The 72,089-nt window shown below is 32.9% G+C and overlaps 4 protein-coding genes across 8 annotated transcripts; 3 read left to right on the forward strand and 1 right to left on the reverse strand.

Moving 5' to 3' along the window:
- Positions 1 to 24,096: 24,096 nt before the first annotated feature.
- Positions 24,097 to 32,205, forward strand: LOC18034169 (protein transport protein SEC24). Of its 2 annotated transcripts, XM_006424165.2 has the most exons (14): positions 24,097 to 24,533; positions 24,642 to 24,707; positions 25,585 to 25,638; positions 25,741 to 25,913; positions 26,167 to 26,353; positions 26,512 to 26,657; positions 26,737 to 26,891; positions 27,170 to 27,251; positions 27,336 to 27,451; positions 27,558 to 27,656; positions 28,963 to 29,086; positions 30,574 to 30,851; positions 31,321 to 31,535; positions 31,617 to 32,203. In XM_006424165.2, exons 1-14 carry the CDS (start codon positions 24,206 to 24,208, stop codon positions 31,826 to 31,828), a joined length of 2,235 nt encoding a protein of 744 aa, XP_006424228.1. In that variant the 5' UTR covers positions 24,097 to 24,205; the 3' UTR covers positions 31,829 to 32,203. The 2 variants fall into 2 exon arrangements, with proteins under 2 accessions (XP_006424228.1, XP_006424227.1); XM_006424164.2 differs by having other exon boundaries at positions 25,585 to 25,913; positions 31,617 to 32,205.
- A 1,675-nt stretch (positions 32,206 to 33,880) lies between these two features.
- LOC18035294 (heterogeneous nuclear ribonucleoprotein Q) lies at positions 33,881 to 39,463 on the forward strand. Of its 4 annotated transcripts, none has more exons than XM_024179116.1 (10): positions 33,881 to 33,983; positions 34,179 to 34,228; positions 35,324 to 36,047; positions 36,133 to 36,249; positions 36,499 to 36,639; positions 36,841 to 37,014; positions 37,281 to 37,488; positions 37,573 to 37,748; positions 38,740 to 38,825; positions 39,044 to 39,463. In XM_024179116.1, exons 3-10 carry the CDS (start codon positions 35,658 to 35,660, stop codon positions 39,189 to 39,191), a joined length of 1,440 nt encoding a protein of 479 aa, XP_024034884.1. In that variant the 5' UTR covers positions 33,881 to 33,983; positions 34,179 to 34,228; positions 35,324 to 35,657; the 3' UTR covers positions 39,192 to 39,463. The 4 variants fall into 4 exon arrangements, with proteins under 4 accessions (XP_024034884.1, XP_024034885.1, XP_024034883.1 ...); XM_024179117.1 differs by having other exon boundaries at positions 35,624 to 36,047; XM_024179115.1 differs by lacking the exon at positions 33,881 to 33,983 and having other exon boundaries at positions 34,000 to 34,228.
- Positions 39,464 to 39,872: 409 nt separating this feature from the next.
- On the reverse strand, positions 39,873 to 42,111 carry LOC18034636 (DNA polymerase epsilon subunit 3). The gene is made up of 3 exons (XM_006424167.2): positions 41,753 to 42,111; positions 41,367 to 41,485; positions 39,873 to 40,266 (listed from the first exon to the last, which is right to left on the reverse strand). The coding sequence occupies exons 1-3, from the start codon at positions 41,926 to 41,928 to the stop codon at positions 40,130 to 40,132; spliced, it is 432 nt and encodes a 143-aa protein (XP_006424230.1). The 5' UTR covers positions 41,929 to 42,111; the 3' UTR covers positions 39,873 to 40,129.
- Positions 42,112 to 43,973: 1,862 nt separating this feature from the next.
- LOC18035150 (probable calcium-binding protein CML48) lies at positions 43,974 to 46,401 on the forward strand. The gene is made up of 5 exons (XM_006424171.2): positions 43,974 to 44,754; positions 45,044 to 45,090; positions 45,565 to 45,743; positions 45,855 to 45,873; positions 46,159 to 46,401. The coding sequence occupies exons 1-5, from the start codon at positions 44,361 to 44,363 to the stop codon at positions 46,267 to 46,269; spliced, it is 750 nt and encodes a 249-aa protein (XP_006424234.1). The 5' UTR covers positions 43,974 to 44,360; the 3' UTR covers positions 46,270 to 46,401.
- Positions 46,402 to 72,089: the final 25,688 nt, after the last annotated feature.

The raw sequence follows: 72,089 nt of genomic DNA on the forward strand, positions 1-72,089 counted from the left end.
TCATTGGCGGTCTTTTTCGCTTCGCCTTTTCCTTTCCTCTATGGGTGCCTTCCATTTGTACACTTTGGTCTTCATCGTCACTCATTGAATCCGATCTTGAGTGTCCAAGCATCTGAATATTCAAAATAATAATTAATAATCATTAATTCAAAAATCAAAACACATAAATATTATTAACATAATCAATTAATATTATTTCAATTATTAACTATTATTAACAATTATCAATTAATATTATTTCAATTATTAACTATTATTAACAATTATCAATTAATATTATTTCAATTATTAACTATTATTAACAATTATCAATTAATATTATTTCAATTATTAACTATTATTAACAATTATCAATTATTATTATTTCAATTATTAACTATTATTAACAATTATCAATTATTATTATTTCAATTATTAATAATTAACAAAATTTTATTATTCGCTAGCTATTAGCTAACACCATTTTCATATATCCATTGTGCTTGATTGTTATAGTCTATTCGCTAAAGAGAGCCAACGATAAAAAATTAATAATCAATGAAATAAAAAAAAACCCACCAAATCACCAATCATCAATTTCTTTTTATATATGACAAAAAAATAATTTCTAATGAGCTCAATAATTAACAAAATTTCCTTGATTTTATTACTAATATTTATAAATACATAATTAGTTAATTACAACAATTAAATAATAACCATTAACCAATTACTCAATTACATAATAAACTATTTAACATATATATAATTAATTAATTAATTATATAGTGTATAGCTAATAGCTGTATTATATAACTTAATAACTTATATACCGTGAGCGTGAGGCGTGTCTGGCGTGAATTAAAGTTACTGGAAAGTGGAAAGTGGAAACTAAAAGTCTGAAACGACTTGGGAGTTGGGAACTTGAAACAAGTTGAAGGCTTGAAGCTTGAAACTTGAAAATGGAAGGTGGAAACCGAAAAGCTTCAAAATCGGGTTCGGGTGGAGAGGATTCGGCCTTCAAGCAGCAGATCAGTGGCCACGGCTTACGGCTGGACGGATGGGATTTCACTTGGCAGCAGATCGCGGAGATGCAGACGGCTCATGGCTCACGGCTGGTCGCGACTTCACTTGGCAGCAACAGATCGTGATTTCTTCAGCAGTTGGCAGCAACAGATCGCGGCTTGTGGTGGCTGGTTGGTGGTTGCAGACTTGCGGGTTGCGGCTGCCTTGTTCTGTTGTTAAGTTGTTTGTGTTTGTTTTTAGTTGTTTGGACTTGTGAGTTGTGAGTTGTGGCCGACAGCGTGTGTGTGTGTGTGTTAGGTTTACGAGTGACTGTGCAGCGTGTGTGCGTGCTGTGCAGCTCGTGTGTGTTCTGTTCTGTCATTGTGTTGTGTGTGTGTGCTGTACAAGTGTGTTGTGTCATCTGTGTGCAGTGTGTGCAGTGTGTGCAGCGCAGCAGCAGCGTATGTGTGTGTGGCTGTGTGCTGCTGTGCGCGCAGCTTGTGACAAGGTCAAGTTGTGTCACTTGTGTGTGTGTGTGTTGGGCAGCAGCCGAGACCGAGAGTGTGTGGCTGTGTGCACTGTGCAGTGTTCTTGACTTCTTGTTAGCCTTTTCCTTTATAAATTCATATCGAGCTAGAGCTACCCACTGAAGGTAACAACTTTAGAAATTCTTCATTTTACCACATGTTTAAATTTTAATTACGAGTTCCCGCAATCCGCATCATGATAAGGATTTCTTGAATCCCTTTTTTTTGTTTTTGTGGGGTTTTTTTTTTCCCCAAGCTCCTAGTACATGGAAGATGGAACACATCAACACAACACATAATTAAACATAGAAATAATAAGCTTATTAATTTATTATATATAAATTATGATAACAAGATGGTAGGCTCACAGTCACACTTCTGAGGATTTTGAACAGAGTAAACAGATTCTATTTGTCTGCAAGAGAATCGCGACATGAATATATAGAACTAGCTAACTGTTAGCTTAAAGTTTTTTTTTTTTGGAACCCGATCGGGTAGTCGGATCGGGTCGGGTTTGACCCGAACCGATCACAACCCGATCGGGTTTGTACATTTGAAACCGATCGGGTTTCGATCCCGACCCGAACCCGAAATTTTTCGGGTCGGGTCGGGTCGGATCGGGTAAAATGCCCACCCCTAACTTATATGATAATCTTATTTTATTATTTTCATAATATAACTTTAAAAAACTTACCTATTAAAATAATTTTATAATTTTTAATAAAAGTTGTCATTAACAACTAAATAACTAAAATTTTTGGGTAAAAGTTTTACTTGTATATGCTCTACTAATAAAAGTTTTACTTAAATAAGTTTTACTTGAAAAATTGTACCAAATAGTATCTAAGTTTAACATTGCTCTTTTTTAAAAATCAATAATGCTATATTTATTTCGTTGGGATATTTAATTTGTATGCCCAAATGATGTGATAATTGATGTGAAATTATTTATCTCACAAATTGTAGAATTCTATTGGAATACAAACTAGAAGAAAATTTATTTTCTAGTATCTCACGGATTCTAGGATTTATTCCTTAATAAATCCTAAACGAAATATATGAAAAGCAAATAAATTTTCTTCTACCACTAGAAGTAATTGTTGTTGGAGTCGGGACCAAAATAACGGAATTTGGCAAAAATAGCATAGCGACCATTTATACCTTGGGAGCTAGGGAGCTAGGAACTTGATGTCACTATTAAAAAAATGACCTTTACTGACACTTAGTTTCTGACACTTTATAAAAAGTATCAGTAATTATGTACATATGCACCATTTTCAGCTTTTAACAAACAAGTATTATAAATTATTGATACTAACGTGTCAGTAAATTAAATATTAAAAATCACTGATACTAAAGTATCAAAAGTTTAAAAAAATAATTAGAATTTGTAAAACTTTGAACTCGAACCTAAGACTTCTAAAATTTAAAATACTTATGTTTGTTCCGCAAACCATCAGACCGATAGAATTAAGACCCAAATATTATATTAAAAGATTAAAGAAAAAAAATTAAAAAACAAAATCCCCAATCGATCTCTTCCCCTCATTTCGTCTAAGTGAATAAAACTTACAAACGAAAACTTACAAAATCCCTAAATCTACCACGCCGCCGACGCACCCAAAACCTCTCCTATCACTGCCGTCACTCGACTACCCACTGCCGTCGACTCCCATGCACCAAAGTCTGGTCTCTTTTGCTGTCATCATCTCCTGTGCACCAAAGTTCAAAATCCCCTGTCGTGAAAGTTCAAAATCCCCTGTCGTGATTTATGATTTTGTGTCATCACCGGTAATAAATCCACTGTCGTCATCACCCTAAGGTCGTAACAGCTTCCACCCATCATCAATACTCAGATATTCATCATTGGTATAATATATCAGCCTTTGTGGTCGCTGTTGTACTACCTCAATCTCCGTCGTCGCTTCCGTACTGCCTCAATCTCTATTCAAGGTAAGCTCAACTTATGACTGCCTCAATCTCTGCCTTTTTTAATTTATTTCTTTCATTGGTCTTCTTTCTGTGCTCTCCTTAATTTCTAATTGACTACAATTACAAATTAAGATTTATTTTGATAATTTTGTTATAATTATTATTTTGACGAGATCAAATTTGTTTTGAAATATTTATAAAGAAATTTTATTTTTCTGTCCATTATCGCCAACTTATTACTTATACATGCGACGTGATAGAATTTACTTACCGCACACATTAACTATACTGATTTTGATGAAGTATTGCTCTTGAACATGTACTAGAATTATTGTTGCAATGAGTCTTTGATTATCGACATGTTATTAGCATCTCTTAATAGAAATATCTAGGTTATCCATGATGACTTTAAATTGAAAAATGGGCTTAATTGAAAATGGCATGATGGGCAAATAAAAGTCATGAACAAAAAAGTGAAGTGGAGGGTAAATGCAGTAGCATTAGGCATCTGGCGGCAGTAGAGGCAAGTAGGTGGAGATGGTCATGGTGGGTATTGTAATGTAATAAAGAAAAAAGGAGTGGGTTGCAGTTGTAGTTGCCTATTGTAGAGTGAGAGGGACTCATGAACCCTTTTGTAATATTAACAAATATGTACACACATAAGCTATACATTTGTCTATGTGTACTTAATTCAACTAGATTTGGATTGCTATGAAGTCGGGTATGAAAATTATGTTTGATTTTAGTTTTCAATGGAAATTTCAAAGAGAATCCCACGCCATTGAAATTTCAAACAGGGAGGAGAGTCAAATGGTTGTTTCCCTTTTTCTATTTGGTTCTTCCCAAGTTGAAATGAAAACGAACAGTAGAATAACATGGTCTTGATTGGGGTGAGCATTTGACTTGGTTCAATCCAAACTGAATCTAATTGAGCTGTATTATGGCAGTTCGGTTCAATTCGATCAGGCAATAAAAATCAAATGATTCATGTGATTTATTTAATCTATAATAAATATGAATAAAAGTGTATTTGAAAATAAGTGTAATATTATAAACTTATGTTGTTAGGGGAATTATTAGAGATTACAAAAATGGTAGGAGATAACAGTAACAGGAAAATTGGCAATCTACCTTGGGAAAAATGAAGAGAATAATTCTTCTTGCTGCATTTCTATTGTCAGCATTTGGTTTTGCTACGAGTATGTATACTTATATCATGGGAAGAACCAGAACTGCAACTAGAGTACATAGGCAGATGCAACTAGTTAGGACTGCGGAAATTTCTTTCTCTGTGGTTCAATTAGTTGTTACGCTTGCTAATTTTATTCTGGCAGAATTGGGTGTCAAAAACAGCTTTGATGCATATGTTTTCTCACTAGTCTTTGCTATAATTGTTGCTGCATTTAATATTATATATGCTGGGAGAGTTTCAAATTCATCAGGCTTTGCCTCTCCTATTGCCCCAGCTGCTGATCACCAACTGTGAAATTCCCAGGTATGATTGTGAATATAATTGTAAATATCAAGCTGCACTGGGGGAATTCATGTAAGCAACTAATCACCTCTATTACCTCCTACAAATTTAAATAAACTTGTGTTAGAATATATGACGGCATGGCAATTATGCTCGAGTCTAGGGATTAATTTGTTGTCCCTTGGCTAATTCTAGCCATATGCTACTTGATCCTAGGCTATTATGTGAATCAAGGCATTCATTTAATGTAGGGGCTCACCAACTATATAACCCCTCTTTTGTACATTCTTTTATATGTTGAAATACAACTTTGCATCAATTGTCTCTCTTTTACTTTTTAGTTTGCTTTCTTTTTGTCTTATTACAAGTTGCATGAGTCGACAAACTTTTGAAGTGTTGTGGAAGAAGGAAATATAAAAATTGTGAGATTCCATTAACTTAAATGCATTTGTAAATTAGTAATTCAGTCGTTAAATGACTCTAAAAGATTTATTTTATAATTTATATTTATAGTGCTAGAGTGCCTCTGTTAGATTTAGAAATCTTTTATGTAATTAACGATTGTTTTTGTAGTACTATGGCTACATCAGAGCTGATATCAAATATTTGATTGTTTGTATCTTTTGTAGGTTCATAACCCAAGTATTATTGCTGAGGACGTGGAAGCAAACAACAGCTTGTCTATGGCCTCATGTGCAGATCATCAATTGCAAAATATCCAGGTATGATTGTGAACATAAATGAATCATCAAGCTGCACTGGGTAAATTCACATAAACAACTTATCACCTCTATGAGTTCCTAAAAATTTAAAGAAAGTTGTATGAGACGTTAAGCTTTTGAAATATTGTGGAAAAAGGAAAACTAAAAGTAAAACAACATGCCCTTGATTGGCCTTTTGTCTTTTTATAGGGCTCTTTATTTTGTTTAATGCCGAGTTACAATTGGCAAAATGAGTTGTTTAGAAATAACTTGATTGGGACCATTGTAATTTTATAATTTTTGTTATAGTTTTTGCCATGTAATAAGAGAATTAGAGACTTTTTAATGTGAAATGGCACATTACAAGATTATAGTTGAAGGTTGGCTTGTATTTGGTAGCATTGATTTTAGTAGAATAATAGAATTAGATGGAACTGAAGGTAATCTTTATTAGTAAAACTAGTATTTGCAGTCTCTAACTCCACTCAGGCAGCATAGTTTACAGATAGTACCACTATGTTTTTAATTAAAACTTTAGCTTTATGTTTTTTTACTTTTTTGTGGATAAATTTTAATTCATAAGTAGGTTGTAAAATTGAGTGTTCTCTCTCTATACATATACTTTAAACATTAAAAAAAATTTATATGATGATTAAACAATATGAAGACTTTTTATTTTATTTTAAGTCTTAATTTTTATTAGTTACTTCACTTATGAATTAGCGTGACTTAATAAAAAACCATTAGGGCCCTTCTTGCTTGTTCATCTTCTGTTTTGCTTTCAAAGCTTCTTTTGTTTCAATTTTAGGATTTTGTTCAAATTACTATTATAAGTGCTTAATTATAAACCTTCTAAATATCTACTTTTACCTGTCCATCTTCTACTGCTCATCACTTGCTTACGTTTTAATGGGTTTGTTGCAAAGTTGTTATTAGTGGCAACATGTTACAATATTGTTGCTTTTACTTCACTTTGATGAAGATATACCTATTGAGGTTTTATATCTACATCCACATTTGCATTAAAGTGGTTAGTGTTGGTGTTCACAAGTTGCTTCGGCTTCAAACATTACTATATAATAATGTAGATCAACACTCGTTGAAATTTTTTTCTTATTAGCATGGTTTTCAAGATATTTAGTGTTTGCCTGTATAATTTTGGATAGAAGAGTAACATTATTGGAGTTCATTTCAAGTGCATAAAGTGTTTTGAATTGTTATCACACGGATATATTTAAATGAATGATAATTAAGAAGTTTACAATTTAACTTTTGGCGAATAACTTCTTGTTTGGAAATTAAAGCTCAAGGGAATTGATGAGTACTCGATGAAAGAGCTCTAGCAACTTCGTGATCAATAGGCTACATATGTTGCCAAGTTAATTAAAACCTACAATCGCGAGGTAATATATGAGTAATTTAGGACCACTTTTGCTTCCAAATCTCTAAGACTTATTTTTTGTGGTGTTCTAATTGATTTTATGTGCTTGTAGGTGGGGGAAAAAAATGAAGCCACGTATGGATATTCAGGACATTCTTGTGCTTATTATTGTTGGTTAATGTTCGTTGAAACTGAATTTAGTACTTTGTTGCTTAAAACTTGTCGAAAACTTAATTTGATACTTATGTTCTTTTTTTTTCCAAACAATGATGTAGTTGAATTATGTTAATTTAAGTGATGTATTTGGGATATTTATTATGTGAATTGTGTTGGGAGATTTGATATATTTAATATATTTATTTTTTTAATTGTAAAAAAAACTGGAAAAATATAATTAAAATAAAAATATATTACTAACCAAAAGCAGCATAACATCACTAAATACTGACTCAATTTTAAATATTGATATGTAAATAGTATCATTAAATGTTTACACTTCGTATCATTATTTTAGTGATACTATAGTGATATGAATTACTGACACGTAAATAGTATCATTAAGTACTAACGCCATAGTGTCATTATTTTAGTGATACTAGAGTAACACGAATTACTGACACGAAAAACACTGACACCAAAAATTAGTGTCAGTGTGTTCTGGCTGGAGCATTACTAACACAATTAACAAGTGTCAGTAAAAGTTATTACTGACACTAAATTGGTGTCAGTAAAGCCCATTTTTCTAGTAGTGTGTTATGAAACACGTTCATCATAATTATTAAACAAAAATCTCTAAATTATATCAAATTGATTTTTTTTTTGTCATAATATAAGTTATAGAGTCCTTTTATCTTTGGAGTGCCCTCATTTTTTTTCTTGTGATGATGTTATTAAGAATTTCTTCTACTTCTCTTCTTTCTTTCTTTTCCGTCCTCCCTCCGCTCTTTCCTATTCTTTCTTTCTTTCTTCCTTTTCTTTCTCTCCATACCGCTCTCTCCCTCTTGTCCAAAAACAGGCCAACATATTCCTTTTATACGAAGAATCTAGATGATGTTTGATTGGGAGTAGATAATGGAGGAGAGGAAAGAAATTCAAATTCTCTTTTTATTTCTATTGTTTGGTTACACAAAATATATAAGAATTTACTTTCCATTAGAATTTAATATCCATTATAATATAGAATTTGAATTTCATACCAAGGAGTGAAGAATTTAAATTCATCTTATATTGAAACCCAAAGTTTTCAAAATTGCCCTCCAACATTTTAACTTATTTAGTGGCAATAATAATAATTATTTATAATTTTATTTTATCAATTTAATATTATAAATAATTTTATATTAATTAAATTTAATGAATGATTTAAGAAACTTAATAAAATAAATAAACTGATTTATTTTATTTATTTAATATGAAAATATAGAAATATAAATTAACCATCACTGGAATTTTGTCGGAATTCCGTCGGACCTCCGCCAGATCGTTGTCGGAATTTCACCAGAACTCGCTGAAGATCCATCGGACCCTCAGACCATTGCCGGAAGTTGTTGGAATTTCGCTGGAAAAAGTCATAGGCCGCCGTTGATCTCTGTTGACCCCTGCCGTTGACTGCCTTTTATTTATATTAAATTATATTTCATATTAAATTAATTATATTAAATAGTTTAGTGTATTAAATTTTTTAATATTTTATATTAAATATAAATCTTGAATTGTTTTAGGATTTTTTAACATTAAAAAAATTTGGTATTGATATTAAATTATATTTTATTACTGATATAGGTAGTTTAGTATTTAAGGTCAAGGATAAATTTGTCCAAAGAAAAAAATTGTAATTCTTTTTCCTATCAAATTTTATGTCAAACCAAAAAATGAAATTTAATTTCACTATTTTTCTCCCTTTCCTTCCATTCCACTTTTTCCCTTTCCTTCCCTTTCTTTAAACCAAACATGACCCTAGAGTTTGTTAGGGACTCAAAAAAAACTAAAATGCCCTTTGAGTCAATAAAGTGACTAAAATACCATAGAAAAATTGGGTTTATTACGTTATATGCCACTTCTGAAATATGTTTCTAGCACCATATCATGTGCAAAAAGAAAAGTCTTTTTTTTGTTTTTAAAACATATTAAATATGAAATAAAAGGACAATTAGCAAGTTCTATCTTAAATATGATTTACAATGACTGCATAAAAACAAAAGACTCACATAACTACTAGAATATCTTTCTAAGCATATCATACAGCTAATAGTTTTGAGCCAAAAAAAAAAACAAAAAAGAATAAGGTAATCCATTAGTGGTACCATGAGTTAAAAGACAAAAATTACAGTGTGACAAATTAAATAGAAATTTGATAAAAATTTAAAAGAATTAGCTGTTAATATTAAAAACGACAAAATATTATCACATTACGCAAATAATTTGAAACGCATAATTTGAAAACTTCACACTGAACACAATGTTATGGTGAATTAATTAATACTAAATAAGTGATATATTGTTCTTTTAGGCAGTGCACGTGAATACTGTTCAAATATTTAAAACATAATCCTATTAAATGATAAGGTTTTACCAGATTTTGTAAATCTTAGATGTAGATACGCAATAATGGATATATTTATGTATAATTAAATTCATGCATGTACCAAAATGCCATTATTAGTCTGCTGCCTTTATTAATTAGAACATTTTTTCAAATGGTGGCAAAATCGATCAATCTGGTACTAGTCTTCCTTTGCCCATATAAATTCCCTGGCTTCGGCTGACAATATTTTCACAGTAAAATTTCAGTTTCAATATGATATATATGGTGAAGAAATATTGGGGTGAAATTTCTTCTCATCAATATGTTGCTGATCATCCAATTGGAATTTCTAATTAGCTTGCTAATTAAGGTTTTGTTTGGGATTGGAGTTGAAACTTAATAAGCTACTTATTTCATAATTTGTGATAAAAATAATGTTTGAAAATTTTTGTAAAAACTGTTTATTTCATAATTTTCTCCATTTTTATAGTAGTTTTTAAAAGGAGGTAGGGGATTACTTTTCATAAGTAGCTTATTAAATAAGTTATCACATCTTTTTAAAATTCTTATTATAACCTTAATTAATATTTTAACAAAATAATTATTTTTCATACACTCTAATATAAAAGCTATTAGATATCATATTACCACCACAACTACTATATATTCTCTCTAATATAAGTTCATATTTTTTATATTATACTTATATTTTCTATTCTAAGATTTAAAAAAAAACTTGCATATAATTATGTAATTTTTTTTGGAACTATGAACAATTTTATATGAAAAATAACCATAACTTTTAAAATCAATTTCATAACCATGACTTTTAACATTCAATCTATTTATATTTTTTTTCTACAGTCATGGTGTTTATTGCAAGAAGTTTAATGTGAAAGAAATACATATTATTTTTTTATTTTATCTGGATTATATACTAGTGTGAATTTTTATCATATTTTATATAACAAATTATTAAGCTTTTTCACTTAATATAATTTTACGTGTTTTACAAGGACAAGGGAATGTCTAAACATTATTAAAGTTACTTAAAAGAAAAAGATAATATAAACTTATGTCAATTTTGGTCATTATATGATAAAATAACCCATTTGTAATAAAATTTACCAAATGCATGTACATTACTTTTTAAACTCACAGCAACCGCAACAACACAATTTATCAAACACCAAGTTGCTTTTTTTAATTAGCTGCTTATTGCATCCGCACAACAGAAGCAACTTATTTGATCAACAACCGCAATCCTAAATAGGCTCTTAAGTATGATCGATCGTTGTTCATGACATTTCAAAAAAACAAATTTGAGCTCATTGCCTCCTCCTCCCCAAGGTAAAAATTATAAGTTATTTATAAATAAACATTTGACCCGTGCAATTTGTCTTTTTTTAAATTTAATTTATTTATCTTTATTTGACATGTGTTTTCTTGATACTAAAAATTTGCATAAAATTACATCAATATTAATTTTGGTTTGTTGTATTTGCAGAAAGAAGCTTGGATATGTCAAACAAAGTGAGCAGCTAGATGGTATAAAGTGACCATCTAGATGGTCAACAACAACTTTGTTTGAAGAAGAATTTGGTAGCATCAAATTTGGAATGAAGAAAAAGAAGAAAGAAGAAGATGGAAGAATAGGATGCCGCCCAAGAAAATTAAAATATAATAATGATTTAATAGCCAAAACTTTGGCTATAAATAGAGAGGCTCCCTCCTCATTTTATTCATTCCATTTTTCTTAAGTTTCTCTTCTCTGTTTTGTAAAAGAGAAAGAGTTGTGTGAGAGATTAAGAGTTTTAATACTCTTGTGTAATTAATGGTGAGAGATTGGGTGTATTGGAGTTTTGGGTAGTGAGCCAAAATATTACAATACTTGTAATCCTTATTTCACTAGTGAAATATTTTCATTCTGTCTTCGCACGTGGACATAGGTTAAAAGCCGAACCACGTAATTTCTAGTGTCCTCTTTTGTGCTTGTTCTTTATTTTCTTCCAATTTTATTTTAGCTGCGTGTCTGCTTCACCCACCAATTTCCAAACAGTAGTATCAGCGCTATTGGTTGAATTTTTTAGAGTCAGGTACTGTTCACGTAAGGGGTACTATTCACGTATATGGCATTGTTCACGTATATGATACTATTCACGCATACGGTACTATTCACGTGAAACAGTGGGAGCGATCCAAGAATTTTGCGATGCAAAGTAGGGAATAGTGGTGTGAGTAAAGCAACTGTGTGATTTTGTATATGTCTAGGAAAGTTCTGTCACAAAGACAATAAGAGCTTAAGGAGTCTGGATTTTAAGTAGGACCATTGTGACCCCTCCAGTCTTTCCTGGGAACTTTTCTGGTGTGCATATTTACACATACTCACAACTATTCAAAGTAATATACTAGCTTGTGTACAATATTTATCAACAAAATGGCGGCAAAATATGAAATTGAGAAGTTTAACAAAAATAATTTTTCGTTGTGGAAAATGAAGATGAAAGCTGTATTGAGGAAAAATAATTGCTTGGCAACAATTGGAGAAAGGCCCATAGAGATAACTGATGACAAGTGGAACGAGATAGATGGCACCGCCATTTCTGATCTACACTTGGCACTTGCAGATGGAGTATTATCCAGTGTGGCAGAGAAAAATACAGCGAAAGAAATATGGGATACTCTTACAAAATTGTACTAGGCCAAGTCACTACACAACAAAATCTTCTTGAAAAGTAAACTTTATACTCTTCGAATGACGGATTCTACAATAGTGACCAATCACATCAATACCTTGAAAACTCTATTTTCACAACTCATAATGTTGGGTCATAATATAGAGGAGAATGAACGTGCAGAGCTTCTACTTCAAAGTCTACCAGATTCGTATGATCAACTCATCATCAACCTGACGAACAACAATCCAGCGGACAGTCTAGTTTTCGACGATGTTGCAGCCTCCGTATTAAATGAGGAGAGCAGGCAGAAAAATAAGAAAAACAGACAAGCAAGTTCGCAACAAGCGGAGGCGCTATCGGTACCGAGAGGGAGATCAACGGAATGTGGCCCCAATAGGAGTCACAATCATGGTAGATCAAAATCCAGAAGTAAGAAGAATGTTAAATGCTACAATTGTGGCAAGAAACGGCACGTCAAGAAAGAGTGTTAGAGTAACTAGAAGAGAAAAGAGGGCAAAGAACCTGAGTCATCAAATACTCAAGGGTGTGTAACAAGTACTTCGGATGATGGCAAAATTCTTTACAGCGAGACAACAACTATTTTAGAAGGCAGAAAACGATTATCTGATGTCTGGCTTATAGACTTAGGAGCTACCTGGCACATGACTTCTAGGAGAGAATGGTTCCACATATATGAACCTATCTCAAGAGGATCTGTATATATGGGTAATGATCATGCCTTGGAGATCGCTGGTATTGGTACTATCAAAGTAAAATTATTTGATAGTATAATTCGCACAATTGGGGAGGTACGACGTGTCAACGGCCTGAAGAAAAATCTATTGTCTTTGGGACAAATGGATAGTCATGGGTACAAAACTCATGTGGAGAATGAAATTATAAAGATTGTTAAATGAGCGCTTGTATTGATGAAGGCAGAAAGGATCAGTGCTAATCTATTCATGCTTAAAGGAGAAACACTACATGAGGCTGATGCATGTGTCGCATCAAATGGAGAAGAGTCAACGATGATATGGCATCTCAAACTTGGCCACATGTCAGAACAAGGTTTAAAGATTCTCTCTGAGCGAAAATTGATTCCGGGGCTCAAATCGGTAAGTTTACCATTTTGCGAGCATTGTGTTACAAGTAAGCAGTATATATTAAAATTCAGTAGATCTATTGCTACAAGTAAATGCATTCTAGACTTGATTCATTCTGATGTTTGGGAATCACCGAATATATCCATGGGAGATGCAAAGTACACGGTGACTTTCATTGATGATTATTCCAGAAGATGTTGGGTGTATCCAATTAAGAAAAAGTCAAATATATTTTCAGTGTTTAAAGAATATGACACAACTTAAAAGTAATTTTTAACTCCGAAGTATAAGAGTGTCTTGTTGTATTATAACTCGGTGAGTCCGAGGTCGATCCACAGAGAAAAGATTTAATTAGTTTATTTTATTTTATCTATAAATTGAAATTAAAACTTGAATATAAACAACTTAATTTAAATGAAACTATGGAATTGAACTAGTTAGGGTTATGGATCCACTCTTAGAAATAAATAAAACTTAATAAATTCTTTTGGCCAGTTTTTTTTTAGATTTATTACCCAAAAGAATAATTATACAAATTATTATTATTTTCCCTTTAATTTTATGACGGATTAAGTATTTATTGTGCCAAAATTTAATTTGTCTACAATAAGTCAAAATACCATTTCACCATGCCTTATATTAAGATCTTAAGAATTTATTGTGCCAAATTCATTTGATTGTCTACAATAAATCAAAATTTCAAAATATAAAACATGTATAAAATTAAATAGAAAATAATTTAATTTATAAAATTAAAAATAGAATTTGATTAAATCATATTTATTTCCTAAGAGTTTCACCTTCCCCTAACTAATATTATTTAGTTAAGCATAATTAAAATAAAAAGAAGTAGTAAAATTGAATTACTTATAATTAAAAGAAATAAAAACAACTAAAATTGGAAATAAAACTAATTTTATTAATGAAAATAATTATACAAAATATTGAAAATACACCTGGAAATCAAGATTACAAGGAGATGGAGAGAATTTGAGAAGAAGAGAGTTGTAGAGAGATTATTAAAAACATAAAAATGAGGCTCTATTTATAGAAAAATAAATTCATAATCCAGTGCTTTGCGGTCCATCATAAGCTTCATGCATGTGCTCCTCACAACCTTTAGATCAAGATCCAATGGCTGGTCAAACTTCAAAAGTCAACATCACACGTGGCATCGTTTGACTCGTCCGATTTGCCCAAAGAACGGTTGAGATTTGGCGGGTTAATGGGTGGATCGGGTCGACCTGAATACAAAGATTCGGATCCTCCAACTTGCTTCACCAACCATTGCCACGTGGCACAATCATGGCCATTGAATCATGAACAGTTGAGATTTAGTCAAAATTACCAGCTATCCCATGCACTCATATCTATTGTAAGCTCATTTCATCGTCCAATCAGTGCTCGGTCAATAGAAAAAGTCAACTTTTTTTTACACAAGCCCAATTTTAAGCCGATCTTGACTGATCTTAAGGTTTTTGGACCTCCGGAATCCAAATTTGACCTCCGTTTATTTGTTTGGAGCCTCGAAGTACGTGAAATTAATATTTTTCCTAATAAACACATAAAAATATACAAAATTAAATATATTTAAAACATAATTCATAATTCATAATTCATAATATATTACATAAACACAAATATAAATTAAAACATAAGCATAAAATAACATATTATCGCTTGATAATTAAACAATTTTTAATACTAATCAGAATACAAAGCGCGGGTGGAACTTGAATATGGTAAAAAGATCAAGTGTTTGAGGACAGATAATGGTGGAGAGTATACAGAGGGCGAGTTTCTTGCTTTCTGTAAGCAAGATTGTATTCAGAGGTAGTTCACGGTGGCATACACTCCTCAAAAAAATGGAGTGGCAGAGTGGATTAATAAAACTCTTACAGAACGAATAAGAGCTATGTTGAGGATTGCTGGTCTACCCAATTTATTCTGGACAGAAGCAGCCAAAACTACCTGTTATATAGTAAATCGATCGCCATCTACAGCTATTGGGCTGAAGACAACGATAGAGATGTGGACTGGAAAGCCAGCTGATTATTCCTACCTACATGCATTTGGATGTCATGTGTACGAGATGTGCAATACCCAAGAAAGAACAAAGTTGGATGCAAAATCTAGAAGATGTATCTTCTTGGGGTATACTGATGGAGTAAAGGGGTATCGTCTGTGGGACCCCACTGCCCACAAGATCGTCATCAGCAAAGATGTTATCTTTATAGAAGATCAAGTGCAAAGGAGAGATGTTGATGATAGCAGTGTAAAAGAAAAGTTAGAGACTATACCGGTATATGTAGAAAATAATCCAAAAGATTTAAATTCTTCTAAAGCAACACCAGAGCACGAAGAACAAGAACCAGTCGAGTTTGAGGCTCCAAAAGTTAGTCGGTCAACTCGTGAGAGACGACCGCCAACGTGGCACTCGAAGTATGTCACTGAGATCAATGTTGCGTACTGTCTTCTAACTGAGGATGGAGAGCCATCAACTTTCCATGAAGCTTTAAACAGCTCAGATGTTTCTTTGTGGATGACAGCAATGCAGGAAGAAATTGAAGCTCTACACAAGAACAAGACATGGGAACTTGTACCACTACCACATGGAAGAAAAGCCAATGGAAACAAATGGGTTTACAAGATCAAACGTAATGGCAATAACTAAGTGGAGCGGTATCGTGCAAGATTGGCGGTGAAAGAATATGCTCAGAAAGAAGGTATTGACTTCAACGAGATATTTTCTCCGGTGGTTCGACTTACAACAGTCAGAGTAGTCTTGGCGATGTGTGCTACATTTGACTTACATCTTGAGTAGTTAGATGTGAAAACTGCATTTCTTCATGGAGAACTTGAAGAAGAAATATATATGCTCCAACCAGAAGGTTTTGCAGAAATAGGAAAGGAAAACTTGGTTTGCAGGTTGAACAAATCTCTATACGGTCTCAAACAGGCGCCGAGGTGTTGGTATAAGAGATTTGATTCATTCATCATGAGCCTTGAATACAACAGACTCAGTTCAGACCATTGTGCATATAAAAAAAAATTTGAAGATAATGATTTCATTATTTTGTTGTTATATGTGGATGACATGTTGGTAGTAGGCCCCAACAAAGATCGAATCCAAGAATTGAAGGCACAGTTGGCTAGGGAGTTTGAAATGAAGGACTTGTGACCAGCAAACAAGATTTTAGGGATGTAAATTCACCGAGACATAAATAACAGGAAGATTTGGCTTTCTCAGAAGAACTACTTGAAGAAAATCTTGCGACGTTTCAACATGCACGATTGTAAGCCAATTTATATCCCACTTCCTGTTAATTTCAAGTTATCCTCAAGTATGTGTCCTAGCAATGAAGCGGAGAGGAAGGAGATGTCTCGAGTACCGTATGCATCAGCAGTGAGAAGTTTGATGTTCGCTATGATATGTACAAGACCAGACATTGCACAAGCAGTGGGAGCAGTCAGTCGATACATGGCAAATCCTGGTGGAGAGCATTGGATAGTTGTGAAGAGGATTTTGAGATACATCAGAGGAACCTCAGATGTTGCATTATGTTATGGAGGATCAGAGTTTACTGTCAGGGGCTATGTGGATTCAGATTTTGCAGGAGACCTTAATAAAAGGAAATCTACTACTGGCTGTGTGTTTACACTTGCGGGAGCAGCTATAAGTTGGGTTTCAAAACTGCAAACAGTTGTGGCTTTATCTACAACAGAAGCAGAATACATGGCAGCTGTACAAGCTTGCAAGGAAGCTATTTGGATACAAAGATTATTGGAGGAACTCGGGCATAAACAAGAGAAAAATTTTTGTGTTTTGTGACAGTCAGAGTGCTTTGCATATTGCAAGGAATCCAGTTTTTCATTCCAGGACAAAGCACATAGGGGTACAGTATCGCTTCGTTCGAGAAGTAGTGGAAGACGGAAGTGTGGATTTATAGAAAATCCATACGAAGGAGAACCTAACAAATGTTTTGACCAAGCCGATAAATACTGATAAGTTTGTCTGGAGTAGATCCTCTTATGACCTAGTAGAAACGTAGGCAACATGACAATGGCGAAGCAGAAAGGATGATGTGGAGATTGATTGATTCTCAATCAAATCTCCAAGTGGGAGAAATGTCAAACAAAGTGGGCATCTAGATAGCATAAAGTGGCCATTTAGATGGTCAATAACAACTTTGTTTGAAGAAGAATTTGGCAGCAGCAAATTTGGAATGAAGAAAAAGAAGAAAGAAGAAGATGAAAGATTAGAATGCCGCCCAAGAAAATTAAAATATAATAATAATTTAATAGCCAAAACTTTGGCTATAAATAGAGAGGCTCCCTCCTCATTTTATTCATTCCATTTTTCTTAAGTTTCTCTTCTCTGTTTTGTAAAAGAGAAAGAGTTGTGTGAGAGATTAAGAGTTTTAATACTCTTGTGTAATTAGTGAGTGAAAGATTGGATGTATTGGGGTTTTGGGTAGTGAGCCAAAATATTACAATACTTGTAATCCTTATTTCACTAGTGAAATATTTTCTTTCTGTCTTCGCCCATGAACATAGGTTAAAAGTTAAACCACGTAATTTCTGGTGTCCTCTTTTGTACTTATTCTTTATTTTCTTCTAATTTTATTTTAACTGCGTGTCTGCGTCACTCACCAATTTCCTAACAGGATAGATAAACAAGATAATGTCGCCATCCAAGCACATCTCGGAGTAGAAAATGAGATGAGCTGAGATTGGATGCTCTTGCAGAACTACATATTAAAATGCAATTTCGGCTCAATTACAACAAGAACAAGAGGGACTTCAAGTGCCGGGAGAATCCAATTAATGCATGCATGCGTGCATGCATTGCCCATGCTACAAACTCAAATTGAAATTAGCAAGATTTCAGCTCAACTTGTTGAAAAAAGGGCAATATTAGTTTTTCACTTTTGTTTTAACTAATATGTTATGTATGGCTTTCAATGTAATTAAATTATTTTTTGGTTTATGAGAATTCATCTCCCGATTCTTGTCATTATCGAACGTTGTTAGAAAAATCTTTGAAGAGCTTTGAATGAGATCCATTTTACTCCATTCACAAATAAAAATTAAAAACAAAAGTTTTATATCTAAAATCAATTAAAAACCAAAGTTGTATTTCTTTTCGGAAATTTTATTTTCCTTTATTTTATTTTTGTCATTAAGAATAGAACATTAACTAAATGAAAAAATTCAATATTGTTACGCTAACTAGATTTCCTTTTTTGTTCTGATAAATAAATTCCTTTCACATTGACATGTCGTTTAAGATTTGCTAAAAGAAGAAACAATAAATTTAAAGTAAAGTTAATCTATTGAATAAAAATTTTAACATGTACATATATCTCAATCCGATCCTATAATACATATTTAGAGTTAAAAGTAGTATTTAAAATAATAATAATAATAATAATAATAATAATAATAATAATAATAATAATAATAATAATAATAATAATAATAATAATAATAATAATAATAATAATAATAATAATAATAATAAGCAGCGGACCAATTAACGAAATTACGTGAGTTAAAAGATAAAAAATTATAATATAACAAATTAAGCTAACAATTAAAAAAAAAGATTGAAGTCCTTTTAAATATAGTGGAAAAATGACAAAACATTTGATCACATAAGTTCAAATTAGATCAAGCCATGTAATATATGGTAGGTTTATCATTAACGTAGCTTTCCAATTGAGGGATATGTTGCAATAATATTATTTTTGTAAGAGAAATTATTATTGCACCACATTTATTTTGCCTTATATTCATTTAACCACTACAAAATTTTAACATGTACTTTGTACCACTTTTTTTTTCACATTTGTATCAACTAACCACTTTTGCATTAACACTATTAAATAATTTTAATAAAATGACCATTTTACTCCCAAATAAATTAAAACTATTTTATCTTAAAAAAACTTTTAAAATTAAATATTATAATCATAAAAATATCCCTAAATTTAATAAAAAATAAATCTCAAATAGAGGTTCTCAACTGATTTTTACTAAATTTAGATTTTACAAAATTTTAATAATTATTTTATTACAAATTATAATTTTACAAAATTTTAATATAAATAAATGAATTTATTTATTAAAAAATTATAATTTTGTAAAATTTTATTAAAATAACTGAATTTATTTCTTAAAAGAATAAATTCTAAAATTTTAATAATTTAGGGGATTTTTATTAAATCCCAAAATTTTGCAATTATTTTTATAATTATAATTTTATATTAAAATTATTTTTTTAAAAATAAAAATTCTAATTTTGGGATTTATTTTTATTAAATTTAGGGATATTTTTATCATTATATTTTTTATTTTTTAAAAATTTTATTAAATAAAATAGTCTTTTAATTTATTTGGAGGTAAAATTGTCATTTTATTAAAATTATTTAATAGTGTTAATGCAAAAGTGGCTAGTTGATACAAATGTGAGAAAAAGGTGGTGCAAAATACATGTTAAAATTTTGTAGTGGTTGAATGAATATAAGACAAAATAAAGATTGTGCAATGATAATTTTCCTTCCTATAATGTATCGAAATAATTGTTATTCTATTATTTTGATGACTTGCGTGTTATTGTTCACTTTATCTCTCCCATATACACACATGTAGTATTGATTTATTCAAAGATTTTAAACTTTATTAAAGGAAAAGCGATTCTCATATGGTGTAATAGCATAATACTATTACCCAGTGGCAAGGCTACATGTGGATTGGGTCGGGCTACAACCCGTCCAAATCTTTGGCAAATTTACAGAAAAATGCCATTGTGAAAATTTTATAAAATTGCCATTATTTTATTTACAATTGTACCACTCTATTAATTTACAATTTTACCATTTATATAATAAATAAATAAGAGCGAACATTTACTTTATTCGAGATTTCAGAATGTGCTTTTTTTCTTGGCTTCTTCAGTTCTTCGTTTTCTTCTTGGTAAGAATAGATAATAAGTTTATTTTTTTATTCAATCATTTACAATATATTTATTAATTGTAAGGTTGTATAGACTAAAGATCATATTCTTTAAGCCTTGTTCAAATTTCATTGTGTAAGATCAAGTTATTGTTAGGTCAAATGAAGATAATTTAACCATTAAATTCTAACATTAAATTGATTATTGATAGATTAGATATAGATCATTTGAAATTGATTATTGATAGATCATAGATTCGATCCAGCATATTATATATGATATTAATTTGTTAATTAAACTTATTCTATGGCTTTTGGATAGTGCCAATGTGTCATTAGTGATGGGCTGACGATTTTATGGCTTTTGTTAGCGAATTTGTGATTGCTTTTTTAACTTTTTTTTTTTATGTTTATCTATAGTTTCGACTGCAACGACTAAACGAGCATTGACACCGCCTTCAAAATAAGATGCAGAAGGAGTTTTAATAAGATTGTATGATTATCTACATTAAAAAAAATTTGTAGATACTATTAATTCTCGAAAATACGGTAAGACACAATTCGGATAATGTTTAATCGTAACTAAATTGCTTTTTGGATATAATGTATTTTCTTATGTATTAATGAAAATTTCTTTAAGATTTATATTTTTAATTGAGATAATAAATAAATAAATAAATAAATATATATATATATCTATTAGTGAGGGTATTTTCATTTTAGTAAAGTGAGGATATAAAAAAAACAAAAAAAAATATAGTTTCAATGTATTGAAATCTATGTTTTTTTTTTTTCTGTATTTTGTGACATCTTCACTTTAATAAAGTGATGGTATCCTCACTAGAGAATATATATATATATATATATGTATGTATGTATGTGTATGAATGTGTGTGTACACATACATACATTTTTACTAAAACATTACACATAATAATAAGAAACGCATAATTTGAAAATTTCATACATAATACAACGATTTAAGCAATGTCCAATGTTAATGTTTTTATTTTGGTTTTTGAAAAGGTTCGCTGGCCCATTGGTGCGCTAGTAATTTCCACATACAAGATGGTCAAAGATACATATAGAGTTCTTTTAAGGCAATCGATTCTGTTGTTGAATGCTTAGCAAATTTAGGATTGACTCGAGCTGCTTATGTTTGGTGTGATTTGTTTGTTCTTTTTCTTTTCTTATAAGGGTTATGCATTTATATTTTTTAAAAAAATAATGATATATGCACAAAAGGCACAAAAGATAATGAAATTATTCTCTATAGTTAATTATTTTTAATCTTTGAGTTATGGTTTATTTTTTTGCGCTATTTTTTATGTACATGTCACTGTTCAAAAAAATTGTATTAAAAGATAAGATCTGACCAGATTTTGTAAATCTTATCTGTAGATATGCAATAATGAATATATTTATGAACCATTAAATTCATGCATGCAGTGCACCAATATGCCATTTTAAGTCTCCTGCCTTTATTAATTAGAAGATTTTTTAAAAGTGTGGCAAAATCGATTAATCCGGCACTACTCAATTGCCCCCGCATATAAATTCCCTGGCTTGCGACAAATATTTTCACAACAAAATCTCCTTTTCAAAATGATATGGAGAAGAAATACTGGCTTGAAATTTCTTCTCATCAATATGTCGATGATCATTCAGTTAGAAATTTTATTAGCTTGCTAATCAAGCACGATCGATCGCTGTTCATGACATTTCAGAAGACTTTTACCCCATTGCCTACTCCTCCTCAAGGTATATTAAAAAAAATCAAGTTATTTATCCACGTTTAACACGTGTAATATTTCTTTTATAATTCTTTAATACTTATGTCTTTTTAAAAGCGTGTTTTCTTAGTACTATATTTTACATAAAATTACATCATTTAATTATTGTATTTACATGAATGCAGAAAGAAGCTTGGAGCGAGAAACAAAAATAAATTTATAATCCAAGCACTCCGAGGAGTAAAAATTGAGCTAAGATTGCACCCTCTCGCAGAACTACATCAAGGCTGCAATTTCAGCTCTATGTGTATATCAAGAACAGGAGGGAGTTAAAAGTGCCTGTAGATTCTACAGAATCAAATGGAAATTACCTAGATTTCACCTCAACCAGTTATTGGAAACCCCCCCGGATATATGTTACAAATTAAGAGGGCAATATTGGGTTTTCATTTTTGTAACTAATATGTTGTCTATGTCTTTCAAATTTATTAATAAAACAATTTTTTTTTTGGTTTAAGAAAATTTCTCTCTCAATTCTTTCATTAATGAATTTATAGCAAAACATTTAAGTGCTTTGAACGGGAAGTACTACCCACAAATACAAATTAAAAAGGAGATCAATCCAACAAAATTATACAAAGCAATCATAATGAAGTTTTTAACTCCATTATGGAACACCAAAATTGTAGTTCTTTGAGAGATATTGTTCTCTTTTATGATTTTTTTAATTAAGAATAGAAATTTTTAAAACTTGAACACAAAAAAAAAAAAAAACATATAAAGAAACTATTGATTCTCCATTTGTGAAACTGATTCGATCAACATTTACTTCTTGATTGATCGACAAAATCTTATCTTAATTAATTAAAAACTTGAAAAAAAAATTGATTGCATTAGATTATGACACATATTATCATTTTTAAATGTTAAATCTTTCTTACTAAAATGCCCTACCTATATCAACAAAACATATTATCAGTTTATAATATTTTTTAAAAAAAAAATTGGAGTATATTTGTACACTAAGGTGTTGTTTATTTTTTGTCTAAAATCTGAATTTCAATTATTTTATGATATCTAGAATTTTTAGTTTATTTGTTTTCTATAACTTATGTCTGATTATAAGATAATTAGGTCTGAATGAAAAAATAGCTAAATATTATGACTTTTATCTGAATGGCAAAACATCTTAATGGAATTTTAATATTCTCTTTCATTAATACCCCTATTAGATACATTTATTTCCTACTATATAAATTATCCATTTGTTTTTTTATTTTTCAATTTTCTTTGTTTTGTGTGCATTCAACTACCAATTTTTCTTTTTTATTGTGAATGAGAATTTTAAACATAATAGGACTTTATGTGAGTGTGTTTTGTAATAGTTTTATCTCTTTGTACTTATAATTACTGTTTTTCTAATAATTTTGAATATTATTTACTAAATTAATTTTAATTCAAATGATTAAATAATTCTTGGTTGGCTTCCATAATTAACAAGAAAAAAATCATTTAATATACTAAAAATAACGTTATAAATATCATATATTAATGTCAAAAAATACATGTATTAGATTTATTTTTTTTATTTTTCATGCTTAGTTAAGGTACACATTATCAAAGTTTTTATTAATCAAATAATTTATTCATAACTTGTCATGTGTTTAACAAATAAATATAAGTATAGTTAATATTTATGAGGTTATATATGTCAAAACATCGTATTTCAGATGTTTTCTTTTTAAAAAACAAACAACTTAACGATTATATTCAGATATTAAAAAAAACATGTCATTTATATATATGTGTTCATACTTATTTAAACTTTAATCAAATTTAGAGCTATTTAAATTTTATATAAAAAAAACATATGCAACCTAAGACAAATCTTCACTATGCTCAATCAATACATATATTTTTTAGCTATGCTCGATTAACTCTTCTATTATAATTAAATGGATTAATCTTTAGTAAATTTCTAATTTGTAATATATTATAATTCCAAAAAATCTTTAATATTAATTTTCTTCAAAAAAGAAAAAAGAATACGGAATATATAAGTCAGCAGTCTACATTTCCGATGTGGCGCAGTTCTACTGGTTAGTCCTACGTGCCTCTGCGCAACGAAACTTCGTAAGCTCCCACCTTACTCCCCCACTATTCCACAGTCCTGTTTGTTTCCCCAGAAAACTAAAAAGAAATTTCAGAACCATGGCGGTTCGAGCCACGGTGTCACGGTTTCCATCCGACCCGGACGCGCAAGAAGCTTCGGGTCTGCCATGGGGCGTGACGGTGACGCCGTTCGCGACGAAGGACGAGAACGGCGCAGCTCCGGTCTACGGATCCGACGGTCATATGCTTCCTCGTTGCGAGAACTGTTACGCATACTTCAACACGTACTGTGAATTGGAGCAATGGGCCTGGACTTGCTCTCTCTGTGGGTCCCTCAACGGCCTCTCTTCTCAGGCCATTGCCAGATACACCCATCCTCAGTCCTGCGCCGAGATGATCTCCTCTTTCATCGATCTTGACTTGCCCTGTAATTCTTTTCTGAAAAAAATTGAAACCTTTGTTTATTAGAATTTTGTTTGTTTTCGTTTCTTCCTTTTTTTTTTTTTTTTCATAATGTTGCTGCGCTGCGTTTCAGTGGAGGGTTCTGAGGAAGAGACGATGCAAGCGCGTCCGGTTTATGTTGCTGCTGTTGATTTGTCATGTAAGATTTTGTTAATTGCTTTTTTACTGTTATTATATAATCATCTTTATAGTTTTACTCATTCAGTTACTTGAGTCAATTAGATGAACATTATGATGCTAATTGTTTGAACTGAAAGTAATTTTGACTTAATAGAAGCTGAATCTTGGATCTCCTTGTGTTTCTTAGATTTGTTTTTACTATTTCTGTTGCTAGTATATGTTCGAATGAAAGGTATTGTTAGGTTTTTTTAAATTGTAGAAACATGTATGGAATGTGAATTTCATAAGTAGCAGTAAATTGCTCTGCATTGGAAGATTTCTATGTATTACAATTTCATTGATAAAATCATAGTGAGAATGTATTAATTGTTTGCAGCTGATATCAATTGGAATTCAGTTTGATTAGGGATCCTCGTTCCTTTGTAATTTGCATTTTTTTTCTTCTTATGTTAATTTTATGTTGATGATGCTACTCATTGTTGCCTCTCCTTTTGCGCTTAATTATATCTAGCCTAGCCTAAGCTCTTTATCATGAACAACATGATAATGACTAGTATGTATTTTTGATACTCTTGATAATATGGGGAAAAAATTATGCCAAATAACATAGAATGAATATGAATATTGAGCTCGTTCACATAACAATTCATGATAAACTTAATAAGAAATGACAGTGTTGATCTTTTACTTGATAAATCTGATTTAATAACGTAACTTTTAATTAGAAATCGTGGTGATTGATTCTCACTTTACATACTTTACTTGGAGCTTATACTTCATTTAAAATATGATTATTCTTTTTTGTTAGAACAGTAACATATGTTTACTTTTTTTAGTGTGCATGTGTAACATTGTGTTCGCATATAATATTTTAATGATCTTGTATTTATCTGCAGCTTCAGAAGAATTTTTAGAACTCACTAGAAGTGCACTGCAGGCAGCTTTAGAAGGTTTGCAATTGCTGATTCAAAATGATATTCTGATCTCTCTTCTGTATGAGCTTTGCCTTAGAAGCGTGGACTTTTCTTTCATTTTTTTTCCCTCTTTTGCAGCTGTTCCGTCTGGTGCGCTCTTTGGGCTTGCAACTTTCAGCCATAAAATAGGACTGTATGATGTTCAAGGGGCTATTCCAGTTGTAAAGAATGTCTTTATTCCCTCAGATACAGAGGACACCCTCTCACTTGAGCTTGAAGATGTCATGCCTTTGTCACAATTTTTGGCTCCAGTATGTTAGTTAGGGATATCTCTCCATCCTTTCTCCCTTGTGTTTGTTCACATTGCCGTGGCCATTGCTCAATTAGAGCTAAATGGCTAAAGGGTCTTTTGCTGAGCCCATGTGCCCAAGATGAGGAATAGTTGACTAGTCTTCTTTATTATCCAGTGTTTTGATTGTCTGGACCCCTGTTATTAACTGAAACCACACTCATGCCATGTGATTTTTCATCAGTGCAGTCCTAAGCTCAGAACATTTGCTGCAGGTGGAAACTTTTAAGGAAAATATCACATCTGCGCTTGAAACACTGAGGCCAACAACTTCATGGGAGAGAACTGCTGGAGCAGCTCAAGGACTAGATGGTGTCTTAATGGGTGGGCGAGGTTTTGGTCTGGCAATGGAATCCCTTTTCAATTACCTTGGATCAGAATATGGAAACACATTTGCACTAGGTAGGTGACAGAGTTTTGAAGCTCCTGTCACTCATTATCAAGCTTGGATTATGTTCCTGAAGACCCTGCTTTGAAACACATGATTTTGCCTTGCTCTTTTGATCTTGTTCTTTCTAAGATATGATAAACATATTCGTCTCCATTGAACATGAATGCAGCCAGAGTGTTTGCTTTTCTATCTGGTCCTCCTGATCATGGAGCTGGGCAACTGGATACACGAAGGTATGGTGAACAGTATGCTAGTAAAGGAGAGGATGCAGACCGTGCTCTACTTCCTGAACAGACACCATTTTATAAAGATCTGGTCAGTTGGATTTGGATTTTGTTTACTTGAACAATGGTCATGTGGTTTTTGAACTGTAGCATTAACATTTATTTCACAGGCTGCTGTCGCTGTTCAAGCAGGTGTTTGTGTAGACATATTTGCCATTACAAATGAATATACAGATTTGGCATCCCTGAAGTTTCTTAGTATTGAAAGTGGAGGCTCATTGTTTCTGTACTCAAGTACTGATGATTCAACTTTACCTCAGGACATGTAAGTACCAAAACGTCGTAGTGGAACGTTCTGGGATCCCAGTGACTCTTAAAATGGCATTATGTGATCATAGTTTTCAAAATAAGATAGTGCTAAGATTTAAAAATGCATTATGGCAAAATAAAGGGCTTACTTTCATAAATGGTATAAAATATTAATATGTCGACTCCAAAGTAAGTTCATTTTTACTCTCTTATTTAAGAAATGACCAGACATGGTTCATTTTCAAATAATCTATCATCCAGAACATAATCTTGGAAATATTGTTCTTTCTGCAGCTACCGGATGCTAAGTAGACCATATGCTTTTAATTGTATAATGCGGCTGAGGACATCTTCTGAATTCAAACCTGGACATTCTGTAAGTAAGACTATAAGTGTGTCTATGGATCATATTTTTCAGGGTTTAGTACTGGTATATGCTTATGACATTTGCATTTTGCAGTATGGGCATTTCTTCCCTGATCCACAATATGAAAATGTTCAGCACATTATTTGTTGTGATTCTTATGCAACGTATGCTTATGACTTTGATTTTGCCAACGCCGCTGGTTTTGCCAGGTACAATTATGTCATGATGTACTTGATACACTTCAGAACGATTTATTACTTTCTATAATTTGTTTAGGTTATCAATTGGTTTGTTAAATGTTATCTCATTATGCAGACATACTTCTGAACAACCTATGCTACAGATTGCATTTCAATATACAGTTGTTGTGCCTCCTGAGGAACTTTCAAGTGAAGGATTGGGTTCTGTAAGTAGGTATGGTTAATCTAATAGAAAGCTTTCCTCAAGTTGGTTTACTGCTCATTTTGTTTATGATATTTTTTCTTTTTCGGTTTTATGTGAATGTCAATCTTTTATATATTATTCTGAGTATGTTTGTAGGATCTCCCTCTGTCAACCTTGCATGTAAATGTCTGGCGCATAGTATTAGTTAGGGATGGCAAAATCCGGGTGCGGGTCCAGGTTTGGCCTTCCCGTGTCCGGACCCGGATGCCAATTTTACTTTACCGGACCCGGATATAAACCCGGTTTTTTCGACTCCGGGTCCGGTACGGGTTGAACCCGGAAAAAAAAACTGGGTTTCTGGATTCCGGGTTTCGAACCCGGATTTGATTTCGGCTGTGGAAAACAATCATCTTCGATTATTTCTTACAGCTCTGAATTTCTAACTGCAAATAGATGAACACACAACGACAATAGACATATGAATGCTCACACCCAAATCTGCCTATGGTTCTCCCTAAGCTCCACCCGCAAGTTGTCACACAGATAAACTTTTGGTGTAAAAGGAATCTTTGGGCCTTACCATTCCACACAGCCAAAGCTCCCAACGACACCCAAAAAAAAAAAATAATAATAATAATAAATAAATCTCCAAAGCATCTAACCCAACGTTTCCTCCCATGATCTGCGTGCAACTTCAACCCGTATCACAATCGTTGCCAATCGCGACAAAGAAGACTAGAGAGGCGGCTGATGACGATGATGATAGTGAACACAACTGGGAAGGACAAGGTGGCGAAGCGATGAGAGTGACGACAATGAAGATTTGATGAAGGGAAGAGGAAACATGTGATGCGGCTGTGAATTGCAATTTGCAAATTAGGGCACATGATTTTTTTTTTTAACTTCTCTATTTATAACTTAAAATAGTTTTAAAACTTAATATAAAAATAAAGATATACGGGTCCGGGTTCAGATAAAACCAGATCCGGACCCAGATATATGCGGGTTCATAGAATTACATCCGGATTCCGGATAAAATTAAATCCGGGTCCGGGCCGGGTCCAGAAAATATTGCCATCCCTAGTATTAGTTTTGATTGTGACGGTTCTGCTCCTTTTCATTACAATCTTGCAATATCAACTTTTGATACTCTATAGTTTAAGAGGAGTCTTTTGTTTGCACAGATTTGCTTCTGCGGCCGTTCAATTGTCTTTGAGATCCTGGAATAGACCCTGCATATTGATTTCTCAAAGTTTTCATTTGGCCACATCTTGCTTGCCATACTTTACTACCCCTTTAGAACTTTTTGTCTTAACTTGACATTATGTTTATGCAGAGGCAAGCATTCCCTAAAACGACGACTAAGGATTAGGACATTGCAATTTGCAGCTGCTCAAAACATTAATGAAGTTTATGACAGTGTTGACCCTGAAGCTGTTTTGTCGGTACTTGTGCATAAGGTATTTTTTTCTCCCATCCATCACTCTCAATAATAAAGAAGATAATGATATAAATGAATAAAAATGAGGAAAGAAAAGATTTAGGTGGTGCCATATTCCTTTTGTCAAACTTTTCAAGGTCCGACGAGACCCTGTTAATTCTGGTAGTTGACTACATATCTATGTGTTTGTCTTATCAATTAATCTAGGGAGATTACCAATTTCCCCCCTACAGTAATCAACATATACCATTTTTCCCCCTGTTGTTTTTATAATGGTCAAAAACCCCCATGATAGCATAAATTTACAATATTACCCTTATTTTCAACTACTCTTTTATTTATATTTATTATAAATTAAATAAATAGCATGAATATAAACTAAATAAAAAATTAAGCATTAAAAACAAGAAATAAATGTTTTGATATGAGAAAAAATTAATAATAAAATTTTTTTCTTGTACTTATTTATTTTGTGCAAATTTTCTTATAATAAATATATAAGAAAGTTATTATAAAATGATAAAAAAATTATAATAAGAAAATTTGAATGACAAATAAAAATTTATTATAAGATAAATAATAAAATATTTTGCCTATACTTTTTACATTTAATTTTAAAATATTACAAAATGTTTATTATAAGAAAATGTTCACAAAATAAATAATTATTATAAAATGATAAAAAAATTATAATAAGAAAATTTGAATGACAAATAAAAATTTATTATAAGATAAATAATAAAATATTTTGCCTATACTTTTTACATTTAATTTTAAAATATTACAAAATGTTTATTATAAGAAAATGTTCACAAAATAAATAATTACAAAAAAAATTATTATTAATTTTTTTGCTCATATCAAAACATATATTTCTTGTTTTTAATACTTAATTTTTTTATTTAGTTTTTATTCATGTAATTTATTTAATTTATAATAAATGTAAATAAAAGAGTAATTAAAAATAAGGGTAATATTGTAAACTTATGTTGTCAGGGGGGTTTTTGGCCATTATAAAAACAGAAGGGGGGTAAATGGTATATGTTAATTACTGTAGGGGGGAAAGTGGCAATCCCCCATTAATCTAATTGTAGACATGAGTTGAAAAAGATTTATGGGGAGGTTTGGTGTCAATAGAAATCCATTTAGCCTTGCACAATGGCATAGTGAGAATGGTGGCAAACATCTTCCTTTAATTCGGGCTCTAATAATCCTTAAGGAATACTATGCTTGCCAGGTGCCGATTGTCAGCAAATACGATTTGGTGGAATGCCCAGACATAATCATGATAACTTCTTCTTAGTTTTTTGGTCAATGTTGCATGATTAAGTTAGTGATGTTCAATTGAGTGGTGTAAAGACCTTTGGATTCAACCAAGTAGTCTGGGGTTCAGTCCCACACATGTCCTGATCTCCAAGGCTGTGGAGTACGAAGAAAGTTTATTTCTTTCTTTAATAATGAAAATTGCTTTCTGACTGTCAGTAAATGTACTGTTTGTTTAAATAGGTTATATTAGCCTCTCTTGAGCAAGGAGTTCGTGAAGGCAGGATGTTGCTTCATGATTGGCTAGTAATCCTTACTGCTCAATACAATGAAGCTTTTAAACTTGTTCAGCACAATATTGGAAATTCAGTAACTTCTCAGATTGATGTTGAATTCCTACAATGCCCCCAACTACAGCGTTTACCTCGTTTAGTTTTCGCATTGCTTAGAAATCCTCTTCTTCGATTCCATGAAGAAGGTGTTCACCCTGATTATCGGATTTATCTGCAGTGTCTTTTCAGGTATTTCATATTCTCATTATGACATTAAGGTTTTCTGAGCAATCAGGAGTTGATTTTTATTATCAGGAAAATATATGAGTTCAGTTGTCCCTGTAGTTCAGGATATGAAAATTTATGGATTTTAGAATTTTGAGAGTAAGACAGAATTTTCAAAACACAATGTCCTTAACAAAACAGCTAGTCATTCCCCTTTCTTTCATTATTATGCAGCAGGCATCTAAAAATTTGGCATATGCAATTATGTGTAGCGTGTTTTGTGACCTAATTTATCCTTCTTTTAATTTTTGATTCTTATCTTTTCTGTAGGAAACTACAGATTTGTTGTTCAAGCTTGTACAATTATTCTGGCTGTTACTATTGATTTGTCACATTTTATACAATGTCTCTTTGGAGGATATTTTTGACGTCCACAATTGTAGTTCATTGATGACATTATCATGTGAATCATTACCTATAATTTGTGATGCAGCGCACTCGAACCAAGTTCTCTTCAGCGTGCTGTTTATCCGCTGCTTACTTCGTATTCGACACCAGATAAACAAGCATTTCCGCGCCACTCACTGAGTCGTGCAGCATTGATCACTAGTGGCAGTCCAATATTTTTGCTCGATGCTTTTACAACTATAATTGTATTTTATTCTTCTACAGCAGACCCTACACTTCCTTTTCCTCCACCCCAGGATTGTAAGTTCTCCCTCATTTCTTTAGGATTTATATAAGCATACCATTTTCCTCTCTTTCACGTATAAAATTTCATTTTCTCAGGTTTGTTACGGACAACAATCAACAAAATGAAGCAAGAGAGAAGTATCACTCCTAAGCTGATATTTATCCGGGGAGGGCAGGATGATGCTACAATTTTTGAGAACTATCTTATCGAGGAACAGGATGTAGACGGAAGTGGCCTCACCAGTGTCATGGGTTTTGTTTCCTTCCTTGAAGAAATCAGCCAGAGTGTTGTGGAATACATGAAGTAGAAGTCCCATGCTAGATACAACTGGCAAGTCATGCGATCCATTCTGGAAACAGTAAAACTTTCACATTCATCAGACATGCATATAAACCAGCCAAAGAAATAGGCTAATATTTATACAAATGAATTTACTTCAACACTGTCTGGTCAGTTTAGATTGGGAAGTTAAACATTTTGTTAGATCCAAGTTGGAAATGGTTCTTCGGGAGTAGTGTGTACCATTCTTCGGCCTTGCAAATTTTACAGAGAGCACATTTAGGAACACATATATTCATCATTTTGTAAAACAAAAGTAGCACAGATTCAGCTAATTAGCTGACTGTACTAATAATTCTAAGGCTCTTTTTCAATCTCCTCAAAATGTGTTGGAATGAAACTCTATATTCAGTTTGATTAGGAATGGTTGGTAGCTACCATTTGATAATTTTTCCTTTTATCCTGAAATACTGCATTTCATTCATTTTGTTTTGACGTGTAATTTTGTCAAATGGTTCAAAGTGATTCCAGGTTGATCGAATTTAGCTCGTCGTTCGTCGTTGACTTTGTGTTTTTTTTTTTTAAATTTTCAAATCTGTGTCATCCGGAGCTATATTCCAAGGGTCTATTAGAAATTTACATTTACAATATACAGGTCTAATAAGCATTGCACGTTAATATGTTTCTACTGATATTGGGAAAATATCTACTTTTATATCATATTTTTATGGAAAGCGAATAAGACTCAAATTAGTGCTTTCAACAATGCTGAAGGCACTAGTCTATCATCATTAAGCAACGATTCCAGTGATGAATTTATTTATATTTAAATGAGGATATTTAAATGAGGGGGATTGTGACTTTCTCCCTAATATTTTTTATTTTCACCGCCACTTACCCCTAACAATTTTGATTGTTCTCAATATAACATTAGACAATGCATTACAATAACTATGGAAATAATTGTTAAGATAATTTTAAATGCAAAAATGGCAATGCTTTAAATGAATTTTCTTTTCTTCAATAACGCACCGCATACTAGTATAGTTCAAAACTAATATTTGAATCTTAAGAAACCATACTTTATACTAGGCCTTTCCTCTCTAAATGAATGAAGTTATGTTAAAATTAATTATTTTAAAAAAAATTAGAATTATTAAAAGTGTTTTTGAAATGAACAAATATATATATATATGTGTGTGTGTGTGTGTGTGTGTGTGTATGTATTCTGTAATGAGATGCTAAACTTCCTTTAAATATCTACTTTGCGTCAAGATCTTTATTATAATATTTTTGTCAAACAATTTCCTTTTTCCTAGTAAATTTGGTGAAAAAAAAAATTAGGAAAAATATCCACCGTCCACCCGTTTTTTCTAACTTTTTTAAAAATACACAATTCTTTTTTTTTTTTTTTTGCTGGAATCCACCTAAAGTTACATTTTGTTTCACTTTTCCACTTCCGTTTGGAATCCGTTAAGAAAACTAACGGAAACTTCAAAAAATGATCATTTTACCCTCAAAACAAAAATTACAATTTCACCTTAAAAATACCAAAAAAAATCAGATTTAATGATAAATATCATTATTGGTACGTTAATGAAGTATAAAAAAATCTTAACTACTAGAGATTATAACTCAATAAATAATAAAACTCTACTTATTTTAAATTCAATTGATGGTTTGCGAGATTAGGCTATTTTTAATACTACTATTATAATTTAGCATTCTAATTACAGACATATTTAAAAAAAAAAACATGCATTTGATGGTTGTGGAATTAATTTCTTTATTAACCGATGGGAAAAATATTTAGATTTAATTTGATTATTTATGGTAATTTTTACGGTGAAATTGTTATTTTCGTTTTGGGTGGTAAAATGGTCATTTTTTTAAGTTTTCGTTAGTTTTCTTAACGGATTCTAAACGAAAGTGGAAAAATGAAACAAAATATAACTTTAGGTGGATTTCAGACAAAAAAAAATTATGTATTTTTAAAAAAACTGAAAAAAATAAGTGGACGGTGGATATTTTCTCAAAAAATTAAACTGCTTTCATCGAAATTTAAATTCTTTTAAAAGATTTTATTTCATGAAAATTGAACCCTCAAGTCTCATTCAGTCATTTGTACTATATGATCGCCAATCATTTAACTAACTGGAGCTAAATAAAAGTATTCTTTATAAGTAAGACAATGATGAATACAAAATTCCTTTAATGATAAATTTATTATTATTCAATTTAACTGTCGCTCTCTTAGGGTTCTGTTCCCTTTACAATTGCATCAAATTAGACTGAGATAGTGCTATTTAATTCAGTTTAATTTAATTTAATTTTTTTGATTATTTCGCATGCAACACGACTAATCGTCGTTTCGACAGTCAGTCGGTGGTCAACTTTCTCTGCAAATCTTCGCTCTTTAGCTTCTCCGGTACTCTCTCTCTCTCTCTCTCTCGCGTTAGGGCTATGGCTTTGCATTTTTCTTTATTTTGTTATTATTATTATTATTATTTTGGGGGTATGATATGGGTTTTGTCCAATTTCATCTGGGTGTAAACAAATATTAGTGGGCGTGATTTATAAGTGAGGATTGGAGTAGTAAATTGTAAAAGTTGAAGTGAGTAAGAAATAAACCGTTTGGAGGCTGTTCATTGTAGAGTCAACCCATCCCTAATATTAAAATTTACTTTTTTTTTTAGCTAGAGAATTGCTCCAGATTTTAAATGCAGTAGCAAATAAAACTGTTAGGAAGGCAAAAGAATACAGATAAATTTAAGTGGATGCGTGTTGCAACGCCTTGATAGCATCGTAAAGCTTATGGGTTCATCGTTTAAGTTAATTTACATCATAGCTTGATGATGGATGATTCTAATGAGTATTCAGTATTGCAATCCTTTACCCGGTTCATGATAATATATGTGTGTTTTTTAGTTATAGGAAATTCTTCATTTATTACATTGTTAATAGGGGTATTGAACATATTCTGTTTATTGAATCTCTTGTGTGTCGTTGGTTGAAGAGTCTGGATTATTAATGACTAGCAAGTCTGGATTATGTTTATGGAACTAGCAAGTGTGATCGTCTGAATTCTGATTTTGTTTACTGCATTTTCAAATCACGCCTATAAATGTCCATCCCAAAACCCCTGTCTCAGTTACCATGCATTAATCCTTTACAGGGTAGGTGCAGTAATTGTCACATTTAGTTTGAACCTGGTATATTTTCTTTTTTGTGAGATTGGAGAATGTTCTGGTTTGGTTCTCCTTTTAGTTGCCGCAGTCTCATTCCTTTTTTTTTTTAATAATGATTGAATAATAAAAATCATGGAAACGTCTTTGTTGCGTTACCTTTGCATTATCTTCAAACATTATAGTTGTATGCATACTTCAGTTTTTATCTCTAATTTTGCTTCATATTTCTTACATGCCACTTCCTTGTTATTCGCACTTTTGTTAAGGGGTTATATTTACCCCTTGGAATGAAGCTGATTAAAGCTTAACTTGCCAATATCTCTTGTTTTTGGCAGCACTCTTGTTCTGTTTTCAACAAATTGATTTCTTGATATTTTGCACCACCTTCATAAGCCTCATAATTATCACTCAGATATCTCTTTTGCCTGTCTCATTTACAACTACTACTAATGTTAACATTATTCCTTTAGTACAAATTTCTTTCACATTGCAACACCCTTGAAACTTATATAATGACACGTTTCAGTTGAGATTCATGCTCTGCAACTCCTTTTGGCCATTCATATTGTTGCCTCCTTTCAATATGTCTATATTTCTTCCCATGAATTCTTCTGGCCTCTGTACCTTCTTCACAGTTGCCTTGCAAGCTTGTATACTTAGATACATAGAATGCCAAGGGAAATGGAAAGTGCATCTGCTGCTGCTGAGCCAGTGGAACTTGAAAAGCCAGTTGGGTCTGATGAGAAGGTTGATTTTGATGAAGACAATGATCCTGAAGAGACAATGGAAGAAGAATATGAGTATGAAGAAGTAGAGGAAGAAGAAGAAGAGGAAGTAATAGAAGAGGAGGTGGAAGAAGAAGTGGAAGAGGAGGAGGAGGATGCTGATACTCGGAAAAGTGGTGATATGCAAATTGAAGATGAGGATGAGAAGAAAAAACATGCTGAACTTCTTGCTCTCCCTCCCCATGGTTCTGAAGTGTACATTGGTGGCATTCCTCATGATGCTTCTGAGCACGACTTGAGGGATTTTTGTCAGTCCATTGGAGAAGTTACTGAGGTAATATTTATCTTTGTATAGAAAGTACCCTGTTTTCTGCTCTTTGTCAATACTTGAACTAATCGTATTTCATCTATGACAACAGGTCAGAATTATGAAAGGCAAAGATTCGAGTGAGAACAAGGGATTTGCATTTGTGACCTTTAGAAATGTGGAATTGGCCTCCAAAGCTATTGATAAGCTAAACAATACCGAATTTAAGGTAATTTAACCTTGTTTGTCAGACCTATATTGTCCAGTCTCTACCTGACTTTATGTGATGATTTGACTTGTAAGAAAAGTGGTGTATTCTTATCTTGAAAATATAGAAGACAATATGTTTATAGTTCTTTCTTCTCTTGGTCTTTCACTTTATTTCTCTTCATTTGTCTTCAATATCTGTGTCTTTAAGAAGTACTTGGTAGTTTGTTGTAGTTTTTAAACACCTTCCTGTATTCTCTCCATCTCTCAGGGTAAAAAAATACGATGTTCTACATCTCAAGCAAAGTATCGGTTGTTCATTGGTAATATTCCTAGAAACTGGGGATCAGAAGATCTGCAAAAGGTTGTGTCAGAAGTTGGACCTGGAGTAACTGGTGTGGAACTAGTGAAGGTTGGTGTTATGTTGGGCCACTTTCAACTTTGGTTGTTTATATGTTTGAGATTTTTTATTGACGTCTTTTCTTTCTTGTGATCTGACTGACTAGTAATTCCCTTAAAAGATTAAACTTATGCCACTGCTTGAGGTTTTTAGTTATTTTTTTAATAGATTTAAGCGTATTCGCTCATTGTCAATTCTTTTGACTGGTGACAGGATATGAAGAACTCGAGCAACAACAGGGGTTTTGCCTTCATTGAGTACCATAACCATAAATGTGCTGAATATTCAAGGCAGAAGATGACTAACCCAAATTTCAAATTAGGCACTAATGCTCCAACCGTGAGCTGGGCTGACCCTCGAAATGTCGATTCTTCTGGTGCTTCTCAGGTCTTGTTTATTTATTTATTTTTTGTTTCATCGGGAGATTGGCCTTTTCATCAGATTACAGCAGTTATGTTATGTTACATGAACCATTATTTATCTTTTAACTTTTTAAGCTGGTATTCTATGTTGGTGAAGCATCATGACCTCTCCCATTTCTTTTAAAGACCTTGGGACATAAGTTATTGCCTTTTGTTGCAAATTTTTTTCTGACATTCCTTGCTTTATGAAGTATGAATATTGTCAGTTTTACTTGAAGCTATCTTATACAGGTTAAGGCAGTTTACGTGAAGAATTTACCAAGGAATGTTACCCAAGACCAGTTAAAGAAGCTCTTTGAGCACCATGGGAGAATCACAAAAGTGGTTGTCCCACCAGCAAAGCCTGGACAGGAAAAGAATAGGATTGGTTTTGTACATTTTGCAGAGAGGTCTAGTGCCATGAAGGCACTGAAGAACACTGAAAAATATGAACTTGATGGTGATCATTAGCTTGTAATCTTATTGGCATCATTTATGTTCTAAAAACTATCAGTAATTTTGACTGGTTTGCCCTGATGGTCAGGCCAAGCTTTGGAGTGTTCTCTTGCAAAGCCACAGGCAGATCAGAAGTCAGCTGGAGGGTCAGTTTCCGAGAAGCCCAGTTTACTTCAAAATTATCCACCTCATATTGGTTATGGTTTAGCTGGGGGCACCTATGGTGCTCTAGGTGCAGGGTTTGGAGCTGCAGCCTTTGCCCAGGTGAGAAGATGTGTGTGTGTTTAGGTGCTTCTTCAGTTCTGAGTCAAAACTTTGCTTTGTGTAATATTTGCATTTAGAGCCTTTCATTGCATGAGAATCAATCAATTCATGTTTATTGCTAGTTGCTTTGTACTTAGGCCATGGTTTTGTCAAATATTTCTTATCTTGTGTGCTTTTTCATTGAGATTTGAAAAGAGTTGGGATAATTGTGAAATAGTGACTAATGGCTTTCTGGGATTGATTTCCTCTTGCTGAAATAATTTTCTTCTTTGGTACATTAGCAGCTTCATAGCTGTGGGCACTCCTAGACAATGCTGGTGTGCGTTAAAAAGTAATAGTTTGCAAACCATTTTAGCGAGCTTGTGTAACATAATTGATTACAAATTATAATTATTTAGTGTAGCCACTTGTTCTGAGCACTTCCTTTGGTATCATTATTGGTTTTTATTGGTTGTTTTACGAACTTTAATGCCTATTACAGTGGACGGTGTGCTGTAGGATGTTCTCAAATTTCTAGGTTTTTCCATCATGCTCAGTGACACTATGAGTTGTTTATGGTATAAACAAGTAATTCAGTCTTTTAATGGGCTACAATATAAGTATCTATTGTTGAGGTTGTAAAATTTTTAAAAGTTGAGTGTGCATATTGAAGTAGTGAAATAGTTATTTATTTTTCTTCCTATTTCTTTTAAGTAATTTCGTTTAAGGTTAACATGCAATACATATAATGATACATTTAAACTCCTGTCGTGATTCTTGGTCAAAAGCTTTACAGTGCTAGGATGACTGATTGCCCTTTGTTCTCTTTATTGAATCCCAGAAGGTCTTTTCTGTTTAATGTAGTGGTGACAATGGTAGTAGAACTGTGTTGTGAGTCTGTAATTGGAGGCTGTATTGCCCTTTATTCGTATTTCCATTACTTTATTTAAATGATCACTTGTAACTTCACACTTAATTGATGTTGTCTGTTAAATATGTATACTTCTTGCAGCCCTTGGTCTATGGAAGAGGAGCAAGTCCTGCTGGCATGGCAATGATGCCAATGCTTCTACCTGATGGGCGTATTGGATATGTCTTGTAAGCATGATTGCATCACTTTAGCTACAATGCGTAGTTTAGGAAAATATAGTAAAACCACCATTAGGAAAACTGAACTTTTTAAATGGAAGTTACTGGCTGTATGCACATATAATTTTAAATTTTATATGAATAAAATTACAGCTGGCTGTGACACTGATACCTTGTTTAGGCTGTGCCATTTTAAACGGAAGCTCTTACTGTTTTTCTCATTGTAGACAACAGTCTGGAGCTCAACCACACAGCTTGCCTGCACATCATGGGAGTAGTGGTAGAAGTAGTAGTGGAAGTCGCAACAAAGGAGGCAGTTCAAGCCGGGGGAGGCACGGTGATGGTGGCCATGGGCAACGATATCGTCCATACTAGTAGCCTTTTTTAAAAGGCCTATAATTATATATTGGGAATGTGTCTGCATTCCTTTACTGTTCTCATTGTAAAGTCCCAAGATTTTCAGGCATCTGATTGTGGCAACATCTTATTATTTAATAACGTGGTTATGGTATTAGTCTTCTAGTTTCATACTGTCTCTGTACTTAAAATACCATGCAGTCATTTGGTTTCCCGGTACATTTATATCTGTACTAATTAGGAAGGCTAATGCAATCGTTCTTTGTGCAATGCAAGGATCAGTTCGGAAACCCAAATGTACAAATCTAGCTTATTCTGTCATTGAACGTTAAGACCATCTAATTTGCCCACTGCTTTGTAGCTGAGTTGCATTTGCAGCCAGTTTCCAAGAACACGTGAAAGTGGCTTGAATTAAGTTTCTCAATTAATGAATTGCATAGGTTTCGGAGAATTGAACTTTACATTGTCTCCTAAACCACGTGCCTTTTATCATAGCTATCACGGGAGGAGTTAGTAAATGAATTAGCTAAACTCTTGAAAAATGTTAGTTAATGTACCAGCAACCGGCATCTGTAGGCAGTTGCTGATCCATACAGAATTCAAGCTAACACTCTCCACCGACTATGGACAATGCACGTTATCCAAGTAACTTGACTGATCTTCATGGATACATCCAGCAAAATGACTAGAATGTTGAGATAAACAAAAAATATTGTAGTATCTCGTAAAGAAAAAATGTAAAATTTTACAGGCGCAATTCAGTGTCTAAGACAAATGGCCTCTCTTTAGCCACCTCTGCAGCAAATAGAAAAATTGATGCTTGTTTAATCTTACAAGATCAACCTACAATAGAGATTACATCTTATAGAGATTTCGTCTTGATTAGTATTCTACACTCAGTTTTCTTGGAATGTAGATAATAATGTTCTTGCTCACTCCTTTCCACCAGCATCATCCTACTCTTCATTCTTTTTATCTTTTTCAGTTTTACCACAACTTTTCTTTGATGCCTCACCTTCTACTTTCTGTTTCTTTTTCTCTTCTTTTGACTTCGATGTTCCGGCTCTCTTTCCAGCATTCTTCTGCCTAAATTCTGAATGGAAACCAAGGATCCATCAATCACTCAAAACAGGGGAAAAAGAAGTTCAGTCAATTGTTACAAATAAAGAGTTGATTCCGAGCATATTCACACTCAAACTCAAACTCAATTTCGGGCATGCATCATCCCACCATTAACAAGATTAAAACAGTTGAGTAGCTCTATTAGGTGGGATTGGAGATCATTAGAGGTTGCAGCAGGCCTCAGCTATAAAAATCCAATGGTATCACAACATGCTGTTTGCAGGTTAAATAAAGCATCCTAAGATTGGTTTATGGCAGAAACAAAAGGTTAGCAAGGTAATCAGCCCTCACTGTGCAAACGTAGACAAGCACATTTCCCTCATTCAAAATAGTCCAAATGTTAACACAGAGGGAAGCATTTCAAAATACGCATGTTGTTCAATTAGTGCTTGTTATAAGGGTCATGTAGTTGAAAGGTCAAATGGTTCAAAATACATGTTCCTATTGCAAAGTATCAACATACAAGAGATAACACGCGTAACTGATATATATCTTAAGCAAGAGAGGTATAGCATCAGCTGAAAAGTTTTTGCTTGAACAAGCAGAAAGACACTAGAAAGATACAAGGTGTACCATTCCAATATGATGCAGTGACAAATGATTCGTCTTACATGGCTTCCTCGAAAAAAGAAAAGAGGATTTGAAGCAACCACCTTTTGGGAGACAATTTGTTTTGCTGAAAAGACACCATATTGCTTATCATGTTTCCGTTGATAAACTGGCATGACTAAGTAATACATTGCAAAACTAATTTCCCATCAGACTAAAAGTTATTTTGCTCCTGATACAGGTGTACCCTTGACAGGTGTTGAGGGTGATCACTGTGACTATTTCGTAACAAAAATATATTAAAGCTATTAGTCCCTACCAATCTTTTATATTTGACTAACTCAAAGATACTTCACAAGCTGCTCAATTAAAAATTTCAGTCATTAGTTAGATCAAAAAGTCTTTTCATCCATAACCAGACAATGAACTAGATCAAAAAGTACTAAGCATTCCTTCTTTTAAAATAAAAAGCAGGAAAATTACAGCAAAAAATGAAAATCCAGTTTCTGAAAGTTAACTGACCATCAAGGGAGTCTCTAAGAGGGTCTACAAACTCAGTAAAGTCAATTTCTTCAATTGCTTTTAACACATCCTCAGCGTTAATCGTTTGCCTCTTTGACTCCTTGCATATGTCATTAGCCCTGCAAATTATCATGAAACACTTTGATATGAGCTAGCATAATACTCTTTGCAAACCAAACGCACCCTTACTAAACAACTTGTTTCGAATCCAAATGTGAGCTTCCACAGAATATTTTAATTTAATTTAGTTGATACCCACTTCGAAGATTTTTCCCAAAATTCAACCTTTTCAAAGAAAAGTTATCAAATTTGCTTAAAAAAATTCTGAATTCAAAACAATTAAAACCATAAATAACGAAAATTGATTAGGTGGGGGTTCAGCTTACGTGGCGGAGAGGTAATGGATGAAGATGCGGGCGCTTTCGCAGAAAGCAAGGAGCGCGTCTTTGTGAACGGAGATGTCGGTATCGGGAGAGCAATTGTGCAGCTTATCCTTCACCACACGGCGCACGATAGTCTTCGGCAGCTCTTCTGCTTCCGGTACTACTTTCTCTGTTTCCATTTGCTGATTTGATTTATTTTTCCTCTGTCACAAAGAAAATTTTGGGATTTGGGGATTATATATATAATTTGCGATCGTTTCTAGGTCTTGTTTCCCGCCATTACTGTTACCGTTCCTTGGGCCTTGCATTCTGGGCAAAACTTAGGGCGGCCCCATTGGGTGGCATCGTATGTCCGTGAGTCCGTCATATGATAAACACATAACACAATTTTATAACTTTGCGAATGATACAGAAATTGTAAACCAATTATATAATACAATGTGGCCGTGGTACTCTTACGGTGAGATTGACACGAACTCGGAGTGCTGTCTAAAATATTTTATAGTCTCACCCGTGGCTAGGGGTGGCAAAATGAATAAATAAATTACATTTAAATCGTAAACGAATTGGATCAAAATTTTATTAATCTCGATTCGATTTGTTTATTCAATTTGTTTAATTCATTTAGTAGAATTAATAAATGAATCGAATCGAATTTGGATTCGTTTACAATTCGTTTATCCTATAAGGAAGCAAATTGAATATGAATTCTTTTACAAAAATTATGATTAATAAGCAAAAATTAGGCAAAATAAAATATAAAAAGACTACAAATTTAGCATCATATAAAATACAAACTTATTATCATTTAAAATTACCACATTAGTATTCAAATTTTAAAATTTTTACATACATATTTAAGTATAAATAAGTAAAAAAAAAAATTCTACGGCTTGAAACGAAAAGCTCCAATATACCAAATATATAAAAAAAAACAACAATTGAAAGTGAGCATTATATACAAACCATGGGAAGAGACTATCAAGCAACAAATAATTCTAGTATAAATAAGTGATTTAATTAAACAAATTTTAAGCAAATATAGATCATATTCGATTTGTTTATAACTCATTTATTAAATGAATTCTAAATAAATAAATCAATGTCCTCAAACCTGGATTCAATTTATTTAATTAGCAAATCGATTCGAATGGAATAAACAAATCTTAACCTACATTGTCACCCCTACAGGCTCCCACATCTCCCTAAAATGGACGGTGTCGTTTTAAGTAATGAACAAAAACAACATCCTCCAATTCAATTAAAATTAAAAGACTCACCCTCCAAAAGGTATTTTGGACGAAAATACCCCTCATTTCAAATCCAAATCCAAACGAGTTAATTATAGGTTGTTAAGAGGACAAAAATCAAATGAAATTTTATTGACAAGTTATAACTACTGCACGTGCTCGATGAAATTGTCTTAGGCTTTAGTTTTTTTTTTTTTTTAATAAATTAACTGTAAAAACAAAGTTTAGTTGTTTGTTGTGTTGGTTTGAGTCAATGGAGAATGATATGTTGATTTAAACCATTTGAAGATGATACTGGTTCGATAGGCACCATGTGTGCCTTTGTTTTGGTGCCTATGGCGATGGTGCTCGGCGGCGTAGAGCTGCTGCTGCTGCTGCTTGGTGTGGATGAGGCTTTGGTGGGTTAATGCTTTGGAACTTGAGCGTGCTAAATGCCTGTGAGTGTGATATCGTGCTCATAAAATGGTGCCGTCTTTCAGGTTCGCGCGGAATGCTCGTGGGAAAGTATCATTTTGGTCCAAACATAAATAACAAATGACGAGAAATCACAAATGTTATTTAATAAACGATTTGTAGTTTAGTGATAAAAATGTTATTTAATAATTTTGTAGTTAAATAAAAAGAATTTAGATATTTTTTTTTTATATAGTAAAAGATTTATAGTTTAGTGATAAATGTATTATTTGATAATTTTAGAATTTTAATTCAAATCTCAATAGCCACGTCATTTTGTTTTTTAAATATTTTATAAAAATTACCTAAAATAAGGATATTTATATGCATTTAAAATAAATAATTTATATTTTTTATAAAATTTAAATAACTAATCAAATATGAGTTTTTAAGTTTAAAATAAATTCAAGTGAATATTTAAAAAAAAGTTCTAAATCAAATAAAATTTCTTGAATTAACACCCGTAATTTAAGTTTCTGAAGCAAAGCGAGAAAGCCATAACCTTCCTTGTGATAATAATGATCAGACGAAAGTAAAATTTCAGGCACGCGCTTACGCAATTAAGCTGACCACGCACGTTCTCATAAAAAAATGACTGAAAAAAATATCTTAACCGTCCATCTTCCCATCGCAGCCGGTTACCGAACTCTTTCAACGATGTACAGCAAATCTAATTACGTTTTTAAAACGACAAGCCACCACCGCCAACAATCATAATTTGAAAAAATTTAAATAGTTTCGAATTTCATCCATCACGTTCCTTCAGGAATTCCAGAAGTCTCTCTCACTTCTCACGTTTGTGATCTTGTTCTGCTCTGCTCATAGCGTTGACGTTTTAATTTTTGTAAGTAAATTATTAAAAAATCCGGTACCAAATCACAAATCATAATCACCATCATCATCATCGAATGTCAAATTACAGCGGATCCTACTCTTCATCTCAATCCTACGCGCCCTCTGCGCCTTCTCTGCCGGAGACCCACAACAACTCCTCTTACAATAACTCATCTTCGGCTCAAAGCTATTATGCCCAGCCTCCTCCGCCTCCGCCGCCGTCGCAGCAGCAGCCGTACCCCGCGCCGAGTCACGGGCAGTTTTCGGCGTATGGGCACTCCGCGTTTCCGCCGGGGACCCACCCAGATGTGATAAGGAGCTTTGAAATGGTTGATAGAGATAGAAGTGGGTTTATTGATGAGAATGAGTTGCAGCAAGCACTTTCTTCTGGGTACCAGAGGTTTAGTCTCAGTACTATTAGATTGCTCATGTTTCTTTTCAAGAATCCTCATGATTCCTTGAGAATTGGTAAGTTTTTAGATGCCCTTTAAGGGGAAAAAAAAATTTAAGTTCATATTTGGTTAGAATGAGATTTCCTTTTTTTGTGAATTTAACTAATTAATACAATTATTGAGATGGGTTTTTGGATCGCAAATTGAATAGGTGACTTTCATATTTTAGATTACAATTTTTCATTTCTATGCCAATGGTTTTGACTTCTGTATCAAATTGGCTTTTTGGCTTTTTGCTTTACTTTGTTGGTATCTTTAACTCTCCATGAAGATGAATTGATGTTAGCCTAAATCTACTGTTGCAGGGCCTAAAGAATTTGCTGATTTGTGGAGTTGCCTTGGTCAATGGCGCGTAAGTATCCTTACTGATTATTCTTTGAATTTTCAGAATCCTTCCAAGTAATTGATGAAAAGTTATATTCCAAATTTTTTTCATGCAACTCTCTTTTGTCATGCCTTTAACAACTAGCTTTTCCGGCTATGCCTGTTTTATGTTGGCATGATGGTTTCAATGTGTCAATCCTCTCTGTGTGGCTGGTTGGAATCTTTTGAAGGTTGAGTAAAATAGAAAGAAGTAATTTGCATTCTGTTAAAGATGTTGATGTTTGTCTTCTTGAAAACACTACCGAGCTTTTTGCTAAGGCAGAGTTTCTGAAATTCATTTTTGTCACTTGTTCAACATAAGTTTGATGAAGTGAATTCCCGCCTGAGCAATGAGTTTTATTCACTGCCGTGACTATCTAATGTTTTTCCAATATGCAAATTTTGTTTATATGATGTGTGGTACTGTACATTTTGTTTGTGCTTATGAAATTTGCTCTTGTAGGCTATATTTGAGAGATATGATCGAGACAGAAGTGGGAAAATTGATCTGATGGAATTGAGGGATGCTCTCTACAGCATTGGGTATGCAGTCCCACCTTCAGTTCTCCAGCTTTTGATGGACAAGTATGATAATAGAAGTGGAAGCCGGAAGCTTGGACTCAGTTTCGACAGTTTTGTTGAGTAAGGCGCCTCTTCCATTAATATCAATAGTTATTTTTGTTTATTCGTTTTCAGTTTTTTGAGAATTTTGATGTGCTATATTCATGTTGTTCTGTTTAATTTGATGTGCAGATGTGGAATGGTTGTAAAGGTGAGTCCACAAATTCCTACTATTTCTGGCTTTGAAGCTACGTTAGAATAGCTGTTACTGACCACTTCAAATAAATTATAATTGGGTCAATCAATCGCCAAAGTTCATGTTATGATGGCAGTTTGTAAATCTAATTTGCTATGCCAATGTGCATAGACGCCTATGAAAGATAAACTCAGTTTTTCTATTTGGAACCTAATAAACATTCTCTGTTTAACAAGTCCAACTCCCCTCCTTTCATATTCATGCATTTGATCTCATTATGCAAACTTATTGTGATTTCAGGGTTTGACTGAAAAATTCAAGGAGAAGGATCCACGGTATACTGGGTCAGCCACGCTTACCTATGAATCATTCATGAGTATAGTCATTCCATTTATTGTGTCATATGATTGATTTAATTTGTACAATTAGCCTTGCAATGTTGATTTCTTTATTGTTAAAGTTCAAATACTTATCTGGGTTTGAAGTTGTATATTGAGAAATGGTAGGTATGAATGTGATATGGGATTCCCTCTTTTGTGAGAAGCGAGTACGACAATAATTCTTCCCATTTTTCATTTTTAAAAATCTGAAAGGAAACATACTGTTGTTATTTTAATCTACAAAAAAATGAAAAGTGTTTTTTTAGTTTTTTCTTTTTCACTTAATAATTCGTTCCTTCTCTTTCAAATTTCATTCTCTTCTTGGTTTCATTATTTTACTTTTTATTTAGCAAGAAGTGATTTCCATTGCTTCACCAAATAATAAAATCCCCTTTTTTAATTTGCCTCAACCCACGCAAAATATAAATTATTAACGCTAAAACTACTTGATCTCACTGTCTTATTTAACTAATTTGATGAACTGTGAGTATGTCAATTTAGTTCAGCTTGCTCCAGTTCCAGTGTTACTCTTCAAAGATTGACAAGCTTTGCTTAAAATTACATGCTACTTCTAACCATTTCTCCTACATGCTTCCCTTCACTAGCACAACGGAGCGAAGGCAAGTAGAGGTCCTTTGAAGAAGAGTTACAACCGATTGGTTTTCTCCAATATCTCGTATAAAAAAATAAAAATAATATAGAGCCATTCATTAGTATTTACTTGGATTGGATGAGATTTGTGTCGATAATTACTTTTTATATTAAATGAATCGGGCATTAGTTTTATATAATTTTTCCTCAGCAAATACACTCTCATAAATAAATCATGTAAATTGTTTAACTACTACTTCACGATAGCATAATTGTGGAACAATAATGAAAATTGGAAAGCAAGCCGGTGTGATAAGAGCTTCACTTGCTCGTTACAATGTAATATAAAAGATATAGCAAGCATATAATTATCATTAAAAAACACACACACACATTTCGTTTATTTGTCGTCATATCATTTTTGTTACACTCAGTTTTGGTCTGTTTTATAAAATATGCAAACGTGGGATGCTTGTGAAGTTCAGTCCAGCCACACTTATCAATGACTGTGTCATACGATTGACAATCGACTTTATATAATTTCATTAAATTTTTTTTTTCTTTAAAGTTTTTACTAAACTATTCGATTAAATTTATATTTAACGAAGAAGGTGTTGATATTAAGATTTTATTCACATATTGCTTTCAATTATAATTAATTTAACAACCTAATATTCTGCTAATTAATGCATAAATTAATAATTAACTAATTTACAATTAAATACATATGATATGTATATGAGACTTTTATCATATAACTGTCACTTTGCAACAAGAAATTATTCAATGCTACTATTGTTTTGAGAACTTATTTACATGGGAGAGGCTCATAGTAGAACTATCATCTTCAACTTTTTCTTAAATATTTAAGGATTATCAAGGGATTGCTTTACTCGATCAAGATTAAATCAAAATCATATCATGCAACTTAATAAAATCACTATATTATCTAATTATACTACCTCGCTCTTTTTTCATAAAGATTCTTATTATGAATGTGATATTATCTTTATAAAATAATAAATTATTATTAATTTATCAATATGTTAATATTCATTAAATTAATAGTTTTTTCAATAATCCAAAAACTATTATTTTATAGAGATTCTATTGTGCCATATTATCCCATCATGTTAAAACTGTCAGAGAGAAACTCATTATGTCATAAAACAATCACTTTTCTATTTTGGTTTTTAAAAATATATTTTTGATTCATTTTAAAAAATATGAGAATCAACTGAGCACTTGGTGTAAACCCTTAAGGATCAAAAGAGCATTCAGCATGTTCAGTATACAACCGAAAAGGCTTTACCAAGTGTTAATGTTTAGCTTTAAAAAAAAAAGAATGTAATAAGATTTCGACACTACAAATTGCTTTTCGATATGCATCCACTTTAAGCACATCCTCGTCAGTCATCACTACTAGCAATTTTTTTCCTTTTTCTTTTTTTTGGCAGCCGAACTACTCGTACAATAAAAAAATTTATTCTTTATTAATACCATTATCTTAACAATAATTTTATTAGGTATTTAAAAACTATTTTATTTTTAAAAAAATAATAGATCTTTTTTAAGACAAAAAAAATAAAAATAGATGTTGAAAGCATTTTTGTGAGTAAAATAGTCGCATGTTTTTAACATGTTAGTCAGCGAATTTTGATAAATTACAAACTTTCCTTTACTGGAAAGGAAAATTTTATGAAATAGCAGAAAGTTCCATGACTAAGTGAAACTATTTAAAACTATATATCATTTAATTCATGTATAAATGAATTATAAATTACATGATTAATCAATTGTCTACTAAACTTAGAAAGGAGTTCATATGCTTTGTGAATAAGGAAAATTATCATAATCTGACGAATTTGAACATGAAGGTGGTGTTCGTTCTTGTTAGATGAATGCACTTGAATAAAGTTGTGTGATCATTGTATCAACTTACTTGTTTTCTCGTTTTTGTCATTTTTAATTGTTTTTGTAGATCCATAACCGAGCATGGGTATAACATTGGTATACTCAGTTTGGTTTCGTGCACAATTGAGCTTCCTTCACATTATATATTGTTACTTAGTTTTCTCTAATATCGCACACGAGAAAATAACAAAAACATTTATTTGTGATTATTGAATGATGTTTTTGATGATAATCACTTATTATATAGAAAGCAATAACACTAGTATCGTTTGTTATAGATAAATACATTTTCATAAACAAATCATTTATATTGTTTACCCACTACTATACTGGCTGTGTATGACCGTCACACAATTTAGGTTTGTAATTTTTTTTTTTCTAGAGAGATTGTGTGTTCACTTGTAAGACGTGAGAATCAGATTAAGAATTCAATGTGATATGCGCAGCACTTGCCCATTTTAGCATCGATTCCTTGTAATAAAGGGAGTTAATAGCTAGCAAATTATGACTACAATATTTTGTTATTGGGTTACTAATTAATTAATTTATAACTTGTAGGTATGCATTAAGGGTGCGTTTGGCACACTGTACTCTATCAATTTATTTGTGATTAATTTAAATTATATATTTAGAAAGTAATATTGATTAGTACTTAAAAAATATTAAATATAAAAATCTTAAATTTTAGAAATTTAACTTTTTTAATAAAAGTGTTAAAAAATGTCATAATTTTTCATAAGGATCAAAGTTTATATTCTTAAATTTTTGGAAATATAACATTTATTTTTCAGTATTTTCTAAATATATAACCTGTGAAATAAAAATCGAAACAAATAATTTAATCAAATAATCTCTAAATAATATAAAAAACATAAATAAATATTTAAATCTACAAGATTAGTTCAAAAATCATCTTAAGATGATAGAATAAAATTTTATATATACCAAAAGATAATTACAAAATAATAAAGTGATATAATTGTTGTCACTAACAAAATAAATTGTGCTAAATTATCCGGTAATTATTTATATTATTAATTTTCAATTATTATTCAAATTTAAATATTTATTATTAGTTATATTAAATTGTTGAATAATAATCAAATTTTATATATTAATTACTATATATAACTAAATAATATAATATTATGTTATATTTTTATTTATTATTTAAGTATTTATTATTAGTTATATTAACTTATAAAAGATCAGTCAATTTTATATACTAATTATTATAATATAATTAAATAATACATTATATAACTATATCTTTAATATAAAAAATTAAAATATAATATAATATTATTGAATAATAAATTATTAATTTATTAATTTATATTAATAATTATAATGTAAAAATAAAATAAAATATTTTATTTTATTTTATTTTATTAAAAAAATTATGTTTATTTATTATTATTATAAAGTTAAAAAAAAAAAAAAAAAAAAAAGAAGTTAATGCGGCAAGGTGCTGCATTTACAGCAAATGCAATGCAACCCCATGTATCAAACGCGCCTGTAATGAGGGTACCAAACACCCCCTAAAGAATGTTAGAAATAGAATTAAGATATTTCTTTATTTATGTGAGTTTCTTCCGTACAAAATTCATGGTAGGTGGTGATTGGCAGGGCTGAGCACATCGTTAACTTACAGATGCCCACTGGTTTAGTTTTCAATTTGGCTTTCTGGTTTTTTGCTTTACTTTGTTGGTATCATAACCCTCCAAGGAGATGAATTGATGTTAGCCTCAATCTACTGTTACAGGGCCAAAAGAATTTGCTGATTTGTGGAGTTGCGTTGGTCAACTCTCCTTTGTCGTGCCATTGACAACTAGCTTTTCGGATTATGCCTGTTTTATCTTGGCAGGATGGTTTCAATATACATGTCAATCCTCTCAGTGTGGCTAGCTGATATCTTCTTAGGAAAACGGAGTAATCTTAAAAGAGTAATTCGCATTCCATTAATACCAATAGTTTATCTTTAGTTTTTCTGGGCTACTTGCCTTAAAATTATAATCGATCAATGAATCGCAAAACATCATGTTATTATGATAGTTTAATCTGTCATCATCAATTTCTATTTGAACCTGCACACACTCCAAAATAAATAAACCAGCCTCCTTTCATGATCATGCATTTGATCTAAATTATGCAAACTGTTTGACTGAAAAATTGAAGGAGAAGGATCCAGAGTATACTGGCTCAGCCACGCTGACTCGTGAATCATTCGTGAGTAGGGGCATTCCATTTATTGTGCCATATGATTGATTTAATACCTTGATTCCTTCATTGTAAAGAGTTCAATTACTTATGTAGGACTGAATTTGTTTGTATTTTTGAGAAATGGCGAGTATGACTGTAAGACAGGATTCCTCTCTTCTCTGAGAAGCAAGTGCGACCATAATTCATCTCAATATTTTCCATTTTTTAAATTTGGAAGGGAACATACTGCTGTTATATTTATCAGCAATATTTTTTTTTCTCTCTGCGGCTTAATATTTCATTCTTCTCTTTCAAATTCCATGTTTGTCTCTTGAGTCCAATATTTTTAATTAGGAAGCAGTGATTTTTTGTTTTTCTGTAATAATGTAATCTCCAGTAGTTCATTAATTTGCCTCATCGCAGACAAAACATTAAATTATCTGTTGAAAATGTGATTAAAAAAATGTCAAAAATAAGGTGGCTTCAAATTTGATGGCTCACGTAACTTTGACATGAAGAAGTGTTGAATGGTGACTATTTTGAATGTTGAATGGTGGCTATTGAATGTTGACAAATTTCTTGGAGTGATTTTGGGAGGAAGCTCAATTTCCTAACAGTGGTATCAGAGCCAACGGTTCGTACTTGGGGTATACGGTACTATTCATGCGTATGGTACTGTTCATGTATACGGTACTGTTCACATGAAGCAATGGGAACCAATCCAAAATGTTCGTGGTGAAGAGCAAATACTGATCTGTAAAGCATATATGTCAGTAGCTAGTGTTTTTCAAACTTGGTGGAGTTTGATGCTGTTGAAAAATTAATGGAAGAATGATTTTTTTGACTTGTGGAGAATTCAAGTCAAATATGTATCCAATCTAGTATCCACAAAAATTTGTAGGCGTGAGCAATTTGGCACCTTAAGGAAATTGTCAAGAAAGTGGAGCGGGCTCGAAAAATTGCTCTAGAATCAGTAAAGGAGATACTGATATTTTTGCAAATGGTGAGCTTCTTTTTATAAGAAACTGGGTTAGCTTTTTTGGTATGTAGATCTCCAAGTTGCCATGAAAGAGAACATGTTACTATTAGCGAGGTCCACAAAATTTGCACAAAAGGCATGATTGGCATTGATGCAAGGTGTGTGGTGAAATTTATGTCGATGGTTGACGAACTTCCAGGAAAGCCAACATGGAATTTACACCATAAATTTCAGCAAAATATTTCGACATGTGTCAAGAAAAATTTTAAAATGATTGATTTTAAGTGGTATACTCTTTATGGTAGAGTATGATAATTCTTTATGTTAAGAATTATGATTGTTGGTGAAGACAATATTTTGTAGCAGTGGCTATTAATTTTTTTTTAATCATGGTGGAGATTGTAGAAAATGTGATTAAAAAAAATGTCAAAAATAAGGTGGCTTCAAATTTGATGGCTCACCTAACTTTGACATGAAGAAGTGTTAAATGGTGGCTATTTTGAATGTTGAATGGTGGCTATTGAATGTTAACAAATTGCTTGAAGTGATCTTGGGAAAAAGCTCAATTTCCTAACATTATCAACCTTAAAACTATCAACGCTATGGATTTGACTTCTAGATTTATAAACTGCGCTCATATGTGATTTTACAATTCAAATTAATAAGTTAGAATTACTGCTATTCACGCGTATATAAAATTTTAAATTATTAGATTTCAATTATTTTTGTAGTGAGAAAAACTACACCCTAAAGTTTAGAAATGGTCATCTATATCCAAATTTTAGTAACAGCTCAGAATGTTTAGTTATAATAACATTTGAAAAAAAATTGAGTCAAAATCAAATATAAATTAGTAAAATTTTCAGAATTCAAGACTACTGCTCTTCTTTTCTATATCTGCATCTTAGAATTTCACTTAATTAAGGTGTTCTTGTTCTTACTCATTGTTTGTCTCTCCTAAACTCATCATCCTAATTACTTTGAGTTAAAACAGTTAGATTCGAATAATACTTTTCAAAAATCCACAAGAGCATCCCATAACCTTGATTAGATACTACTTTTATATCTTCTCATATTTTGCCAATTTGCTTCGCTTGATTAGCGTAAAACAATGAAAGTATGTAAGGATTCTTTTACTAATAGCCACTAGCAATTGGTTTTCTCTAACATCTCGTATGAGAAAATTAGAAACAAAAAAGAAAAACCATTTATCAGTATATTCTTGTATTGGATGAGGTTTTGTGCTTTTGTCGACAATTACTTATTATACCGAAAACATCGGCACCATTGATTGATAATTTTTTCTTAAAGAAATACATTCTCATAAATAAATCATCCAGAGTAGATTGTTTAACAACTACTTTACAATGGATTAAGAGTCGAACAATAATTTAGGTTCATGGCTTTTGGGGGAGAGGCGATTTAGTCATATGGGCATTAACATGACAATTGGAGAGCAACTCGATGTGATAAGAGCAGTACCTTCTCATATCATTATAGGCTTATAGCATCATTTGCAAGTAATATAAGATAAGTGTTTTGCTAAATCACTTTCGAAGTAACTTACTATCCATGCAAAATAGTGTAAAAATAGTAACATGATAGTGGGACTTACTGCTTTTTACATGGACTGTAACTTAGTAAAATGCATAATATAAAAGCAATTGAAAACATATTATCATTAATTTAAACAAAAAATTCGTCTTGGTATCATTTTTGTTATATTCGTGTAAATGTTGGTCTCTTTTAATTTATAAAATATGCAGAGCTGCAGATCTGGGATGATCTAAAAGTTGAGTCTACCGACGCTTATTAGTTATTAGTGACTGTGTGTCATAAAATTGATTAATCGACATTTTATAATTACATCACCGTTTTATTTCATTACATCATTTTTTCCTTTGCAGTTTTTACTCAATTGTTCGATTAACTAACACAAAATAAAATAAAAATTATCTTCTTATCTTCTTACCTCTGATTGTTGACACAATTAACTTTAACACAAACTCTCGAAACTAATTGAAAACATTAATAAATAATTCTAGTTAATCAAATTCCATCACTCACGTGCTCATGAGAAATGAAAATATCACACACACAGATTTCTGAATCCTCATTTTTTTATGCAAATAAGGTCGTGAAATTCTTTCCCTTGAAAACTAACTTCCTTTCCAGAAATTTCCATATGGTATAGTCCATGATAGTTTGTTCCCTGCATTATCTAGAGATGACTAGAATATTTTGTACACATATATAACCATTCTACAGTTGATTTATAAGATATGGACGTCCAGACATAATCATTGCGTTTATTTGGATAAGGGAAAATATCCACCGTCCACCCGTTTTTTACACATTTTTTAAAAATACACAATTCCTTCATTTTTTGGCTGGAATCCACCTAAAGTTTCATTTTTTTTCACTTTTCCACTTCCGTTTGGAATCCGTTAAGAAAACTAACGGAAATTTAAAAAAATGACAATTTTACCCCCAAAACGAAAATTACAATTTCACCTTAAAAATTATAAAAAATAATCAGATTAAATCTAATAATTTTCCCCATCGGTCAGTAAAGAAATTAATTCCACAACCATCAAATACAGGTTTTTTTTAAAAATATGTCGGTAATTAGAATGCTAAATTATAATAGTAGTATTAAAAATAGCACAATCTCACAAACCATCAATTGAATTTAAGATAAGTAAAATTTTATTATTCATTGAGTTATAATCTCTAGTAGTTAAGATTTTTTTGTACTTCATTAACGTACCAATAATGATATTCATCATTAAATCTTATTATTTTTGGCATTTTTTAGGGTGAAATTGTAATTTTCGTTTTGGGGGTAAAATGGTCATTTTTTTAAGTTTCCGTTAGTTTTCTTAACGGATTCCAAACGGAAGTGGAAAAGTGAAAAAAAAATGTAACTTTAGGTGGATTACAGCCAAAAAATGAAGGAATTGTGTATTTTTGAAAAATGTGTAAAAAATATGTGGACGGTGGATATTTTCCCTTTGGATAATTATATCGAGTTCTTAGATGAGTTTTTGTATTTTAAGGATGAATTACTGTGTTTACATGTTTAATATTAATGAACGTCAACGGTTTTGACGTTCGAATAGAACTCGGGCTCACTCGATATATGATTTTTCCGAAGACTGAACAATGCCGACCAATTTGTAGCCATAAATAGTAAAATCATACGTTCAGAACCAAACCCATCAACAACGCTCGAGTAGTTTTGGGGAACCAATAATAATATTAGATAATCATCTGGATAATATTGGATGTTTTGAGTAATCAGCTTAAATTACAGTGACTAAAAGAGAATTCACCCTCTCTCTTAATCCCCTAATTAGCCTTAAACTCACGGCGTAGTTTAATTTAATATATCCAGAGGGTTGCATATGTCGATGGAATGCAGTGCCTGAGGCATCTCTAGCATAATTTCTTCGCAATTATTAAAATATGAATAATACCAACAAAATACAGATTAAAAAAAAAAAAACCAAAAAAGATCGTATGGCAAATCATATGCCATCTGCAACATTTCTCCTTGGAGAGTCCTATTCATCACCGGAGGCGTGGCGGCGCCGGCGGGCTTATTTGATGATGATCTATGAGTCTGTTGTTATAATCAATCATTCAACCACATCTTCTAGAACGTGATCGAAAATAACTTCAACGATTAGAATACGTATTGTTTTAACAACTAATCATTAAGTTACAACAACCCCAGATGACAAAAAAAGAAAGAAAAAGAAGAATAAACATTAAGAAACATTCAATCAAACGATTGTAAGTCGTATATAATCAGAGGCACAATCAGAGATCATCACCGCCGTCCATCGAGGCCATATATTCAGGTCAAACGGCAGGACTTTCCTGAACAACGACGAAGAAAAAAAACGCAATCATCACCATCATCAGTATCCGACGATGAAGAATCGGAATCGCTCCGATAGTCACCCCTGCCGCCGTGTTGGGACTCAATTAGAGCCGCAACACGACGATTCCACGACGGCCTTCTCCTCCCGCTGGAGACGTGGCGTCACCTGATTCGCTGACCGGGGACTATTGCAGGACTCAGCGGTGCTACTAATGCTGCTCGCCGCGGGGCTGATGACCGGACCAATCGAGTGAAACCCTCCATTTTCCTCCGAAATCGTAGAAATATTGAGAGGAAAATTGGTCTTGGCCTTGGACCCACGGAGGCATCGAGCGGCGGCGGCGTCGTATGCACGCGCGGCGTCTTCGGGGGACACGGATATGCTGAGCCAGGCACGGATACTCTTAAAGGGATCTCGGATCTCGGATCTCGGCGGCGAATCTGCCCCTGGGACGCTTCCTCACGCCTTCGTATCGGCTCTCGAGCGATGTTTCGGGTGCGGTACGTTTCGCTATCGGCTTATTGGGCGCTGCTGCCATGGTTCTGCCTCGCCACACGGGTAGTTAATGGAAAGGAAAATCGGAAGTAAAGGGTGGGAAACGTGTAGGAGACTTTGTTTAATGAGAAAATGATAAGGAGAGAGAAAGGTGAGAGAAATAACGAAGAAAAGAGTAGAGAGAGTGGGTGGGTTGAGACTACAGAGATGGTTAATTTCTTAATTTTTTTTCTCTATTTAGCATCACTTTTATTTAATATGAGGGCTACCACCGTGTTTCCATTTCGTTTAGGCAGATTAGGGATTTTGAATCATTGATAATTTTTGCAGGAATGGATTAGAGAATCGGAATTATTGATAGTTTTAACCGAAATTGAAATTAAAATCGTGGTTCCAGATAAATTTAGAAAAGGGAAATTTCCCATTTGTTAAGATTTTTTTTTAATTTTGTCTCCATTAAAATTTTTATTATAAATTACCTTCAACCAATTTTTATTATTTTTATATTTGGTCCCTATAAAATTTATGAAAATACTCAAAAATTTATATAATTTACAAGTAGATCTTTTATTATTTTTAATAATAATTAAAATAATATATTTTAAATAACATTAATATAATAATAATAATAATAATAATGAAATTAAATAATAATATTTATTATTATTATTAAAATTTATTTATTTATTTATTTTAATTGTTATTATTACTTTCATTAATGACATTAATATTAATGTTATTTAAAATTTATTAATTATCATTATTATTATTTATTATTAGTATTGTCAATAATGTCATTATTATTATTATTATTATTATTATTATTATTATTATTATTATTATTATTATTATTATTATTATTATTATTATATACTTAATTATTTTAATTATTATTAATTATTGTTATTACCATTTTTATTAATAATAATAATAATAATATCATTTGAATAATATTAAATGAAATAATAAAAAAAATTAATGAAATAATATTAAAATAATAATGACATCATCATCATAATATCATTATTATTATTATTATTTTATTAATTATTGTTGTTATTATTTTTATTAATATTATCATTATTAATTATTATTATTATTAAAATTTATTAATTTTATTATTTTAATGAATATTATTATATACTTAATTATTTTAATTATTATTAATTATTGTTATTACCATTTTTATTCTTCTTCTTCTTCTTCTTCTTCTTCTTCTTCTTATAGGCTACAATAGTTTGTTCCCTACATTCTTTAGAAATCATTAGAATAGTTTGTGTTTGAGGGATAGAGGGGGAGCACGATTGGGTGCATTTCAACAAAAATCATGTTCTCCTCGACATTCGGGTGGTAGAAAGCCTCCTCAAGGTATTCTCAGATGGAGCTCAAATAATAAAGAGGCAAGCAGATTTCTTAGCAAATGTGCTCACGAAAGGATTTTGCGAGAAAAGATTTAAACCAAAGTCAACCTGGAGACGCGGCAAAGAGTCAACTCATAGATATTCTCCCAAGAATGAGGACATGACCCGTATCCACTAGTGGCTACTCTCTTTATCAGTAACAAGAGTCTCGATCCTCTATAAAAACCATTGAAAATTCAAAACCAGGTAAATAATCTTTTTTCCTCTCTACCGTTGAGCTCTTTTCTTCTTTTTCTTTCTATCTCTAAAACATTCTCCAATATCCTTTAGATTTCTTTTAAAGCTTTCTTGTTTAAAAGTAAATGGTAGGAGTTTTTCTAAAAGGCCGAGATAATTGACTTGAGTATCAGATGATCCCTATTGAAAAATCTCTGGCATCCCCCTAACCATTCTCTGTGAATGCAGGTGATCTTTCACATGACGTGCTCGAGGTCGACATTACCTGCTCGAGTGAAAAGCTGCAGCGTCAAGCCATCTCCTCAAAAAAAAATTTATGTGTTGGCGTGGACATTGGTCGTAACAAGCTTGATTAAATTTCTACATCAACATTTTGACGCCATCTATGGGGAAGTGATGAAAAGTTACTTCTACCAGACCAAATTTAAGAAAGAAAATTTGCATTTAAAAGAAAGCGCAATAAACATGAATATAGGGGATAACGACGCCCAAGGAACTAGATCTAGTGGAAGAAATTCAGTGGAGAATCAAGTCATCTCGGAGCCTAACAATAGAATGTTTCGAAACGAGCAGAACCTAGGGGTAGGAAATCTAATTTGAGGCAAGCAGAATCCAACAATGCTATAGGAGGGGTGAATATTGAAGAAAGAGAGCTACGGTAGCATTTGCGAGACATTGAATAAGAATGTGAATAGATTGCCGCACAAAATCCTCGTCATGTAGGAGAATTAGAAGGTAAAGTGCGAAGGCTGGCCCAAATTATTAAAGAAATGCAAGGTCAGGGAAGTGGCCTAAGCTGAAGAATCATGCTAGATAACGGATCCTCACTTTCAGCGAAAATTATGCGAGCAACAATGCCAAGGGACTTCCGCTTCCCCAATCTAAATTATTCCAGGAAAAGCGACCTTTCCGTGTACATTAAACGTTTCAATGACACAAATGGGTTGCAAAGCTTAATGCCATTACAAAGGTGTAGAGTATTCCCATTGACGTTGGAAGGGCGAGCATGTGAATGGTGTCATAAGTTAACACATGGGAGTAATGGAAGTTTAGAATAGATGTGCAGGGACCTTACAGAGCAATTCAAGGAGCGATAACTCCAGAAGGCAATATGATGGAGCTGATGGGGATCAAACAAGGAAATAATGAGTCTTTTAGGGAGTTTGTCAAGAGGAATCGCCATGCAGTCCTCGATCTTGGAGCCTTCAACCACCCCTAAGCTCTAAGGGGATTAAAGAATGAGTAAAGATATAGCAGCTGTGGTACAACATGAGGAGTCTAGTAATACACACTTATTTTGCCACTTACGAGCAAGCAAAGAGGGATATTGAGATCGATGAGGAAAAGACAGCAAGGGTTAGGAGCGAACAATTAGAGGAACTGAGATGCAGGGAGATGAGAGCTTAGAAAAGGAAGGGGCCAGTCAGGCACAATGAAAGACCATTAGCGAGCAGGGGAACAGAAGGCCGAGCAGCTCCTTGCTCCTGTTACCAGAAACCACCATCATTTCCTTATAGCAAAGCCCCGCCTTACCATTTTCTAAACTAGCTCCATAACCACCCTACCACACAACACTCTATCAGCTAACACCACACAAAATACTAGATTCCATAGGCCGAATCCGCAACCATCAAGCCCTGCTCACAACAGTTTTCGAAGGGATAAAATGATGCAAATGATTGACTAGAGTACTACTTATGGGCAGTATACACTCTTGAAGATCCTGCAGCAGGAGTTGTTCTATGCAATAAAAGATCGGGGTCTGCTGCATCCTTCAGCACCATTTGCAAATCACATTCTATTCTCGTGTAATTACTAAATAAACCCATTAAACATATTGAGTTTTCAATTTAGCTTTTGGCATATTTTGCTTTACTTTGTTGGTATCTTAACCCTCCTTGGAAATGGATTGATGTTAGCTTAAATCTACCGTTGCAAATCCTAAAGAATTTGCTGATTTGTGGAGTTGCGTTGGTCAACTGTCCTTCGTGCCATTAACAACTAGCTCGTTGGGTTATGTCTTGTTTTATCTTGGCAAGATGGGTTCTGTATGTCAATCCTCTTAGTGTGGCTAGTTGACGTTTTTGTAGGAAAATTGGGTAATCTTGAAAGAAATAATTCGCATTCCATTAATACCAATAGTTTATTTTTACTTTTTTTGGGCTACTGTCCTTTTCAAGTAAAATTATAATCAAACAATGAATTGCAAAACATCATGTTCTTATGATAGTTTAATTTGTCATTATCAATTTCTATTTGGAAGCTAAACATACTCTAGGATAAATAAACCAGCCTCTTTTCATGATCATGCATTTTATCTGATTACGAAAACTTGTTGTGGTTTCCGGGTTTGATTGAAATATTCAAGGAGAAGGATCCACGATGTGGCTCACCCACGCTGACTTGTGAACCATTCATAAGTACGGGCATTTCATTTATTGTGATGTATGATTGATTTAGTACCTTGATTTCATTTATTTTAATCTCATTACATCTTTTTTCCTTTTCACTCAATTGTTCAACTAACTAACAAAAAATTATCTTCTTATCTTCTTACCAAAAGCGATTGTAGAAACGAAATTTATTTAAGTGCATAATCATGCAATCTGCTAGTAACATCATCTAACTTAATCCTAGATTCCTAGTTGTTGGGTATTAAATTACTTGACACATTGAACGAATTAGAATATTAATTTTGTAACGTCTGTATGCATTTACCTTCAATCCCTAAATTTGCTAACTTTAAAATAATTAACTTTAACACAAACTCTCGAATTAATTGAAAACATTAATAAATAATTCTAATCAAATCCCATTATTTAAGTGTTCATGAGAAATGAAAATCTCACAAGCACATATCTCTGAATTGTTGAGTTGTGTCTTATATTAGTTAGTAAATGAGAGTTATTGGGTTTACAAGTAGGATAAGTCTCTCCATTTAATAAGCTAGTCTTTTGGTTTGGATACTTAGAAATGGGTGGTACCAGAATTTAATGGGCATGTTGGACAAAAGAATCTAATGGTGGAATAACTCAAGTGTGTTGAACGAAAGGATTATCTAGCAGTAGTTTCATCCGAGGGAGAAATTTTTTATTTGTGTCTCTTATTGGCTAGTAAAATGGATTTACTCATATTGTATCTCATATTGGCTAGTAAAGGGTAGTTACTTGGATAGGTAGGATAAGTCCATTCACCAATAGACTAGTCTTTTAAGTTAGATACCTATAAATCCTAGCTAGACCCAACCCCTAGCATGAATCCAAAATATTAACTTCCTTTCTAGAAATTTCAATATAATATAGTATATTATTAAATTGACATCCAATTTTAGCTACAGATGATGCCTTGTGCTCGAGGGGTTTTTGCATGGTATCTCAGCGTGTTTATGGTCGGGCTGCTGAGACCTCTCGGCACTTATTTGTTAACTGCCAACGGGTCCACCAAATTTGGGTTTATTTTCAATGGATAGTGGGTATGCGAGATATTGTTTTTCTAACTCCCCGTACTTTGCTTCTTCATTGGCGGTGGTGTGCCTCATCTCGGCATCATATTCGGGTCCTTTTGCCTTGCTTTATTTTGTGGGAAGTTTGGAAGGCCCGTAATGCTTTCCAGTTTCATTCGTGGTCTTTCTCTATTGATGCGATCATCTTTCAGGTGGATTCAGATCTCAGGCTAGCTAGTTCTGCTTTTGGTTTTAAGCCTTCTCAACTGAGGGGAGTCTGCGGTTCTCGGATTGCAGAGGGTTTGCGAGTTATGGCTCCACTTAGGAGGCAGATTTGATTGGTTTCTTGGATGAGGTCGGCTCCTGGGGTGGTGAAGCTGACTATGGATGGGTGTTCTAGAGGTAATCTTAGGATAACTGCTTCGGGGTTATTCTGCGAGATCATCGAGGTGTGGTTTTGGCTGCTTTTAAATACTTTCTTGGCCGCCAGCCGATACTTTATACTAAGCTCATGGCTGTGTGTGAGGGGTTGGAGCTTGCTCCTTAGCATGGTTATCGTATTCTGGAGGTGGAGTCGAATTTGGCTACGGTTGTTTCTTGGATCCATTCCCGGGATCCTATTTGTTGGGATTATGCTTACTTGCTACGTCGGGTGTGCTATTTCACATCTTTTTTGCCTATCTTAGTCAGGCATGTGTTTCATGAGGCTACCTCTAGCTACTGATTTTTTGGCCAATTGGGCGTGTTCCCACCGTGTCAGTAGGTGTTTCTCTTATTCCCACGATTTTTCCATTGGCTTATCTAGTATTCTCTATTTAGATGTTCGGTTGTTCCTCATGTCAGGTGCTAGCATTGTTGGCTTTCTATTTCTTTTATTCTTTATTGGCTATTCGTGTGTATTTACATTTACTTTTGGAGATTTTTTCTATGTCCCCTCCTTTTGTATTCATTACATTTTCTAATTTATATTATAGGTAAAGGTCTTGCCTAACCCCCCACCTTCAGATGATTTTTTTTTAAAAAAAAATCAACATTCATTTTAACACGCCCAATGAAATGAACTAAATTGCACATAATTCGAATATGTAATTTATAAAATATGGACGCCCAGACCTAGTTACTGAAGAAATTGTATGAATCAATCATTTATCAATGAGTAACGTTACAATTTATACAAGTCAGGCATACTTGGCTAATAAGCCAAAACACTATAAGATAATTTATAGCCTATATGATAAATACAAGCTAAGCCATAACCTATATGATAATTACAAGCTAACGGTAAAGAGCTATAAAATAAGATTACAAGTTATTGAAACAGAGAGTAGTTATCTATGTACATGTTTGGCTAATACGCCCCCGCAAGATAGGTGTTCCATCTAGAACTCCTAGCTTGGAACGTTCAACAATATAATGACTGCGAGACAGTGGTTTAGTCAAGGTATCAACCAACTAATTTTCTGAAGGAATTTGAGATACACAAAGAAGACCTGATGCAATTTTATCACGAACAAAATCAAAATCAATTTCTACGTGTTTCATCTTTGAGTGATAAATCGGATTTGAGCATAAGTATGTCACTCCAAGATTATCACAATGTAGAACAGGCGTAGAAAATTTTATACCAAGTTCAACCAACAAGTTCCTAATCTAACATATTTCTGAAACAGCAGTAGCTATTGCTCAAAATTCTGCCTCTGTAGATGATCAAGCAACAGAATGTTGCTTTTTAGATGACCATAAAATTGGATTACCTCCAAAATAAATAACATAGGCACTAGTAGAACTGCGATCAACAAGATTTCCTCCCCAATCAAAATCAGAGTAAGCTATTAAGGAATGCGATTAAGATGAGCGTAGATGTAAACCATGAAAAATTGTCCCTTTCAAATATCTAAGTATTCACTTAGCAGCTTGCCAATGAATTTATGAAGGTTGTTGCATGAACTGAGATAATATTTTGACAACAAAACTAATATTTGGTCGAGTTAACGTTAGATACTGTAAGGCTCCAATAAGTTGACGATATAGAGTGGAATCGGCTGGTGGTGCCTCATCATTTAATTGAAGTGTAACTGAGGAGGAAAGATGAGTACCAACTGCTTTAGCATCACACATGCCAAAACGCTGCAGGAGCTCACGAATGTAAGAGTGCTGTGACAAGAGAATTCCAGTGGTTGTTTAAAGCCCCCAAATCTTTAAGAGAGAATTTAGCTGAAAGAGAATCAATGAAGTGAAAAATAAATGCATTATGGCTGCCCGTTATAATAATGTCATCAACGTAGGCAAGAAAGTAGACTCGTACACCATTTTTGCTATAAATAAACAATGATGCATCATATCGAAATTAATGAAAACCATAGCAAGCAGGAAATAATGTAAAGCTGTAAACCATGCACGTGGAGCTTGTTTTAAGCCATAAATTGATTTATTCAACCTGCACACAAAATTATGTTTGTTAGTGTCAACAAAAGCACTGGGTTGTTTCATAAATACTTCCTCTTGAAGATGACCATGGAGAAAAGCATTATTACTATCCAGTTGCCGTAAAGACCAACCACATGCCAAAGCCAGACAAATAACTAATCAAACTGTAGTAGGCTTAATAACTGGACTAAATCATGAAAATCAATCCTAAGATGCTGATGGAAACCTTTAACTACTAGACGAGCTTTAAATCGATCAATATTACCATCAGGTTTCATTTTAACCCGAAACACCCACTTACTGCCGACAAGGTTCTGATTAGGTGGTGGAGGTACAAGGTCCCATGTGTTATTTGAGATAAGGGCACGATATTCAGTAGTCATGGCAGCAAGCCATTAAGGATCTTTAAGTGCCTGTGTAATGGAGGTGGGTTCACAAGAAGTTGGCAATGGATGATTGGAGCGTACATGTAGATGGTCTAAAGTGGAAGTTTTTTTTTTTTTTTTTTGGTTTATGGATGTTATTTTGGGAGCGGGTTGTCATTGGGTGTGTTCGAGCAAGTGGATTTGATGAAGAATGAGGTTTAGATAAAATTGAATGAGGATTATTGGGTTCTGGAATGGTGGGTGGAATTTCAATAGAATTAGGAGATGATAAGGACGTGAGGATCTGGGGACTTATGGTGGTGGGGCTAGTATTTGGTGGGTATGATTAAGGATTATTGGTGGTGGGGTCAAGAGAGTTCTCTTGGAACGAACTTGGAGGTTGTATATTTGAATTAGAATTTGCTACAGATAAAGAATAAGAGCCCAAGTGCGATGCCATTGCATTGTCAGATAAGGCAAGTGACTGAGTGGCATTAGAACTGGAAGTTGAAATGATGGGACTAGATACATGAAATACATGAGGAAGCCAAGACGTTATAGGTAAAGTAGAGAAAGAAGACAAAGTAAAAGTAATAGAGTTATAGAGAAATACAGACTCAACAAATTGCACATCTCGGGAAACAAAAATTTTCCCAGACTTTGGCTCCAAACATTTATAGGCACTTTGTTAAGAGCAATATCCTAGAAAAACACATGGAAGTGAACGTGGTTCTAATTTGTTGTGAGTGTATGGCCGAAGCCATGGATAGTAAAGACACCCAAATATTTTTAGTTTATTGTAATTAGGAGTCTCTTTAAACAATAATTGGAAAGGACATTCCATGCCAGTGGTACGAGAAGATAGCCTATTAATTAAATAGACAGTTGTCTGGAAGGCAAATGACCAAAATTTTGGTGGTAATGATGATTGGTGCAATAGTGTTATCCTGGTTTCAACAATGTGTCGGTGTCTACGTTCAGTTGTTCCATTATGTTGTGGGGTATAAGGTAGTGTATATAAATAAGAAATGCCACACTTAAGAAAAAAAATCTTTGAGTTTAATAAATTCCCCACCTTCATCAGTGTAAACAGCAAGAATATTGGTCTTAAAATATTTTTCAACACTATTCTTGAATTGAACAAAGGTACCAAAGACATCAGATTTGAATCACAATGAATAAAGCCAAATATACTTCGTAAAGTGATCAACAAAAATCACATAGTATTTGTAACCTTCCAATGATGTAACGGGAGCAGGACCCCACACATCAGAATAAACAAGTTCAAGAGGACTACTACTTTTCAATGTGGGCTCTCCAAAAGGGAGGCGATGACTTTTATTTGATAAACAAGACTCACATGATGGAGGAACTAAAGACCTAGAAATAGATAAATGAAGAAAATGCAAAAGATGATTTAAAACTTATATTGATGGATGACCAAGACACTGATGCCAAATGAAGATGAAGGTTTAATAATGACACAGGAAAATGGTGAAGACGATTTGCTGGTAAAGAATGAATTTGGCCACTTATGCACTCCATCTTTATTCTGGCCTTGCAATAGAATCGCCCCCGTGGTCATGTCCTTCACCTCAAAAAATTCAGGAAATAATTCAATAGAGGTATTATTTGAAGCACAAAATTGAGATAACAAAGATTAGATTTTTATTCATAGAGGAGACATAAAGAACATCATGCAAAGAGAATTTGGTATGAAGGGAAGATAAAGATAAAGATCCAGTGTGAGAAATACCCAAACCTGTACCATTTCCAACTAACACTGAGTCAGAACCTTGGTAGGGAGAAGCAGTAGTTAGATTTTTAAAATCTCTTGTGACATAATGTGAGGCAGCACTATCAACGAGCCAATTTGGGGAAACCATATTGGATGTAATAGTGTGGTTCAACATCGGAGTATTTTTGCGAGAGGAGAAAACTGGATAGTCTTTGGCTGTGTGACCTTTTTGCTCACAAAGCTGACAAAATCCCTTATAGCCAGATCCTTTCTTACGAAATTGAACATTATTATTGGTGAAATTTTGATAGTTGGAGGCATTATGGGATTGGGAAGAAAATTGACCATTATTAAATTGGCCATTTTGATGTGGCATAGGAGAGCCACGGTTGCCTTGCTTGTGATTTGCACCATGCTTATTATATTGTCGTTGTGTAGCTTTAACCGTAACAGGAGAAATTGACATGGGATCCTCTCATTTCAAAGTTGCTTCAAAATCAACCAACTTGTCATATAACTCGTCAAAGGAAATAGCAGTTTCACTTGTTCTTACCCCAGTAATTATTTCTTTGAATTCTGCGCCAACTCCATTAACAATATGAACTACAATATTGTCATCAGTGATGGGTACATCAATCAATGATAATTCATCAACAGTAGATCTCAGGGAATTGAGATAATCTGCCACAGATTGGATCCACGACGGGGGCGAACTAGACATTTTTTTAGTGAAAACACACGGCTACGGCTAGGATTGGAATAAAGTATTGCTAACTTATCCCACGCTTGTTTGGACGTTGTGGAACAAGCAATCAGTGGAGCAACTCTTTCTGAAGAGTAGGCAATGATGGAATATAAGATCAATTGATCTTGACGTTTCCAGTGAAGGTATGATGGGTTTGGGGTGGATGCAGTTTCACTGCTAGAGGCCAATGTTGGGTCTGGACATGGAAATGATCCATCTATGTATTTGATAAGATCATAACCAAAAGCAAGGGATAAAAATTGAGCTTGCCAAGTAAAACAGTTTTCTGGTGTAAGTTTCAAAGGAAGCTGTGCAGCAGCATTAATAGAGATATACCCAGTAGATTGTTGGGTTGATTGGGTAGGGGAAGTGGCTGTAGAAGTAGGTGTTGTTTGATCAGCCATTATAAAAAAGAAAAATGTGATCTTTAGAGACTAGAGCTCTGATACCATGAAGAAATTGTATGAATCAATCATTTATCAACGAGTAACGTTACAATTTTTACAAATCAGGCATACTTGGCTGATAAGTCAAAACACTATAAGATAAGTCATAGCCTATACGATAAATACAAGCTAAGCCATAGCCTATATGATAATTACAAGCTAACGGTAAAGAGCTATAAGATAAGATTACAAGTTTTTGAAACAAAGAGTAGTTATCTATGTACATGTTTGGCTAATAGTTACCAGGTCTGTTTAATAATTATATCGAGTTATTATATGAGTTTTTGTATTTTAAGGATGAATTAGACTTCAGTTGATTTGTTTAGATTATATCTCCGTGCTGTGTTTACATGTTCAATATTAAAAAATGTCACGGTTGTGACATTTCTATAGAACTTGGGCTCACTCATATGTTTCAATATATGAATTTTTCCTGAAACTGAATAATGCTGACCAATTTGTAGCCATCAATGGTAACATCGTAAGTTCATGACCATGCCCATCAACAACGGTCAGGTAGTTTTCCGAACCAATAATAATACTGGACAATCTGGTCAATATTTGGTGTTTGAATAGTTAGGTCAAATTGTTGTGGTTAAAGGAGAATTTACCCGTTCTCTTAATCTCCTTTTCATAAATCTTTCATGATCTCTTAATTAGTCTGAACTCACAGCACTGACATATAGAAATTCATTGAGTAAACACATTATATCGCCACATAATTATTTTCATTAACTATCACATCATTTTGCACACACTTACTCATATAAAATATTTGTGGTTGTATAATTATTTTTCAAACCTTTTCCAAATAAGAGTACATAATTAAGCAATGTTCATTATTTAAGTGACATGATGACATAAACGAGAGAATAGTTGACAACAACATGAGACAAATGAAAGTATCATATATATGATATCCTCCCTCCTCTTAATTGTTGTCATCTACGATATTGACAGCAATCAAGACAACAACAGGCACTGCTTTAGCGACAACTCCTAGAACTTTAGACATAATTTTTTTCTTGCTCTTGAGTTTAGTGAAAATGACATTAAGCACCCCATCCTCCACGGAAGCCTTGAAGCAATTCGGCTTCACAATCACACCCTCTGGCAAGTTGAAGCTCTTGGAAATATCAATCTTGCCATCACCGCTGCTGCAGCACTCCTTGAGAACCCACATCACAGCAGCCTCGTGCTCGCCGTCGCCGTTGTCTCCCTCTGGCAGAACTTTGCTTAGTTTAAGAAGCTTTCCATCTTCAGTACTCTCAATCTTCAACTCCTCCATCTTTGTCCCCGTGGGAAGGGTGGCCTTGAACATGAGGTTGTCTCCAGCATCATCCCACTCCCCGTTGATATTCAGAAACTCCAAGGCTGGTTTAACGGCCGTCACAAAAGCATTTGCAGCGGGGACCAGCTCCCAGTCCATATCTGTATCGTCAGAGGACATGTTGATGTTTGAATTCAAGATTTTTTTTAGGGATAATACCAAAACACTTGTACTAAATTAAACTGCCAATTTATAATAGTGAGAAAGCGCGTACTGCGTTCTTGGATTTATACATTGTAAACAGTCTAAAATACCCTTTGTTTTTTTTTAATTTTAATTTATATCTAGGAAAATATTGATTTTTCATTACTTCTCTCCTTCATTTGGAATTTAAATCCGATGCTGAGCTAAGTTGTGTTGTGCTGAGTTTAATTTACATATAATTTGTCATGCACGCATTTATAACAATGTATAAAAATTTAATCACATATTATCACGTAATCTTTGGTGCTGTTGTGGGAAGTCATAATTGGTAAACATTTTAGTCCACAATTAAAGAATTTGAGGTTGGTTTCATGCTTTCACCTTTTCAATTCTACTTGGAAAACACGGAACAAGCACCGCGCGCTTTGACAATTTTCGGCCTTTTATTCAGAATGTTCAAGCTGATTGTGTTTCCTATCTTTAACATTTTGCGGGATTTGCCCAAGTTATATTGCTTCATATACGGACAGGGCGGTCCTGGATGCTTCAGGGATCCCTCTCTCAAATTATTTTCTGGCATTGTCTCTCCTGCTGGCTGGGTTAAACTGACTTTCTAAAGGTAATCCAAGGGCTGCTGCTGGTGGAGTTATTTTTAGGTAATTACTTGGGTGGTTTTGATTATTTTCTTGGCCATCACACGGCTATCTTTGCTGAATTAATGGTTGTTATCCTTACTATTGAACCGGCCTACGATAAGGGCTGGATGCAACTTTCGTTAGAAAGTAATTCAATGCTTGTCATTCAATTCCCTAGCAATGTTGATTCGTCTCCTCCTTGCATGTTTCACGAGCGGTGGCTGAATTGTAAGTCCCTGCTTTCTGGTATATCTTTGAGATTTTCTAAGTCTTTTAGGAAGGGTGACACTCCTTCACAACCAACATACACACACGCACACGCCCCAAAAAAAAACAAATATTAATTCCAATATAAAGACAACAAATAAGTTTTTAATCTCTATAACTTTAAATATTTATAGTGTAGAAGACTGTCATAGTTATCTCCTAATTAGTCGTGATTAGATTCCTGTATTTTGTGTATATATCATGTTTATCTCTTACTATTCTTTAGGAACAAGTCTGTACAAAGAGCTATAAAACGTCATGTATCTGTAGTATCAAAGTATGAATAAAAAGATATAGGGTGAGACAATTTGAACCCATATTTATACTCTTTACACCTATTTTATAATAAAATTTTATATCACAAAAATATCCTCATATATAATTACGAAATCATCCTCTTCTTATTTCTTATCTCTCTTGCATCAGCCTTTGTGTATATTTTCTCATTAAATTGATTTTGGTTAAGGTAGAAAAATGCAATTCCATGAAATTATATAATTTATTAATAGCTAATTCGAATATAGATGCAATTGAAATTAAAAATAAGCTCTTAGTTATCACAAGAAAATTGATTTTTTCCAAAAAGCAATTATGAACTACCATTCCTTTCCGGTCCAAAATATTTGCAGGTGAACCAATATTTTTCAAGACACTAGTTTCATATTTTAAAAATGCTTGCAATTTATCAACTCATTAACTTTCCTGTTGGGGTGAAAAAAAATGTATCAAAATAGTTACCTTTATAACTTCTATCTATTCTTGTATTTGGGAAGATATTTGCTATATTTATTATTTTTTAGGTTAGATTGTGGAGAGAATTTTTTTTTTCTCCCCACTCCAAAAGTATTAGAATTTTGGGCAAAATTCTTGCTGGTTGCTGCAATTTCAGATTTCGTTTATACTCGTGTGGAAGCATTTTTTGGAAGCAAATGCATAAGAGAAGAAGATAAACGAAGAAGAGTTAGTTTTGGAACATGAGAGGGTTTGTTGAGTAAAAATGGATGTTTTCAATTGTAGTGATGGGTGTATAAAGAAGAAGAGTTTAAAGAGTAAAAAATTGGGTTCAAATAGCTTCACCCAAAGATATATATTAGTTCCTCAAATCTTCATATAGTAGTTTAAAGGAAGATGAAAAAGATTGGGGGTCAAGAAGGCACTTCAATTGGATTGACAAACCAACGATGGTTATTAGATTTTAGATATTATCAACATATAATTTATGAATAAATGAACAATTATGTATAAAACACTCATATTGAGACTTTATCTAGTGAAATTACAATATAAGGCGAAGAGATGTCAGAGACTTTGTTCTAGGTAAATTATGGTCACTTTTAAGGCTGTTGGAAGTTGTCAGGCATAGCAAACGGAAGACCAGTCGTCAAAAGGTTAATGACGCAAATGTCAAAACTTTTGGTAATAAAATGACAAACGACGAGTCATCCAGAGAATGGACTGCGCATGCACTTTACGCTAATTGGTTTCAAAAATTATAATTAACGACAAGTCGTCTTGCTCTTAGATTATCGAATGGCAAATTGTATGATAATAACAGGATAAATAATGCTTCATCCAATGGATGCACTTAGAGGTGGCCAATGGGCCGGACGGCACGAGGCACGGCACGGGCACGACACGCGTTTGTACAGTACGGTAGGGCACGAGTACATAACAAGGCAAGGCACAGCGCGCACGTGGGCCATGCCGGGCTTAGATTTTGGGCACGTGGGCCTTAAAAGCACAGTAAGCGAAAAAGCACACAATAAGCACGTTCCATTTTTTAATGGAAGTAAACTTAAAAATTTATGATTTTATTATTTATAATTTATAAATAACTTGAAATTGAATCTTTTAATATATTTTACTAACTCAAGTTTTTTTAAATTTATTCAATTCTTAGTTTCAAAAAAATTATAATTGATTTATGTTTATAATTTATTAAATAAATAATTGATATCATGATTTTATAAATATGTATTAATATTATTATAAACTATGATGTATAACTCTACGTAATTCCAAGTTAAAAATTAAGTTAACCCTAAAAAAAATTATTATTGTTGTTGTTGTAAAGTACTAAAAAATAATTCTAATACCATAGAGTCAAATGTAGCGACTAATATTACATTCTCTTATTATTATTAATTTATTATTATTGAATATGGACTTGAGTTTTGAATTTTTTTATTCTATTAAATTTGAATAAAGGCACATGGATCCAAAAGAAAAAAAAAAAAAGATAACTTGACATGCGCTCTTAAAAAAAGAAAAAAGAAAAAAAGCTTAGTGGGTTTTTTTTCCTAGGTACAGTACGACACGAAACGCATAGTGAGCACGGCACGGCACGAGCACAAGCACGTGTGGGCTTCCTTTGATGGGCCTGAGCCAGCACGGCTTGTTGGCCATCTCCATATGCACTGCCACAAACACTTTATTCTTGTCGATTCTGAAAATTGAGACGGATGTAATGTCGTCTGTCTATAGGGTGGGTGGATATCATGTCGTTTACTAAATGACTCGTTATCCCGAATGATGCTTCGAATCATACTGTTTACGCTTGTTGATTTCAATAAATTTAAGTATAACTTACGACAATTAACTTATTAATTATTAATTTAATAATTTAAATTACATTATAGCTTT

This window comes from Citrus clementina, unplaced genomic scaffold (assembly GCF_000493195.1).
Source record: "Citrus clementina cultivar Clemenules unplaced genomic scaffold, Citrus_clementina_v1.0 scaffold_8, whole genome shotgun sequence".
In the NCBI taxonomy this organism is placed as follows: Eukaryota; Viridiplantae; Streptophyta; class Magnoliopsida; order Sapindales; family Rutaceae; genus Citrus; species Citrus x clementina.

Coding starts and splice junctions, on each gene's coding strand:
- LOC18034636 (XM_006424167.2), bottom strand. CDS start 41,928: ATGGAAACAGAGAAAGTAGTACCGGAAGCAGAAGAGCTGCCGAAGACT. Junction 41,486..41,752: donor ATCCATTACCTCTCCGCCAC/GTAAGCTGAACC, acceptor GATAATTTGCAG/GGCTAATGACATATGCAAGG. Junction 40,267..41,366: donor TCTTAGAGACTCCCTTGATG/GTCAGTTAACTT, acceptor GTTTCCATTCAG/AATTTAGGCAGAAGAATGCT.
- LOC18035150 (XM_006424171.2), top strand. CDS start 44,361: ATGTCAAATTACAGCGGATCCTACTCTTCATCTCAATCCTACGCGCCC. Junction 44,755..45,043: donor TCATGATTCCTTGAGAATTG/GTAAGTTTTTAG, acceptor CTACTGTTGCAG/GGCCTAAAGAATTTGCTGAT. Junction 45,091..45,564: donor GTTGCCTTGGTCAATGGCGC/GTAAGTATCCTT, acceptor TTGCTCTTGTAG/GCTATATTTGAGAGATATGA.
- LOC18035294 (XM_024179116.1), top strand. CDS start 35,658: ATGCCAAGGGAAATGGAAAGTGCATCTGCTGCTGCTGAGCCAGTGGAA. Junction 37,015..37,280: donor ATTCTTCTGGTGCTTCTCAG/GTCTTGTTTATT, acceptor TATCTTATACAG/GTTAAGGCAGTTTACGTGAA. Junction 37,489..37,572: donor TGAAAAATATGAACTTGATG/GTGATCATTAGC, acceptor CCTGATGGTCAG/GCCAAGCTTTGGAGTGTTCT.
- LOC18034169 (XM_006424164.2), top strand. CDS start 24,206: ATGGCGGTTCGAGCCACGGTGTCACGGTTTCCATCCGACCCGGACGCG. Junction 29,087..30,573: donor TGTCGGTACTTGTGCATAAG/GTATTTTTTTCT, acceptor TTGTTTAAATAG/GTTATATTAGCCTCTCTTGA. Junction 30,852..31,320: donor TATCTGCAGTGTCTTTTCAG/GTATTTCATATT, acceptor TTTGTGATGCAG/CGCACTCGAACCAAGTTCTC.